Source organism: Vicia villosa, linkage group LG4, assembly GCF_029867415.1.
Source record: "Vicia villosa cultivar HV-30 ecotype Madison, WI linkage group LG4, Vvil1.0, whole genome shotgun sequence".
Lineage (NCBI taxonomy): Eukaryota > Viridiplantae > Streptophyta > Magnoliopsida > Fabales > Fabaceae > Vicia > Vicia villosa.
Window position 1 is genome coordinate 168,904,172 of NC_081183.1, and position 71,629 is coordinate 168,975,800.

The 71,629-nt window shown below is 33.5% G+C and overlaps 8 protein-coding genes across 10 annotated transcripts in view; 4 read left to right on the forward strand and 4 right to left on the reverse strand.

Annotated features, from left to right (window-relative positions):
* LOC131600228 (GATA transcription factor 1-like) overlaps nucleotides 1-496 on the reverse strand; it is a 3,322-nt gene extending 2,826 nt beyond the window's left edge. Inside the window, exon 1 of the mRNA XM_058872418.1 lies at nucleotides 337-496. The gene's annotated coding sequence lies outside the window, so the exon portion shown is untranslated. The remainder of the gene's footprint in view (nucleotides 1-336) is intronic.
* An 11,899-nt stretch (nucleotides 497-12,395) lies between these two features.
* LOC131595848 (protein PAM71-homolog, chloroplastic-like) lies at nucleotides 12,396-19,424 on the forward strand. Its single transcript, XM_058868349.1, has 10 exons — nucleotides 12,396-12,694; nucleotides 13,255-13,414; nucleotides 13,556-13,736; nucleotides 16,296-16,343; nucleotides 16,855-16,951; nucleotides 17,969-18,132; nucleotides 18,302-18,367; nucleotides 18,512-18,562; nucleotides 18,848-18,952; nucleotides 19,032-19,424. The coding sequence occupies exons 1-10, from the start codon at nucleotides 12,574-12,576 to the stop codon at nucleotides 19,095-19,097; spliced, it is 1,059 nt and encodes a 352-aa protein (XP_058724332.1). The 5' UTR covers nucleotides 12,396-12,573; the 3' UTR covers nucleotides 19,098-19,424.
* A 3,989-nt stretch (nucleotides 19,425-23,413) lies between these two features.
* LOC131595850 (beta-glucuronosyltransferase GlcAT14A-like) lies at nucleotides 23,414-28,886 on the forward strand. The gene is made up of 4 exons (XM_058868350.1): nucleotides 23,414-24,220; nucleotides 24,337-24,412; nucleotides 24,708-24,823; nucleotides 28,074-28,886. Exons 1-4 carry the CDS (start codon nucleotides 23,611-23,613, stop codon nucleotides 28,577-28,579), a joined length of 1,308 nt encoding a protein of 435 aa, XP_058724333.1. The 5' UTR covers nucleotides 23,414-23,610; the 3' UTR covers nucleotides 28,580-28,886.
* Nucleotides 28,887-31,253: 2,367 nt separating this feature from the next.
* Nucleotides 31,254-34,511, forward strand: LOC131595851 (hydroxyethylthiazole kinase-like). 2 transcript variants are annotated; one of them, XM_058868352.1, is made up of 3 exons: nucleotides 31,254-31,775; nucleotides 33,777-34,178; nucleotides 34,271-34,511. In XM_058868352.1, exons 1-2 carry the CDS (start codon nucleotides 31,329-31,331, stop codon nucleotides 34,167-34,169), a joined length of 840 nt encoding a protein of 279 aa, XP_058724335.1. In that variant the 5' UTR covers nucleotides 31,254-31,328; the 3' UTR covers nucleotides 34,170-34,178; nucleotides 34,271-34,511. The 2 variants fall into 2 exon arrangements, with proteins under 2 accessions (XP_058724335.1, XP_058724334.1); XM_058868351.1 differs by having other exon boundaries at nucleotides 33,777-34,511.
* Nucleotides 34,512-34,610: 99 nt separating this feature from the next.
* On the reverse strand, nucleotides 34,611-35,690 carry LOC131595852 (dirigent protein 16-like). Its single transcript, XM_058868354.1, has one exon. It carries the CDS (start codon nucleotides 35,664-35,666, stop codon nucleotides 34,914-34,916), a length of 753 nt encoding a protein of 250 aa, XP_058724337.1. The 5' UTR covers nucleotides 35,667-35,690; the 3' UTR covers nucleotides 34,611-34,913.
* Nucleotides 35,691-36,767: 1,077 nt separating this feature from the next.
* On the reverse strand, nucleotides 36,768-39,922 carry LOC131600229 (uncharacterized). Its single transcript, XM_058872419.1, has 12 exons — nucleotides 39,506-39,922; nucleotides 39,227-39,303; nucleotides 38,833-38,992; nucleotides 38,733-38,757; nucleotides 38,560-38,649; nucleotides 38,289-38,460; nucleotides 38,141-38,214; nucleotides 37,933-38,002; nucleotides 37,499-37,570; nucleotides 37,272-37,405; nucleotides 37,113-37,186; nucleotides 36,768-37,006 (listed from the first exon to the last, which is right to left on the reverse strand). The coding sequence occupies exons 1-12, from the start codon at nucleotides 39,702-39,704 to the stop codon at nucleotides 36,930-36,932; spliced, it is 1,224 nt and encodes a 407-aa protein (XP_058728402.1). The 5' UTR covers nucleotides 39,705-39,922; the 3' UTR covers nucleotides 36,768-36,929.
* Nucleotides 39,923-47,229: 7,307 nt separating this feature from the next.
* On the reverse strand, nucleotides 47,230-47,886 carry LOC131598288 (B3 domain-containing protein At2g33720-like). The gene has a single exon (XM_058870904.1). The coding sequence runs from the start codon at nucleotides 47,884-47,886 to the stop codon at nucleotides 47,230-47,232; it is 657 nt and encodes a 218-aa protein (XP_058726887.1).
* A 12,882-nt stretch (nucleotides 47,887-60,768) lies between these two features.
* Nucleotides 60,769-68,327, forward strand: LOC131595853 (uncharacterized). Of its 2 annotated transcripts, none has more exons than XM_058868355.1 (9): nucleotides 60,769-60,884; nucleotides 62,754-63,676; nucleotides 64,303-64,936; nucleotides 65,037-65,150; nucleotides 66,228-66,431; nucleotides 66,586-66,683; nucleotides 67,604-67,703; nucleotides 67,850-67,948; nucleotides 68,047-68,327. In XM_058868355.1, exons 2-9 carry the CDS (start codon nucleotides 62,757-62,759, stop codon nucleotides 68,107-68,109), a joined length of 2,232 nt encoding a protein of 743 aa, XP_058724338.1. In that variant the 5' UTR covers nucleotides 60,769-60,884; nucleotides 62,754-62,756; the 3' UTR covers nucleotides 68,110-68,327. The 2 variants fall into 2 exon arrangements, with proteins under 2 accessions (XP_058724338.1, XP_058724339.1); XM_058868356.1 differs by having other exon boundaries at nucleotides 64,306-64,936.
* The last annotated feature ends 3,302 nt before the right edge of the window (nucleotides 68,328-71,629 follow it).

Genomic DNA, 71,629 nt, shown 5'->3' on the forward strand with positions numbered 1-71,629 from the left:
AATTGTAAAAATGCAAACACACCACATTTTACAAATTAAAAAATTCAATAAAACATAAAAATGAGGAACAAGAAACAAAAGCAATGCAGTAACATACTAACATTAAACTAAAAAAACAAGAAAAGGGCAAAACCAACCACCCATGAAATGTTTCAACCAAAACCACCCACAGCAAATTCTCAAATTAATTATAAAAAAAACAAATTTACACCTTAATGAGTAAAACACATAGTCAAATTAGACATGGTGGAATGGTATCATTAAAAAAACAAGAAACAGTGAAAGAAAGAAAAAAAACATGAGAACAGAGATTAAGGTTTAAAAAACAGAAGCTACCAGCTTTTGACGTTTGTGTACTTGTTGAGAGACAAGAGAGCGAGTGAGAAGCAATGGAGAGAGAGAAGAAACCCCAAAAGAAAACTGAGAGACTGATAGAGCGAACGAGAGATGGTGAGGCACGTGTTGGGGATTAGGGAAACTCCATTTTTTGTATTTTTATTTTTGTTTCAGTATTTATCTTAATATTCTTATTATCCTCTTTTGTCTTTTCATTTTTTTATGGAAGTTTCTAAGATTCTGATTTTATATTTTTTGACTCAGTTGTTTTTTATTTTTCTTAAAATTTAAGTTAAATGAATTTTTTTCATTTTTTATAATTTTTTAATAGACTTAATATTTTGAGATTTTAGAATTTTTTTATTTAATTTTAAAATACAATGCATTATTGTGGTCAAATATATTAAAATCGTAAATGATAATTATTATTAAAAATATTAAAATATATCTTAAGTCGTATTTTAATAACATTTTAATTTATTATAAAAAATAGGTTAAATTATCGATTCGATCCTTCTATTTAATTTATTCATTGATTCTATTTTTCTAATTGGAATTTTAAAAGTTTTAATATTTGTTTTACATATCTATACTTAAAATTTGTGTTTTTTTCATTTTTTTTTTAATGATGTGTTTGAAATGTGACATGTCATTATATATAAGAATTCTTGAGGAACTTAATATATCATAAGTGATACATTAAAAAATAAATATTTTATCAATTTTAAATGCAAAAATATGAACGAGACTATAATTATTTGTATTTAAAATAAGGTGGTTAATTTTATTGATGGTCAGAATCAAAAGATTAAAAGTGTAATTAAACCTTAAAAATATTAAAAACAAAATGAATAAATTATATAAGATCATATTTTAAATTTCTTTGTTAAATCTTTTGAGAAAAAACGATATACACTGACAGTGTAAAATAATTTTACACTGTCAACCAATCACGGTCATGTTAAATGTTAAATCACACTATTATTTTTCAAAAAGTTAATATTACACTGTCAACCAATCACGGTCATGTTAAATGATAAATCACACTATTATTTTTTAAAAAGTTATGTGATATGGCTGATTGATGAATTCAATTGAATGACAGTGTAAAGATATTTTCCACTGTCAATGCTATCTTTAACCTCAAATTTTTTTTATGACAAAATTTTTATTAAGAAATTTTTTTAAACGATAATATCTTCTTTGAACTTGGTTGCATTTTTGAATTAATTGCTTTTACTTATATGGAATTATTTTAGATATAATTTTGATTTTCCAAAGGAGACTTTTCACGCGATTTTATTTTGATTTGTTAAGAAATTATTTTATTTCATAATTAAGAGATTCTTTGTTTAATATGGTCAATATTTAAATATAGAGATTTCTTTCAATAAATAGTTTTTTATTTTAAAAATAACTTAAAATCATGTATTTAAAGAATTTTATCTCAATCCATTGGCATAATCCATTTGCATTGAAAATTTGGTTATAAAAAAAGTATATCATAATCTTGTATATATTTGTGTTCTAGTCTGGGGCAAGGCCCAAACCACTTGGTTCTTATAGCATATAAGATCTGACGACACATATGTTAAATAGGCCTTTGGGTTCATCCAATGGTCCTTGGATGACAATTAAGAAAGACTATATTCAATAATTGTTGGATCAGAAAGACGAATAAATGAATTGACGTCAAAACATAAAAGGAAGAAAATAATGAAAAATGTTCTAGAACTTCGTAGTTTTAAGATAAGCATGCATTATAAGTATATTTGACCAAAGCTGATTGTATCACCTGGACCGTCAAATTTTATGGATCCTATGACATTTGTCTTTGAAAATAGTTGTAGCAAATGAAATATGTTAGGTCCTCATAAACCCTAAATTTTTCCAATAAAATGCAAACATTGAATCAGTCTCAAGTCTACACATTGAATGCCTAAAAATGCATACTTAGGGTTGTCTATGACTTGTGTGTCATAGTGTTTACAGCTACACCCTCCATTACATATTGAAGCACAAGATCATAGAAGAGTTTATTGTTAGATCCTCGTTCACGTCAGTACGTGAATCAGATGGTCTTTGTTAGATAGGGATGACAATGGGCAAAGTTTAGGCAAGTATTATAATATTTGTCCCCGTACTAATAATTTGAAAAAACATCATGTACCTTAGCTCATACCTAGACGGGGACCAATGTTTTTACTCATACTTGTAACTTGTGGGTTCCTAAGCACACATATTTGTACTTGTTCAGTTTGCGAAAAATAAATGGATGCTCAAGCTCTGCGAAGGAACCAGAAATTAACAGAGGTTGATAATTGTTTATCTTAAACAGTGACTCTGATCTCGTTTGCGACAACACGATGGGGCCTGCATGGTTAGCACTTCAACACTCATGTCAGTTCAAGGTTCAAGATGAGTAAAGTGAAAGTGAAGATTAGAGACTATGTACCTTATCATCGCATGTGAATTATTTTATATTTGGGTCGAATAGAGTGGACCTGAGACGGATTGGGCCTTGGCCAATTAGGCCTTTGGCCGATCTAGAACATTTGCCACTGAGGCTTGGTCAAGCACTGAAAGAGTCAGGGTAAGCCTTAAATATCATTGACCTGCCTCTGTGTCAGTCGGGTGGGAAGTATAATTGAATCAGTTGGGATCAATTTTTATAAGCAATTGGGGACAAGTGCATTTAATGCAGTTTTATCATTGAGATGTTTCGTCACGCATTCCTAGCATGTGGATGACGTGACCAACTAAGATGTGGAACAATTTATAAAGTGCTTAAGTGCATTCCAGATTAGCGTGTTCCATAAGTGGAATTCATATTGTTGATCTTGTGATCCTTGTTCATAGTTGGTCTTGATCCTCGACCCTTCAGCAATCGTAGATTATAAATAGGGTGAGTTGAATATTTGGAAGTTTTTCACAACCTTTTAGCTTTCAATATTTAAGTTACATTTCCATAGAGATATTTTCGTTAATTTTTCTTCAGAATTTTGCTCGGAGTGGTTCATAGCTTTGCTTAAAGCATTCGTCTTTTTCATTCCTTCTACTTCATCAATCACTTTTAACCAAGTACCCTTATAACACTAGCTTTTTCTCCACTATTTTCTGCTTTTAATTAGGATGAGTAATACCAACATCCATTTATTGAGTGTTTTTGAGGTGGAAACTTCGTATGAGCGTCCTATGATTTTCATCATCCCATAATAGTAATTGTGTAAGACCATAAATTATATCCAGATCTGATGATTATGGGTCAGAAGGGATGTCTAAAGCTTATTTGGAGGAAGAAACTTCTTCTTCTAGGTCATTAGAAGCCCTTATAGCAAATGTAGACAAGGAATAAATTATACCGAGGTTCCAATTCCCCCTCTCGTTCTCTCAAAAGAGGAGGTATAAACCAATTTCTAAGGAGGGAACACGCTAAACATTTTATTCAAGTTCTTCTTAGGACTGAAGGTTGCGAGCCTAACGACACATTAGTGTTATAACACTTGGATCTTCGGTCGCGACGGCCAAGTGATGCGATGTATGATTGGGTGGATGTAAAAGTGGCAGGAACTTCTTCAACTTTGAGCACTGAGGCCGCCCTGCGTGATACTGACATTATGGTCGATGATTATTCAGAGTAGTCGATCCTTCTAGTGCTATGTGGTAAGAGGATATATAGTTTTTTTAATGAATGCATGGTCTAGTTCTATGACTGTTTGCTTACAAAAATAAAACTTCATCTTCCCTTTTCTAAATTGGAGCTAGATGTCCTTAAACATTTAAAATTTTCCCATTACGAGCTTCATATGAAGTGTTGGGCATATATATAAGGGTTTTCCGATTGTTTTTCAATCACAAGTCTTGGGAGACTTCAATTAACTTATTTTTATATCTCTTTCGTCATAGGAACACATCCCTGGACAACTTTCGTAACTAGGGGCCTCTTCAACTTCACCTAGTCCTTTATTAGTTAGACCCTTTTATTTCAGGGATTAGGGTGTTTTTATGAGACATTTTCTCTTGGTGAAGCCTCTCACTCTTACAACTCACTATGTGTTCGGTTATCTTCCTGGTTAGCCTTTTTACCCCTGTTTGGGTTGGTATCCAAAGTATTGGTCCAAGCTTCATTTTAACTGGGAAATTGGCTCCTATTGTACAAAGTGAGACTCTCTTTCTCCAGACGAGGTGACAATGAAGGAGGAAATGCCATCTTGGTTTCAATGACTTAGTTTTGTGGAAGGGTTCGACCCAGGTGAGGTGCCTCCGACTAAGGTGAGTAAAAGGCAAATATACACTCATGTTATCTTGAGTGCAATTAATCTTGAGGAGAGAAGGAATATTTTTTATGATATTGGAGTCTTCATGTTATTTTTTTACATGTGTGACTGCATTTTACAAATAGCATGTGTCATACCCTAGTTTTGCCCCAGGCATTTACCCATCAAAGTATTTAAATCATCGTCAAGTCATACATGCACCGGTTCAATAAAAATTGACATTTTATCATCTTTTAGTTCATTTTAAATTCAAAAATCGAGTGAATGGCATTACATGCATTTTACCTCCTATGAGTGAAAAATTAGTATGTGTGTGATAAATGATACTTCTCATGGCTTACTTTGTCTATTTTTGATGTTGTCAAAGGGAGAGAAGCATATGCAATACGAAGTTGGGATGCACATATTCAAGGGGTGCATTCATGAAGATGAGAAATGCTTATCGTCACAAGTTATGCCATCATTAAAAAGGGGGAGTATGTAAGTACACTTGCCCATTAGATGTTTTGCATGATGTCAAAACCTAGGAATACCTTAGCATTTATGTATATTGAACGGTATCTCCGAGTCATTATGTGTACCTTTGCATTAGGAATCTTAGAATACACCTATAACATATTTGGAAAAGATATCATGCATAAAAAATGAATTACATGGCATTAAAAATCACTTGCCAGCTTTAAAAATCAATTTTTGCTCAAAACACAAGTGTATGTGTCGACACATGCAGTCTATGTCAACACATGTACTACAATAATAATGTTTGTAGCTTATGTTTGAATGTGTCGACAAAAGCAACTTTTTAGTTCGACACATACTGAGAAAATTACTTCTATGTGCCGACACATAAGATTTTCAGGTCGACACATGTGTTGTAGTTTTAAATCCTGTAACTTCTATTTGAATGTGTCAACACATGACCTGATACAGGTTAACACATGCATTTATATGTGTCAACACATGACTTATATGTGTCGACACATGTTGTTGTTTTTTTGAAATATTGCATTCTTTCTCAAATATCTAGGTTTTCGTTTTGCCTCCAACTTGCACTACTATAAATACTTCGTACATGCTTCATTTCAAACTTGATGAATTTAAAAACACATATAAATATTTCACTTCATCTTCAACCTTCCATCTACGCATACACGCAATAAAACTACACATTATCATTTTTTGCTTGGGTGTCATATAGACTAGGTTGATAACGTCAAATTTAGGTTGGTGTAACTGGTGTATTGGGTTGAGAATCTTTGAGGGTTTCATCGGAAAAATTGTGAGGGTTTTTTCTCGAAGATCAAGGTGTTGATTTGGGGGTTTCCACAAGAGTTACGCAATTGGATTTAATCGAGTGAAAGCTTTGAAGAATGGTAGGTTCTTGCAAAGGAGTTGTGTGAGATGGTGAATCAATTGGTAATCTTAGGCGACAATAACTCACATTTTGGATTTGACAGAGTGAAAGCTTAGAAGAACGATGGTTTCTTGTAAAGGAGTAACACAAGACGGTGAATCAATTGGCTTTGCGGGGTGTTTTGATCAAACTCATATTAAGGGAAGAGAAATGCAAGGATCAACACACAACATAAGGCTTGTAGGGCTGGATCGCAACATTTCTCTTGTAAACAATTTTTTGCATAGTAGGATTGATATCTCAATTCCACATTAGAATAGGGGGCAGGCGTAGCTGTAGTGAGGACGATCTGTAAACTGCTTAAACAACTCCTCGTGTCCTCTCTCTCATTTACTTTTCATAATCAAATTTTTAAATACATTGGTAAAGTAATCAATTCATGGAGAATTTTTCTTGATTGTTTGAAAGCTAAATTGATTTGTTGATTGGCTTACAATCTAATTGATTATAATAGGTTTTTGATATAAACAAACTCAAAAGGAAAATAAAAAAAATTGAGTACACGCCAAGTGTTCAATAATTTATAAATATATGTTTTTCTTAATATTTTTATTGGAGATAGACTATCATAGTAAACCTATTGAAATGATTAATTGAGAATTGTATGTATAAACTCGCTTATCATTGTTATCCATTTCTTATAAGTGTGCGCATATCCAAATTTCTAATAATTGGTTTGGTTTAGACGACTTAATTGATATAGGCTAAGCCTTCCGCTTACCATAGCTTTTATAGTTTTAATTTTTTTTTTTAAAAGGTCACTTTTTAATAAGGGAATCTATTCACCCCCTTTTAGATAAGTTGTCATCGTGTGACACTATCTTTAGAGCTTCGTGTCGATCTTTACTTTATCATCATCGTTGTTCAAGATTGTGATAGCTTCGTGTGCAACATATTTGATTGTAATAATATGACACATATGCCTCTGGAGTTTTCTCTGTTATTTTGCGATTCGATGCATGGAATGATATCAGCTACCATTTTTTGTTGCTATATTTGCTCGCTGTCTTTAGAATTTTTTTATAATAATGTATTTCTTTTAATATACATATATCGTTGTTGGCGATTTGTTTGTGCTTCCATGAAATGCTCGTGATCAGCAAAGTTAAGGTCATTTAATCGTGCTTTGAGTTGTGTTATGCATCACAGAGGATTGTCCACGACCAATGGTAGTATACTTGTCTCTGCCCTCGAGGCATGGCTCGGATTGAGGTGGACATCTCCAGGCTCCACCACCCATACCAGGGTTGGGCTATATTCGATGGGGGTGAGCCAGCTAAGCAGAAATGCGTTTAATATGCCTTAGAAGTGAGGTGTGCATTTGATCCAGATCAGAATTGGAGAATTACGATAAGTATGTATTAGATATGCAATATGGAACATGACATATTCAAGCCATATCAAAATAACATAAATGCATTAAGTGCGTATCAAATACAAAATTAGAAATAAAGTGTGTTTTAAGCCGTCTCAAAATCTCAAAAATGTGCTAAGTCCATATCGGATACACAATGAGCTCTAAATATGCTTAAGTTATATCAGAATTGTTGAAGTGTGTTAAGTCCGTATCAGAGATGTATTCGTATAATTTATCTTTGTTCTCATGTTCCAAACTTTCTAGCAGAAAGATTGACTAAGATATATATATATATATATATATATATATATATATATATATATATATATATATACACACACACACACACACACACACACACACACATATACACGATATATGAGTCTTAATGCAAATATCAGTAGAATGATTTTATAAAATTCAGAAATCATGTGATTGATGAAAAACAAAAAAGTGGAAAATGAAACGATATAAATCATAATACAAATATCAGTAGAATAATTTTATAAAATTCAGAAATCATGTGATTGATGAAAAACGGAAAAGTGAAAGATGAAAGAAGAAATATACCCTACGAAGGAAGAACCAAGAATGAAACGTGCGTGAATATTTTCAAGGAATGGAATAAATAGTGAGTATTTAAAAATGGTATAATTGCTAAGTAATGATTATACATTTGTAATGACATTTATGTGTATGAAAAATCATCTATAAATTGATTTAGTTAGGACATCTAGATAATTTTGGTAGTATATTACTTTATTATATTAATAATAGATTAATAGATTCTCCGTTAAAAATGAATAATTTCTATTAATTAAATTGTACCGTTAAAGCAACTCAATTATAATTGTGAAAAAAAAAATATTTTTTTAAATGAAGAAAGGAATATTAAAATAAGAAAGGATTAGAACAAAACACAAGAGGGGGACCTAGTCAAAACCTCTTAAGCACAAAACCTAAGCCTAGGGTTTCATTCTTGTCTAATAAGTAATCTTAGAGATATCCTTATGCACATAACTAAATCAGGAAAAAGATTTGCTCTTATAGCCGATATTAGCCATAAAATCCGCACAAAAATTGGCTTCACGGAAAATATGAGAGGTCCTAAAATCAATGATAAGAGTGTAAGTCCAATACATAAGCCAACGAAAATGGATTTTCCAAGGCACCAAGTTAACATTAGCGAAAGCCTTCACCACCGTTTTACAGTCTGTTTCTATCCGCAACTTGTTCACTTCATAAGTAGGAGTGGAATAGACCAGACTATTATTTTTTATTAAAAAAAGTTTTTTTTCTAATATTAGTCAAAATATCATTTTTTTTCTATCAATTTTTCGTGATTTATCTCCTTACTAGATTATTGGCCCGTGCGATGCACGGGTATTTTAAGATTGAAAACTATAATATTTATTAAAAGTTAATATTTTATTATTATTATTATTATTATTATTATTATTATTATTATATTAAGTAGGTTATTATAATAATAATAATAATAATAATAATAATTAGATTACTATATCATGATATTTTTTATTAATATTATTTTATTTTTATTTTATTTTTATTTTCATTTTTTATTACAATAGTTTTGTTTTAATGACTTATTATTATCACTAAAATATTTATTATCAAATTAAAATTGTCACTTAAAAATCAATACATTCTCATATGTTTTCAGTATCTCTTAAAATGACGTAATCATTATTTAAATAAATAATCTAAATAAAAGAAAATATATTATTAATGGTATACATAATTTTGCAAATTTTGAGGTATTGAGATGTTATTGTCATTAAAAATATTTAGTATCGGATGACAAATATTAAAAATTCAATAAAAATACATGGAAAAATGGGTGATTAGACACATATTTTTAAACAAAACTTTTATAAATTGACCTATAAATCTAAAATATGTATATTTTGTTCTCCTGCACAAAAAATTAAAAAAAAATGAACAATTATGATGACACATGTCAAATGAGAAATATAGAATATATAAAAATAATAGAGATTTATATTTTGGGTGTGGGTAATGATATACCTATTAGAGAAAAATATGTATATTTTGTTTTCCTACACAAAAAATAAAAAAATAAAATCAACAATTATGATGACACATGTCAAATGAAAAATAAAGAATATATAAAAATAATAAAGATTTATATTTTGGGTGTGGGTAATGATATACTTATTAGAGAAAATGAACACAAATAAAAAAGGATAGTAGAAATATATGTAAATTAAGAGGGAGAAAAATATCATATCACAAAAATAATAATACATCATATCTGTAATTGAAAGATGAGTAATATAATGTTAAACTATTTAAAGGAAGAAATAGTTTGAAAAAAATTTAAATTATAATGTAAGTAAATTCTTTTCGCTTAGTTATGTTCCCAATGATCCGTGAGATTATTATATTTTTATGATTTGCTATTTTGATCTCAATGATTTGTAAGATCATTGGGAAAAAGATATGACTCTAATCATTTGATTTAAGATCTTACTCGTCCAATATTGTGCAAATTTTAAAGGAATATAGATTTGTGAAATAAATTGTCAAAGTAAACCGATTTTGATTGATATTCTAAAACTGATTTTAATTAATTGAGGGGTTAAAAAATTTAATCAAAATTAAATATTTGTTTCAATGAAACCAAATTTAATTCTTTGTATAAATGCTTATTTTACAGATTTTAATTGATTGATATTTTAAAACTGAATTTAATTGATTGATATTTTAAAACTGACTTTAATAATTTGAGCGGTTAAAAAATTCAATCGAACTTAATTATTTATTTCAATGCCGTAGAATATAATTGTTGATTTCAATTATTTTGTTGTTTAGTATGGTATCCCTATTTTATTCTTTGCATCAAATTTATATTGATTTATTTCAATACATTTGTATAATTTAAACTTTATATATTATTATTATCATATTATTAATAGAGATGATTCAATATTATGTTTTTATTATTATTATTAGTATTTTTTTATTAGTAATTATTATTATTATTATTATTATAGTGTTAATTTAATATTTAATAAAATAAAGATGACAAAAATATATAATTATATAGTGTTAATATTAATATCGTTATTATCCATATTTAAACATTACAATTTTGAATCAATTATTTGGAATAATAAAAGACAAAATTGACTATTTTGATAAGTTACTACAATTGAAACAATAATTCAATTTACTGTTGCAACAACATGCTTGCAAGTAAATCACAATCATAATTAAAATATAAATATTACTTATATGAGAAATTAATATAATTTATCATAATAATAATAATAATAATAATACTGTTAGAATCATTTGTAACATAATTCAAGACCTTCAATATATGATGGTTAGAGACAGATACTTATATGATTTTTCACATGATTCTCAAGTAATAAGAATATAAAAGTAGCAACAAAATAATTCTTCTTCCTTCTTTACGTCAGCCAGAAATAGTAGAGAAAACTATATCACAAAATCCTATAAAAAATTATTACAAAACCGTATAGTTATAATATTTAGATAATTGATATAATAGAGTAAATTAAATCATAAGTTTGTCATATAAATTGAAGAATAGTTAACACATAGTGAAAAATAAGAAAAGGAAATAAAACATCGATACAAAAAAAAATAGGTACCTTGTCATATAAATAAAAAAATAAGAGGATGAAGATATACTGCAACAAAAAATAGCTGAAATATATACAATTACTACAATAGAATAAGTTGAGTTACTTGTCATATAAATCAAATAATAGCTAAAATATATGGAAAAGAAAGGAAAATATCAATAAAAAATAAAAAATGAAGTACTGTCTCAACTCTCAACCTTATTTAAAGAGAATGATGAAGACCTAAAACAAAATATATAGTACAGACATGTAAAACTCATCTACCAACAATGTATTTATATCCATAAGAATGATTATTAAAAAGACAATAACTCTTATTTTGTAACTCACATGTTACAAAAAAAAATTGTAACTCACTGTTTTACCAATTAAAATCTATTATTAATTAATACAAATTAAATATTTGTATCCTAATTAAAATATATTTACTTTTATCTTCATTATAATAATTTCATAGTATTGCAAATGAAGAATATTTATGGAATATATTTTAGCCAAGTAAAAAAGTCTAGAATTATGAATTTTTTTTTATGTAGAAGTTTATATCTATAAAATGAATAATAATAATCAATAAAAATATTGACTAATTATTTTTAATAAAATCTTGCCCTAATAATTTTTTTTACTCATATTAGTTCTAGTTGGTCAATCGATTATTTTTAATCAAATATAAGTAAATAAAATAAAATATTATATATTATTAAAATAAACTAAGTTTATGAGCTAATAGTATAAAATTTTACATATTAAAGTATTGACTACAAATGTTTTAATATCAATTTTTTTTTTTGGTAGTGAGACAATTTATTACAAATTATTTATTTATTATAATAAAATTAGGATATTAAATTGGATAAATGTGATTTGATGTGAAAAATAAAAAAGTGATAAAAATTCATAATTTTAATAGGTTTCTAATATGATGCCACATTGGATTAAGGTTTCTAATATGATGCCACCTAGGATTTAGGGCTAAGGTTGTGTCTAGGGCTGTATTTGGTCCATAAGATCCGAGAACCGGACCGGTGGAACCGGTCCATTGGACCGACCAAATGTTATTCGGTCCGGGAATGGGTAATTTTTTATCCGATACAAAAATTGGATACTATATTGGATACTCATTGGATACTTTTGTCGGATATCCGAAGTAATGGTCTGATTTCGGTCCAAAAAATTGATCCATCACTGTTTTGGTCCGGTCCGAATTTACCCGATACTATTTCGGTCTGGCTCTCGAGATAGCAAATACCCGAACCGAACCGGACCGAAAACAGCCCTAGTTGTGTCCAAGGTTGTCATCATAAGAACCTTGGATTTATATTAAGTAGATATACATTTCATACGTGTCATCTTCAAGAACTATCTCTAACGTACCAGCATCTACTCACACGACTTACCAAAAACACAACCTTACCTTAAACCAGTTACACTCAAAGTCTCAAATTTTGTGATAAAAATTGGATTTTCACACTACCCAAAATCCTAATCAAGTAGAAAAATGAAATTGTAGAAGAAGTTTCATCATAAAACATGAAAGGGTTAGGTTCTCATACACTCTTGATTCCAAAGGCAAAGCCTCCTCTTTCATTTGCAATACTTGATGCATTACCATGTTGTTCTTATTTCTCTAGAACCACCACTTTATCCCCAGGTAAGTTCTTCCAAATTTCTTTTTTTGATGTATTGGTTTGACTTGGATTGAAGTTTCATGCTTCAAGTTTTTCTCTTATATTATAGTTTAAAGCTTAAATATATATATTTTTGTTCTGTTCTGGTAAGTTCTAGTTCAATTAATGTATGCCTTTTTTTTTTCTGTGGCAAAATTCTGTTCAGCTGGATTTCCAATTCAAGTGGGTCAAACTCAAAATTTAAACCTTTTTGGTGGTTGATAAGAAAAAAAAGTTGGTTTTTAAAAGTTAAATATAATACCCTTTTTATAAGGAAAAAATATAACCTAATTCTGGAGTTCAATGTAGTTTCTTATTGATAGGTAATATGGGTTGAATAAATTTTTAGGGGAAAATTGTGTTGATCATATGTTTTAAAGCTGTTTTAGATCCTAATTGTTATTTGAATTAAGTTTGATCTTTGGATTATATGCTCTTTTAATGTTATTTAGAAATGGTTAGCTATTTGGCTTTTATATAAAGTATGTTATTGGTACTTATGTTTGTTGTCTAAAGGAGTGACATATGCCTAAATTATGTATAGTAAGATGCAGACAGAAATTGAAGTTGAGCCTGGCGCGTGGCGAAATTCGAGCCCAAGCTTCAAATACTAGTGTTGGACCGGGGGATTATGGAAATAATCAAGAGAAAGACAGCCAGAATGTGTCTGAAAGAAATTCTGTTGATGACAGTTCATCTAAAATGTGAGTTTCAGTTAATTGGTTTCGTTTGTTTGTGTCAGTGATTGTCATTTAGACCTTTATAGGTGCCAGTGTGACGTAAGTATGATTGATCGGTCATGGCCTTTATACAATTCTAACAAAAGTATATTTTATGGTTGGCAGTGTGAAACCTATTCAGATTCCTTATCCTGTATCTATAGCTACTGTGCTGTTTGGATGTGCTATTGTGTTTTCACTAATAGCCTTTGTGAAAGGAGGGCCTTCATCAGTTCTAGCAGCAATTGCTAAATCAGGATTCACTGCTGCATTTACATTAATATTTGTTTCTGAAATCGGGGACAAGGTAATTTACTATTATTATCAAGATTACTATTATCTTAAATATCTCATTGTTAGTTAGCCTAACTACCCTCAGAATATAACTCCTTTAGAGAATAGATGATTCTCCGCCTATAACAGTCTATTATAAAGAACTCTCCTCAAACTCTATTTCCCATTTTCTATCTAATCATTATTTTACTGCCTATCTTTATATGCGAGGTCTGTAAAAGGCCTTGCCAACTTGCCATTATCCCTTCCGAATTTTCTATTGTAACCTGCGAGGCCAAGAAACCATCTTACTCCTGTAACATGTTTTGAAATGAGCCGTTGGAGCAAACTAGTATTTTTGCTACAAAATCCATTGTTACCCCTTCTGTTGAAATAATGTGGCCTAAGCACCCCAACTCTTCTTTTTGTTGGCCACTAAGTGCTGGTCACATAGCACTTGCAGCACCATATGCAAGTGTCGCATGTCAGTCTCCCATACACCAAAATATCATCAAAGGAAACCATAATGAATTTTTTCTAGATGGGTTTGAAAAGTGGATGTTGTGTTCATCAATCTAAACGGCATCACTGACTAAATATTATTAGTGCCCCTCTTGAGTACTAGATATCATTTTGGGAATATCAATTTTCCTTACCCACACTAGGTGGGATCAAGCTTAGGTAACAATTGTTATCCATACAACTCATTGAATAGCTCATCTATCATTGGAATTGGCAGTTTATCCTAAATGGTTTCCTTATTCAATGCCCGGTAGTCCACATACATCCCTCAAGTTCCATCTTTCTTCTTTACTAAAATAACGGGCTGGAAAGTGCACCGTGACTTATTCAATGACCACACTCTTGCATGCTCCTTGGGCAAATACTGTGTAGCCAACTTCCGTTTTAATCTGTTAGGGTGTTGTTGTCTCCTATGCACTATGCAGTCCAACCCATTGTCATCACCAACCTCTTGGAGATGAAGTTGTGAGTTGCTCTCCTGTCGACTAACACGAGAAAGGGCGGCATGCACACACCACTTTGAGCTCCACCATTTGTGACTGACTATTGCTCCCTTTGAATAGGGAGTTAAGTCAAGGGTCATAATACTCATCTCTCCTTACTCCTGTCTCACATCCTCTATTTTAGCAGCCAAGATACTAGCCCGGAGACAAATGTCTCACTCCTCTATCTCGTGGTTGCCTTTGCACTCTTGCCTGGTATCTATTTTGAGGCTCGACTCACTTGGTTGCTGTTTTGAGTTCTCCTTACCCTCAAATGTAGACCCAGTTGCTCCCTGTATGCTGCCTTGTATTACTTACTAATGGATCTGGCTGCATGAATTGGGTTGGATTGATAGTTGGAACTTGGAACCCAATCCAAAAGGGAATATACTTCCGTCTCTACGTTGTCCCTTGTCCATCCCTATCAGCATGTTTCTCTTGCAGCCTGCATTCCATGGCCCTTGCCATGTTCATAAACCGTGAACGAGAAGAGGCCTCACAGTACACATATTTTGCATCCTTCCTCGAGTTCAATCCTTAAGGGTGAAATAACCAAAGTACTGATTATCTAGCAATAGGGTCACTTGTTTAGTGAGGCGCTCAAACTCTTGGATGTATTCCTCCACACTGCGTTATCGGCACTGTGTTGATAGTTGCTCGAACAGATTTCCGTCAACATTTCCCCCATCTTGCTCCAAGAACTCTTCTTTGAGCTTTTCCCAAGTCAACTCAGCTTCTTCATTCAACAGGTCCTTGAAAAAGTGGATGCTATGCCCTACATGCATAACCTAGCCTAATTGACGTGTACCTTTGACATCATGTCTTGGAATTTGAAATAAACCTTGGCGTGGGTGATCCATCCCGCTGGGTATTCTCAGCGAACATTGGATGTTTGACTTTCTTCACCGGCTGGCAGAACTTGACAAACACATTACCCCGGAGAATGCTCCAAGTCTCCTTGTGCGAATCCTTCTTCTCCACCGATAGCTCACAGCTCTTAGTCTCCTTGTTCTGCAAGATAAGTAAATCCAACTGCTCCTAGTTTTCTGCTGCTTTCGTTTGCATATTGGCAAGGGCCAGTTTAAGAACCTCCATTTCATTTTCCAGATCTTCTACTTCGGTCTCCATCATCTAAGGTGGCATTCGCTTATGCTAAAACTTTGACCCCTCACTACAAAAAAGAAACCCCCTATTTGTGAGATCCAATAGGTCAGGCCAATTGTTGCAAACCAAATCTCACGATAACTGAGAAAATGAACGATTGTGTTATTGATGATGCAAAGGAAAATGAAGAAGGGAGAAATGATTATCTCATAACGACCCCCTCTTTATTTGATTCCTAAATAACAGAACTCACCCATCATTCATTTCCCGCCTCTTGTTCGTCCTATGTATACTCTCCACACTAAGGGTCTATTTGGCCGATAAGCTACTGATAGTTTCTAACAGGGATATGAATTATTAACACTGAGCATACAATAGTTTATCAATTTTTGTGTGGTAGAATAGACAAGGTTAATTTTTAATGAATATTCATTAGAATTATATGTTTTCATGGAGCTAAAGTTAGCCTTTTATCTTTTGACCAGACATTCTTTATAGCTGCACTCCTGGCAATGCAATATGAGAAGGGATTGGTAAGTCTTCTGACTTATTTTTTCAACAGTTTTTTTCCTTCCTATTTCTTGGCTGTCACTGCAGTACAATTCCATTATTAATATAATGATATCTATATTTTATTGTTTTCACCTGTTGATTATATACTTCCTACTTTTCATGATTGAAATTACTCTTCCCTATAGTTCATTTACATTTATAGACTAGCGAATTTCTCTATTTCCTGTATACTGGAATGCGAGTCTCTCTACTATGCTATGCAGTAAAGACATATTGCAAAACTTGGGAAGAACGCCGCCACTTAAGTTACCAGGGTGTCGTTACAATAACCAAAATATTAATAGATAGACATTAATTGAAAAACAAGTGATATGTAACCTATACTATTAATTAGAGATCCATGCGTAAACCTAGACAAACAAATTCACTCAACGCTCATAGTTTTTACTCAGCGATTATCATGTTTCAATGTAATTTATATTTCGAAAATAATTTTATATATTTTAACTTCTATTTTTATATGTTGACCAGGTTTTGTTGGGTTCAATGGGTGCTCTTGCACTCATGTCAATCCTATCTGTTGTAATAGGACGTATTTTTCAATCAGTGCCTGCACAGTTCCAGACAAGTAAGTTGTAATAGGCCATGTCTTTCATTCTAGAAAAATCCTATATTTCAGTATGTCTTTATAGTCCAGGAATTCAATTCACAATGTTATTGATGATGCACAATTCTTAAGTATTGTAATCTGTTTAGTAAACTCAAATAAAACTTGCTAATGAATTGATATGCAATCCTATTTATTTCAACAATTCACTGAAATCTCTCATTTGAATTTTTTTTCCCATGTAATGTAAGTGCCTACACAGATCATCTACACCTTTCCCTCTATTCAAAATGAAATATAGGTTCATTATCCATTTTGAAGTTGAGTTTAGCATTTCATAGTTGAATGCAAGTTACAGTTTCCCTGTTCAACATTTTTATAAACTCACCTCTTGTTTTATCCTTTATGAGTTTCCACTTCATGTGAGCTTAAAATTAGTCCATCTTCAATAAGCAGCTTTTGGTTTACAGGCCATCACTCTTTCTTCACTGTTCACTGTACTTTTCTCATTAGACAGCAATATCTGAAATTTGTATTCCATAATTTTCGTTGTGTTTGTTAGAATTTAAGCTGGGCCTAGTTCCACTTTTCAAAACCGGCTTGTAAGGGTGAGAAATGTCTCTTTTTATAAACTCTAATCAGGTCTTATATTTATTCAATGATAGACTTGAATATTTCTCAATATACTCCCTCACGTCCAATACTATCGAGCTTAGTGCGGGGATATAAATAGTGGGTGACCTGGTCAACCATTCTTTGATATACCATATTAGAATTTTAGTTGGTCTTAACTCAACTTTACAAAACCGGTTTGTAAGGTGTAGACTGTCTCTTTTTATAAACTTTAGTTAGACCTTATCTTTATTAAATGTGGAACTTGGGTTTTTCTTTCCCAATTGTATTTTTTCGAATTTCATTGAGTTCATGTTTAGAGGTAATTTCTAGTATTAAATTCTCTTAATTGATCTATCTTAATCATTTGCTAATGCTATGATGGCTAATAGTTGATGTTTTTTGGTTTGTCTGGTCTACTTACAGCCTTGCCGATTGGAGAATACGCGGCAGTAACTCTTCTTTTGTTTTTTGGACTAAAATCAATAAAAGATGCATGGGATCTTCCTTCAGCTGCTGCTAAAAATGGTGATAATGGCAGTCCTGAACTTGACGAACTCGCTGAAGCTGAGGAGCTTGTGAAAGAAAAGGTTTGAATCCCATGTATCAGTCTGTAGTTATCATTTTTTTGTTAAGTCCTATATAATGCAACAACTCTGTGATATATGGATGGCATATACGATTGAATTAGTTTACATTGATTTAGGCTATTCAAATGGCATTTATACCTTTAACCATGACTTTCCAAAATATCTTCAGGCATCCCCACGGCTTTCAAATCCACTCGAGATCATTTGGAAATCATTCAGTCTTGTATTTTTTGCTGTAAGGCTCCTTTCTCTTTTATCTTTTAATACAAATGTTGTTCCCATTTTAATCAACACTTCATATACAGCATCAAGCATTCGTATTGGTATTGGTTTATGTTATCAGGCATACAATTTTAATTTGCTGACTGGATTTGTCTAGGAATGGGGAGATCGGTCAATGCTTGCAACTATCGCGCTGGCGGCTGCTCAGGTACACTTTTAAATTTAAATCATGACAAAACACATACTAACCATACTCAGATTCTTCAAGCAAGGTCTCGAGTTTTAACCTTGTCGGTGGAAAAACGTGGTTGGGAGTGGAGACCCCACTAAAGGTAGCAAATCAGGTTCTCTGGCGGAGATTAGTCATCGGCTAAGTCGTGGATAAATCACACTAATAACATGATTATTGAAAAAATTGATTTATGACACAACGTGTTAGCATCTTTTTGCTCAACAGTATATATTAATCTTAGTAATATCTTATTCTTTACAGTCTCCTTGGGGTGTGGCAAGTGGAGCCATTGCTGGACACTTACTAGCAACATGTATTGCCATTGTTGGAGGATCACTCCTTGCTAACTACATTTCTGAAAAACTGGTATAACTCATTATTACTTGTGATTAATGCTTTGTATTTTAATCTGATATCTAAGTTAACTCGCTTTATTTTTCTTCAGGTCGGTTACTTGGGTGGAGGGCTGTTTCTAATTTTTGCTATAGCCACCTTTTTTGGGGTTTTCTGATTTCTGTCAAGCCCTACTCTTTTTTCGTGTGCAATATATCACTTGTGGGAATAATAAGGATGCATACTCAAATGCAGAACCAATGATGCGTGAACAGAAAAAAAAATCATACTTCAAGTGTGTTGATTTCCTTTAGGAGTAAATTATTCACATGGATAGATAATAAGAAACCTGATATCTGTCATTAGAGTTAAACTTTGAGGAGAAAGCTGTGTAATTGTTTCTCACTTTCTCTAGAGAGCAGCTATTGTAATGTGTGTGTTGTATTAACCAAACTACATTGAAGGATTCATCCATTTGTTAGTAAATGAACTTGTTTATTGGACATTTATGTGTTATCATTTAGAAAATCAAGGATGTTGGTTTCAGCCCTAGTGTTTTGTTATTAGTTGCATTGAGAGCATTTGAGACTGCTGATAGTTTTATGCCCAAGAAATATAGGCAGTGCCTTTATCATTGATATGATCACTATTATGTATACATCAAGTGCCTTTATCATTGATATGATCACTCCTATGTATACATCAAACGTATCTTTTAATGATTTTCACACAATAATAAGCAATTATTTACCATGAATTCTAATAATATTCATTTTGTATTTATAGTTTAAATAATACTATTTTTTTTTAATTTATATGGTCAAATACATCAGCATAGTCAGAACTGAAGGTGAACTAATGTTGAGACTATCCCTAAAAATTAGAGTTTTAGCGGAAGTCCCTTTGTGAAATATCGACAATTTAAAACCAGAAGGGAATGTATAATACTCACATTTGACAATGAACAACTTTATCACGTACAAAGTGTGTATTCATTTCAATGTGTTTTGGTGTGTTGATTTTGAATTGGATTGTCACAGAGGTACATTGCGCTAATGTAATCACAATATACTAAAGTAGCTTATGTAACATGACAATGTCGTTCTAAAAGTAAATTGCGCTAATGTAATCAAATATACTAAAGTATCTTATGTAACATGAAAATGTAGCTCTAAAAGTAAATTTTAAATTCGACATGATTTAGGCACGTCATTAGCCAGTCTTAGGTATTTGACCTCTACGTTCGATTTAGACAAGACATGTTGTTTTGCGAATCGGGAGATCAAATTATCACCAAGATACACACAATAACTAGAGGCAGACCTTCTTGTGTCTGACATATAATCCTGATGTCAATACCTGACATATCAAAGGGAGTCAAGGCAAATAGATCAATGGTTTTCTGAGTAGGGTGACCAGTTCCTCCTCATCAACTTGTGTCTTGGAGGTGCCTAGTTTGGAGGTGTGGAATTCCTAGGGCTCGATCTGGAACTCCACCAGGTCTCTTGTAAGTGTGATCCTCTCATTCTCAAACTCTATTAAGGGGTCTAAATCTATAAAGCTTACCCCATGAATGTATGGTGGCGTTGTTGTGACAATGATCATAGTCTCTCTTTTGATCCTCAAATTATCTTGGTAGCATTTTTTTGGAGGTTTCTTGACCATCTTGGATCACACTAATATGCCCTCTAGTAGTGAGTACTTCATGCTTAGGTAGAACGTTGAGAGAGCGGCCCCTAGGAGGTTAAAACATGTCGACTGATGATTATGTTGTATGAAGATGGGGCATCTACTATGTGATATCCAACCTTTATCATTATGACGTTCCCCTTCAACTAGAACATTTTCTTGAGAGTGATGTAACATTTTACCTAAACTTACTTTCCAAAGAAACCAACTAAAAAGCCTCTAAAAAGAATGAAGCTCGTTTGGATCTAGTTTTAGTCAATCAAATGCATTCCTATACATGTCATTAATTGAATTTCCTGAATCTATCAACACTCGCTTGATCTCCCAATCTCACCTTTCACCTTAATGGCCATAAGGTCATTCTCGTAAGGGAGGATTCATGCGGCGTCATTACGGGAGAAAATGATCTAATAATTTGAATCATCCTCTGGGTTTTCCTTAGACTTGGTGGGCGAATCTTCTACTGCCATGACTTGGCAAACATATCTTTTAAAAGAGGAGCTAAATTCTCCTCCCTCGACAAACCCTCATGCTATAGTATTCAAAGTGTGGCAAACTAACATATCCCTCTCTTTTATCTCTAGCACTCTGTATTTTTGTAGACCAAGGGCTTCTAGGTTGTTCTCACCTTTGAGTATTGGAATTGTCTCCTGTTTGCTGAGAGCTTCCTTTGACATATTTTTTTCTGGTGGCCCTGTTGGATAAGTTGCTAAATCTCTTTTTCATCCGGTAGCAGTCATCAATGTGATGACCATTCACCTTGTGGTATTTGCACATTCTCTCAAGTTTGGGTCCTATCGTATCTGAGTTGAGAGTTGGCGAAGGTGAAATCTCGTGTGTATGAAGTACTTCACGTCAGATTTACTCCTAACGAATGTGGAAGGGAGTGAAGTTATCCACGGGCTTTCCACATATTTGCTCCTGACGAGTGTTGAATGGCGTGAAGTTATCCATAGGCCTTCCACTATGTTTGAAAGTATCTTTGACGAACGGGGTAAAGTGGATCCTACAATCAGGGACGGATCTACATAGTATAAATTGGGGGCAGTTGACCCCACATCCAAAGTTTCATTTTAATTATTAGTAAGGCCTCTTGATGTTTGACCCCATGTAATATATAGCGATGCCCCATTACATAATGTCACTAATGATACAGACTAATCATTCTATACTTTAATTTTGTGCATGTGTTGTATAAATGAATGATTTTTTTTACTCAACAAAGTACAAATATATATATATATATATATATATATATATATATATATATATATATTAAATATTCAATAAAAGTTAATCACATAAATAAATTTGTAGGCATAGTAAAAATTACTTTATAGTTAAAAAATATGTTAAAGTAATAGTTTGGTTAATCTCTTTCAACTAATTTGCAAAATTAGTACTCTTAATTCAAATATGTTAAAATTATTTGAAATATGAAAATTAATTTTGAGAATTAGATAATATAGAGAAACTAAAGATATAATTAAACATAAACAATATCATGTGATTATTTGCGTTCGATAAAATTATATGGTTAGATAAAATTACATGGTTATAACTGTTTATAATAAGATCTTGACCCCACTTGTTAAAATTTCTGGATCCGTCCCTGCCTACAATGAGTCGGATCTGATGGAGGCACGCTCTTAGATGTCTATGGATTTCTTCTCAGCAATAATCTCTTCTCCTATAATGTAACATTTAAGTCGTGTCATGATTTCAATCATGGGGACATATGGCTTTTAGGAGAGAGACTCATTGAAATGCTCGACTCTCAAATTATTTGGAAATGCTCCCACAAACATCTCCTGGTTTGGATGTATCACCTTTATGATAGCTTCGTTGAAGCGGACGGGGTACTCCCTAAGTGACTCGAAGTGTCTTTGGTATACATTGAACATGCTAGTGGTAGCAACCTTCTGCTACTTTCTCTCCGCAAACTTATGGACCGGTTTCCTTGTGAGGTTGTGATAACTAGTTACTGAAAGGCAGAGGAGGTTCATGAACCACTTTAGGGCCACCTCCTTGAAAATATTGGACAAGATCTTGCACCTTAATCAGTCGAATGTGCCTATGATTGTCATTTGAGTATTGTATTGATGGCAACAATGTGTTTATAAGGGCTGCTCTTTCCATTAAACTTCACTAGTAAAGGTGGTTTGAAGTTTTCTAATACTAGAACACTCAAAATCTTGTCTGTATGATGCTAGGGGTCCAAGACCTTGTCTTTGACCAGGAAATCTTTATGATATCGCTAAGGTTATGACGTTTGTCTCTAGAGCCTGGACATATGTGCTAAGGTATCATGGTCGTTGTTGCTAGTGTAACTAGCTGTTGTACCATCTCATCAGGTCACCATGTTGAGCAAGATGAGTGGGGCGATTGAAAATCGGATGCGAGTGTGGTCTAGGTTAGTTTTACCAAGACCTTAAGGTAGGCGCTACTTATATTTGTTAAATATAATGAAGACGATGACCATGCACACATGTATGATTGCAAAAAGCCCGCCCCGCCCCGTTTTTTTGCGAGCTTTTGCGGTGCGGGCCTAAACGGGGCAGGCATGCCCGTTTGCCACCCCTAGTCACAATCAAGCGACCTTAGGTTGTGTCCGCCCGACTTTCCTAATGGGCCTTTCAAAACTTCTTTGAACTATATAGACTCGGAGATACTTCTCTTGAAGTCTAATGAAATTATGAGAGTCCAATGATGAATAATTTTTTACTCACCTATTAATTAAAACGAAAATATATTATTTAATTGAAATAATCTTTCATTTCTTTAGATATGCTAATATTTGGGAGCTTTGCACTTGTGCTGAGATAACTAGAGAGAGAAAGAATTATCAAAAAAAAAAACTAGAGAGAGAAAGAATAGACAGACAGATGCATACGCAGCAAAACGAAGACATTAGCACACAACGCAGACACATGACGAGATCACAGTAGAAGCTATAGAAAGAAAGCAATCACAGAGTACAACTAAAGAAAAACATCCTCAAAATGCAAAGCCCAGGAACAACACAACCTCAATGGTCTTCTTCTTCTTCTTCTTCACTCTCATTTCTCTCATCAACCTTATTCAGAGACCCTAAACCCAAACCAATCCTCTACACTTTCCTAGTCATCTCTCTCTTCTCCATCCTCCTCATCCTTTCTCTCTCCTCTTCCTCCCCTTCCCAAACCCACACCCGACCCGACCCATTTCTCTACCCCACTCACCAAACCCACCGCATCATCTACGACCAAGATAAAACCGCTCCTCCACCTCCTTCCATAGCGTACCTCATCTCCGGGTCAAAGGGTGATTCGGGTCGGATCTTACGGTTACTTTCTGCAACCTATCACCCTCTCAATCACTACCTCCTTCACCTTGACCCTTCTGCCCCTCATTCAGATCGTGAGAATTTGGCTCTTGTTGTTCAGTCTAATCCCATTTTTAAAGCTGCTCAGAATGTTCATGTTATGGGAAAACCTGATTTTGCTTATGAGAAAGGGTCTTCTCCTGTTTCTTTTACTCTTCATGCTGCTTCCATTTTGATTCGTTTGTCTATTAATTGGGATTGGTTTGTTAGCCTCAGTGCTGATTCTTATCCTCTTGTTACTCAAGATGGTATGGTATGGTGGTTTTGTTTTATGCTGTTTTTTTTTTTTTTTGTTTTGTTTATTTACTTTTGCTGAATTATGTGTTCTTGATTTGATGCTGAAAATCTTTTATGGGTTTGTCAGATCTTCTCCACATCCTGTCGTTTCTGCCTAAAGATATGAACTTTGTGAATCATTCAAGCTATATTGGGTGGAAAGAGTAAGTTCAATGTTCTTATGTGTACAAGTGTCTACGTGTTTGTTTAGTATCTGGCGTGGTGTCTGTGTTTGTGATTCATAGTTAGCTAATCTAAAGTGAGTAATATCAATCATTGTGATGGTGGTTAATGTACCATGTGAATGCATAGCTATTTATGGGTATGGTAGGATGTTAAGGCTTGATTTTCTCTTTACTACCTACTCACTTAGAGGAGGCAACTACAAGGTTTTGCATAGGAAATCTGAATTGTTAAGTGTTGGTGATGACACAGTTTGTATTTGTTTTGATGCTCTAGGTCGAGGAAGTTGAAACCCATTATTGTTGATCCTGGTTTGTATCTTTCTGAAGGGACTGAAATGTTTTATGCTACTCAGAAAAGGGAACTTCCCAGTGCTTACCACTTGTTTACAGGTTTGTTTGGCTGTCCTTATAATGTATTAGGAAAACTAATTGTTTCCCACTTGTATTTGATTATAGAGAATGTCCCATCTGATCAGAGTAACATTGCAAACCACATATTACGTAAACTCTGTTGTGGTGCGTGTTCAAAAGTTTGTGTTTGATGTACAAATGGAGAAATTAAAATAGAATGATATCTTGATATCAGATATACAATTTTTTTAGATCTATATGAAAATAGAGTCTTGACTTTTGAAATATTTTGAGAAGGAAATGTGTTAGATAACTACGTATTTAAAGAATCTAGTAGTGGTTTGGTTGGATAAAATTTTAATCATGAATGCCAAAAGAATCAGATCTTTGTAGGCGTATTAACTCAACAAATAGAAAAATGGTTAACGGCATCACAATTGGGATCTTTGAGTGATCATACCCGTGGTTTATTTCTATGAAGCAGGACAAATGGAATTAGGCTATATTTTAGACTTTGAGAGAGTGTTTACAATTCTTACTTAGGATTCTTAGGCCCCTATATAGAATATAACGAGTCCTGCTATGGAATCATCTCTCTCCCTTTTGGTGAAGATGAAATTACAAATCCATGGATCAAAATTCCTTCTTGGTCTATAATGCCACTTAGTGGTCATCCCATGGTGTCTAAGGGCTATTAGCAAGCAGCCTGTACGGGAAAATGTTAGGAATCCGGGTTTGAGCCACAGAAATTGTATTGATTATCCATTCATATATTCATTAATCCCCCAGTATGTTAATGTATTATTTAGAAATAAATCTTTTTTTGTTAATTAATGTACTAAAATGATACCCATGTTTATAATAAAATACATAATACCAAAATAGTTATGTCTAAGATTAAACATTCCTTGACTTGTTGCTGGGTGAGGCACACATTTGTTAAAAAATTGTACTTAACATCTCTAGGTGAATGGTTGAGGTATCAACTAAGTATGCTGTTGAAAGCGGTTAACTTGCTACTACTATGTATGGGCAACAAATTAGAAACTATATGGTGTTTGTTGGTGATACTACTATGAAATAGAGTGCTTTAGTATTTTCAACTGTGTTTGAATGGTAACTTGCGGCCATGTTTGTTAGGAACCCGAAATTAGAAGAAAACTGAAATTGTGTTATTGATAGAAAAAGTCAAGAAATTTTACAGAAGTGACCCCCTGTTATTTATTGATAGCAACCATATCCAATTGCTTAAGTACTAAACATCATTATCTATATTCCAATTAAAGATCCCGCTGTGCTGATAGATTTGGCCTTGTTCCATTATTTTAAAAAGTGACCTCTGCATGTACTCTTGCAATGACCCTGTAGTAGCGTCCCACTTGTGGTTTCTATTATCAATTTGGGTTTCCCAAAATTTTCCTCTATCGCAAAATAAAGCAACCTGTATAGTAAGGGATAATTTTTCCAGCAGCCAACAGGCTAATAAATTTTTTTAGTTTCATCCTCAAAACATTGAACAATCGACAAGTCAGCCTTCATGATAGAAATTTAGAAAGCTTCCATGTCAAGAGAAGTCATGTATGACCCCTACATACTCTATCAACCGTGAATCCATGTTTCTCCATCCTGCACTGTAGTTTGTTTAAATATCTGCATGTTGTCCTTCAGCCATAGTTGCACCAAGTTCCTTGCGAATTCTAAGGCTTAGTTCCACCTTGTTCCCCAAACAATCTGCCAAAACTATATCTTGAGGTGTACACGCTTTTAACAACACCCATTGTCCCCACATTTTGCGATGCATATCTTGCTTCTGCAGACTGCAGCAATATCAACAGTAGAAAGATTCATGTTCGGTGAAGATCTGTCCTCCTTGGACTGTAAATGACACAATGAAGAAGATTCCTTCTGAGCCTTAGCTAGCTCTTGTATCAGTATGTCTCTTAACATCCGTGCAAATTTGCAAGCCCTTCATCACATGACTCACTTGTTCTTGCACTTGTGCCATGACAAACAGATCAGACCTTTCACTCTCCTTTCTTGCGAGATTCAGATGTAGAGACGTCTCCACTGTTGAGTTATTCCTGCATCTTTCTAGACTGTTCCATTTGTCGAGAAATGGTCTTGTTAATTCGATCCTCAAAAGCAAGACCACGTACGTAGGTTTCTTGTTTCACTCCTTGCTTCTTCATCTATGCCATCAGAGATTGCAGAAACTCCGCCACTAACAATTTGACGGAATTCTCTAATCTTTCAATTCTTCCTATTAACTCGCCAATTCTCTCATCCCTTTCTACTTCCAACACTTCTTCTTCCTCAATCATCTTGAATGACACAAATATGATAGAATACCGGGTCCTCCATGATAACCTGGCAGGTCAAATCAATGGTAGGAACCCGAAGTTAGAAGGAAACAGAAACTGTGTTATTGATAGAAGACAAGAAATATCACAGAAGAGACCCCTGTAATCCCACAGCAATACTCCTCAAGAAAAGATGATTCTCTCTCTGGCTCTCTGCCCAACCCTATGGTTTCTAATTGAAAAGATACCTAATATCTTCTCTCTTGTGATCCCCTCTTTATATAACTGTCCCCCCCCCCCCCCCCCCCCCCCCCCAAACAAACTAGCCACATCAGCAAAATGTAGCCATATCGGGCTTAGGCCAAAACATCGGACGTAGCAATGTCTTTCCTCCAGTATAGTGAGCAATTCCCTGAGATTTATTGTTTGATTGGGCAGCAAATATAAACAGCAATGATGATCATAAAATTTTGGTTTTTCTGTGGCAAATGGACAACAACTTTTTTTGCACTATCTATAAACAAGAAAGTGGTTAATCATTATATGATAAAAAAATTCACATTTCACTTGTAATTATAGTTTGAAATGGTTTTTAAACACCTGGCACAAATGGTATAAAGCTCCCAAGTTTGGTATCACACTTTGAAATTCAAGTGTGGAGTTGGTTATCTTGATTCTAGTTTGCCATTGTTTTCATTATAATATCTTATATTCTTAGAGCCCCACATGCTCTTAACTCTTATAAATAGTCTCTGCCTTTATTGTTTTCAGTTTAATTTTACTATCTTTGAAGGCACATTATTGTAATATATATTCACATCACAATCAGGCATGTGCTAGTAAATTGAAATGCAGAATCTAGTTTTAACTTACAAAAGAAGTTCTTATTGAAAAAATTTATTTACTTATTGCAAGATTCTCTTACTCTCTTTTTTCTAAAGATGGTTGTTGAGATGTTATTTTAGCTGACTTATTCTTTTCTTCTACAGGTTCATCTTTTTCTATTTTAAGTCGCAACTTTATGGAGTTTTGCATTTGGGGTGTAGACAACCTCCCAAGGATTCTACTGATGTATTTCTCGAACACACCATCATCCCTGTCCAACTATTTCCCCACCGTTCTCTGCAATTCTCGACAATTCAACAAAACAATCATAAACCAGGACTTATTATATGCTATTTATGACAGTCATAGAAATGATCTTCGACCGTTGAACTCAACAGATTTTGATGACATGATTCATAGTGGAGCTGCCTTTGCTAAAAAATTCCAGCCAGATGATCCCGTGCTTGATCTCATAGACCAGAAAGTATTGGACCGAAGCCCTGGATCGGTTGTTCCTGGTGGTTGGTGTTTAGGTGAGCCCGGGAACAACACATGTTTAACTTGGGGTGATGCCAGTATCTTGAGACCCGGTGTAGGTTCTCAACGACTCGAGAAAGCAATTGTTGAACTGTTGTCGAATGGCACTTTCCGATCTCGTCAGTGTATATAGGAATGATCGTTCGCTAGTATGTTGTCACACAATGTAACAGAATAGGAAAAGAAACTCTAAAGGATTGGTAAGAAATATAAGAATCAATTGCTTTGTATTTGGTGTATTTAGCAGAAATCTAGCAAGTTAGTTATGATCATTAAATGTGTTTGCACAATTATAATTTTGCTAATTCTGATTGTTGTTTTATAATTTAATGTGGGATTGTGGTTGTGTCCATATTTGGTTTAGAGTTATGTTTGCCCTGAAAAGTTGTAAAACACACTGGATGAAAATTCTTAATCTCATCATGCAATTATGTGTCAAAGTTTTATCTTAAGGATCAAGATTTATGTGCTTTAAGAGTTTAGATAAGTGTGTTTTTTGTTTTCGTAACAAAAAAAAAAATTACAATCCCTTATCCTGTACTTGAAATAATAGAATGCCACATTTCAGGTTTTAATATGGATCCCTTTTCTTCCACCCTCTATGTTAGTCCTTCGTCTGTTACAGCCTTCACATTAAGGCTAGGCTATGTTTGGGAGTTTGGAGGGGAAGGGGGGAGGGTTTTGAAAAATAGGAAGAATTGAATGAAAAGGATAAAAAGATTTTGGGTAGGAGGGTTTTGGAGGATTTGAGTTTATTCATAACATCAAAAACCCTATAAAATGGGGGAACTCAAAAATTGTATTGAATGAGGGTTTTGGAGGGTTTTGAAAGGCTTACATAAATTTTCCAAATATCTTTTAGGTTGTTAAACTATTTTGAAAATTAAAAATTTAATAATGATTATGACTCTTTTATCATTCTAAACAAAATCATTTTTTCAAAAAATGTCAAATATTTTCCTATATTTTTTTAAAATTTCATTTTTGGAAGCCTTCCCCTCCCCTCCCCTCCAAACTCCCAAACATAGCCTAAGTCTCTCTTTTAATCCATACTCCATAATGACTCTATCATCTAATCTAGCTTTAACATTAGCTCCTTCATCTAAGTCGGGCCTAACATTAACTCCATGTTATGCCCTAACATTAACTCTTGTTTTATTAGAAAAAAAGTTGAACATCTTATCACATTTAAAAGTGTAAAAGTGAAGTGACATGTTATTATATAGATCTCTTTTTTATTAGAAAATCTGATAAAAGATTTTTTTTTGAAATGTAAAGTTATTTATTCCGGAAAAGAGTTTGACTACTCAACGTAAAGTTTTGGTTATAAATATAAGAATTAAAGGGAGTGCAAAGAGTTTTTCAACACAAGATTTTAGAAGAAGGGATTGGACAACCATAAAGAAGTGCAAATGATATGTGAAACAAGATGACCCAAGAGATTAGAAAAGTGATTAGAGAGACGTTGGGTGAATCAAGAGGTTTTGGACGTAGAGGGTAAAGAATCATGGTGATAGAATGAAAATGTCCAAAGTAAAGTTAAAGTAAAAAAAAAGACTGTTTTAAATAGTGGTTTAAGTGTAAAAATTCAGAAACTTGGAAAAAGTTCAAGAAAGTTGAGACCAAGAAGGCGACAAGGAAAGTAAGAGTTCAAACTTTTGACAGATTATACCAATCTCTAGGAACCAAGGAGGCAGAAAAATCTATATATAGGCTTGCTAAGGGAAGAGAAAGAAAGACTAGAGAATTGTATAAAGTGAAATTTGTTGAGGATGAAGAAGGCAAAGTCTTAGTCTAGGAAAAAAGATATAAATGATAGAAGGAAGACGTATTTCTCCAACTTATTTAATGAAGAATATGATATGTCAGTGATATTAGAGAAGGGGATAAGAACTATCATTACTATTGTCGGCTTCAAAAATAGGAGGTAAATCCTAAGCCCCTACCTTTTTACCTTACTTTTAGATGTACTCACGGAATACATCCAAGAGCTAGCACCGAGATGCATGCTTTTTGTAAATGATATAGTCCTTCTTGGAGAGTCAAACGGGGAGTTAAATGAGAGGTTGAAAACTTGGAGACGAGTTTTAGAAACACATAACAAAGAAAGAAGATATGTATATACATTCTTATATCAGTAATTAATTGAAGTTGTTACAAATAAATAAAGAACCGACAAGGTAGATAACCTTCGACACTGACCTCGAAGTGGTCGGATGCAGTTCGGGGTCTATGGTCGTAGTTCATCCAGGCTGAAGGCGCTTTGTGCTTTGAAGCGTTTTCTTTGGGTGGATAGTCCGAGGTCTTTGGCATGTTTCTTTCTTCAAGAGGCCGGAGTAGAAGATCCTATTTGGAGATCTGAGGTGAGATTCATTTCTTAAAAGTGCCCCCTTTAGTTGGACAATGTGTGGTGGTAGCACGCTATTGGGGTCGATCTGCTGATTCCATTGGAATACATGCTCCTCTAGGAAAGTAGTAGTTTGAGACAAAAATATATTCCATCCGTCCTATATTATAAGTAAAATACTTTTTTAAATTTATTCTAAATTTTATATAGTTCAAATACATTAATTATTTAAAAGGTAATTTTTGCTTATATTATAAGACGGAGGGATTAAAGAAAAATATTTTAAAAAATGAGAAAAAGAATAATACCCTCACAATAATTTTACATTTTCAATCAATGATTTGTATCACTCCAATCACTATCATTTTTAAATTACTAAAATAATATTGTAGAATGATTAATTGTGCAGTGCATCTTTATTAAACCCTTCAAACTAAAAGATAAAAAAAAAAACAATTTATTTAACTGATTTTAGCGATTGGGAATTAAGAAGAATCTAGAGAGATAAGAGTCACAGTGTTTCCGCTACGCTTTGATGGAAGACAGCAACAAGAGGTTGGAATGGGGAAAAACGACATGGAAACTACTTTCAGAGATTCGAACTCAATCACCGCTTATTCAATGCATAACTAACTTCGTTTCAATGGATCTCATGGCCAACACTCTTTTATCCGCCGGTGCGTCGCCAGCAATGGTTCATTCCGTCGAAGAGATTCCCGACTTCACTCCACGCGTCAGTGCTCTCTGCATCAACGTCGGTACACTCTCTCCCGACTCTCTTCCCGCCATGATTACTGCCGCCAAGCTATGCTCTCAGTTGGACATTCCTTGGGTTCTTGATCCCGTCGCTGTTTCCGCCTCGGCTTTCCGATTCAAGGCTTGTGTTCAGCTTGTTATTTTCAAACCTACTGTTATTAGAGGAAATGCTTCTGAAATCATCGCTCTTTCTTCCTCCTATCAATCCTCCGCCTCCGCCGCCAAGGTATATGGTCTTAAATACAAGCACGTTATATAGGGTTTTGGGTTTAATCCAACCCAAATAGTTGATAACATGCTACCATTCAACATTTAGAGGAATTTTTTTTTTTTTTTAATAATTGTTGGGTGTTAAAAAGCTGAAATGAGAATAAGCTCAATATTAGGGCTGGAAATGAGTCGAGTCGAGTCGAACTCGCGTCAACTCAGTTTGACTCGTTAAGAATTGACCGAGTTCGAGTTTAAGACGAACTTATTTTTCAGCTCAAACTCGACTCGTTAAGAATTGGCTGAGTTCGAGTTTATCACGAACTTTTTTTTAGCTCAAACTCGACTTGTTAGAAGTTCACGAAGATCTCGGTTCAACTGTTAGATTACTCTTGTTAGGTTCAACTCCCTTATTTTACAAACTTAAAAATAATTTTTTTTGTATAATCATTTGGAGAAATATTTTTTTCACTTGAAAATATAAATTATTAATTATAACTGTTAGATTAAAATAAAATATGATACTAATTATTAATTATAACTGTTAGATTAAAATAAAATATGATACTAAGATTTAGAGCAAATCTTAAAACCTACTCTTAAAGACAATATAATCTATCTCATATATAATCGAGTTGACTCATGAACCTAACGAATCGAACTATGTATAGTTCAAGTTCAGCTCATTTAGTTAACGAACTTAATTTTTAGCTCATACTCAGCTCATTTGGTTCATGAATCTAGTTCAACGATTTAATTTTCGAATCGAGTTCCGAACTATTTTCAAGTTAGTTTGGTTCATTGTCAGCCCTACTCAATATAATAGAGATGTAGGGTCTTTAATTAAGGATTAAAATTTGACTCGTTTGGAATGATAGAATCGGATGTAACGGAGTGGAATAAAATGGGATGAAATGATATTTCATGGTTTGGAATTTGGATTACTTAAAATCGGATGGAGCGGAATGGTGTAGTATGTATTCCATTCCATTCCACCAGTTACCACCATATTTCTTCTCCTCCGATTTGGACTGAATGATCAACTTGTCTTGTTCCGTCTTAAAATTTTCAAACAATAAAATGAAATATTTGTTCTACTCCATTCCACTCTGCTCCATCCTATTCCATTGCATTCCGCGCCATTCATTTTATGATATCCAAACATAGCCTTAAATCATTGCTAAATAGGTTCTCATAAAATTAATATTTGTCGCGGTTAAGCCGTAGCAAAATAGGGCACTTATTTATTTTGTCACCGTCAACGCTAACTTACACAGGCCTCCAAAAACTTAAGATGGTGACGTAGAGATGGAAATGATAACATTAGAGACGTGTCTGGGACCCTTGCATTAGAGAGATACTTGAGGTTGCATGGTTGGAAAAAAGATGATTGAGTTTTGACTTGGCTTGTTTCCATGCGTGCCTATGTTTTCTCGCATCCCTAATTGTAGAGTTAAGTGTCATTCTGTATTGTTTATTTTCCTGACACACTTAGGCTATTTGTGATACAATTTGAAGTCCCTTCATTTACAGAAACAAAACACTAATGAAAAATTACCTTGAATACATCACAATTGGCATACTTAGCATAAATTCTAGGAAATTTAGAGAATTTAAATCCACGTGAAGGAGATATGCAGATTTTGTAGCAGCGGGAGTAAATCACACGCATGGTAGTGGGCAGCCTAGGTAGTCACTAGTTGAAGGGAGGATTCAGTAAGTATTATAGGCAAAATTATTTAGAAAAATCTAGAGGCCAATGGTTTGCTATAATTTATAAACATGATTTGTGATAGAATATTATGATGCCCTTTGATCCATATAGCCCATTTCACCTATGGGGATGAAGCTTGGTTGTTTTTGTTGTATTTCTCGATATTTTCCTTAAGAATGATATTTGGAAAGAATGGATTTTAGGAACTCATCCAAAACTAAAACTAAAACCTGTGTTCATTGCCTCTCACCTTGATCATTGAAATTTTTGAATTGCAATTTGTAATTTAGCTCTATTGTTGTAAAGGGTGTAGACAGTACTCACGATTCAATGGACGCAGTTGAAGCAGCAAAGTTGTTGGCTCATATAAGTGGTTCCATAGTTGCAGTTTCAGGGGCTACTGACATTGTCACAGATGGTTATCAAGTTGTTGGCGCTCACAATGGGGTGCCATTGATGCAAAAAATTACAGCAACTGGGTGTTCTGTCACTGCACTCATTGCTGCCTTTGTTGCAGTTGACAAAAGCCATGCTTTAGATGCGGCAGTATCGGCCCTATCTGTGTTTGGTATTGCTGGTGAGTTAGGAATGAAGATGGCTAAAGGTCCTGCGTCGTTGCGAATGCATTTGATAGATGCACTCTATGGGCTTGACGAAGCTACGTTACAGTCTCATGTTAATATCACAAGCTTGTGTTGAAGTCTGAAGGTCTGCATGCATGCAATACTTGCAAATTGATAATTATTAATACATTTTATATCTATCATTGCTCATACATGTCTATCTTTCATATCCATCAGTTGAAAATGGATCATTAGTGACAATCGAGACACTAGCTAGTAAAAACAGGATGTATGCCGCTGCTTTAAAATTTCACCAATCGGGTTTGTTTTTCAAAGTTAACTCCCCTTCATTTCTCTTTGATGTATACAATAGATTTGTTGAAAGTTGTTCATGAACTATTGAGGCACTGCTAATCATATGGATGCTATGTAGAGTTGTGTATATATGAGATAATGAATAACATTTTCTTACATTTCATGCTTCATATGCAGTCGTCTTTTTATTTGCTTGGGTTTTTGTTTTGATAGGCATTTGTGATTTTGTTCTATCATGCTTTTTTGTCGTTCTTGTTAATGTTTCACCATTTATGATAGCGTCTGATCTGACTTGTTTGATTTTTCTCTTTTAACACATAACATATGGTCTGGAGAATTTTGCATTCAAATTTTTAAAATCTCTCTTAAGACTGATTGATTAGATGGCATTAAGTGAGCAGCACAGTACCATCAATAACAAAACATGATATCATGGGATTACAAATAGGATTTCACATACAATCATACAATCAAAGTTGAGAACATACAAGAACAATCTCATTGTCATCTGTAATTAGAAAGTAAAAAAACCACCCAGTCGCTTTTCCATCTTTACAGCACAGCTCTAGTAGATCAAATGGACACTGATCCTTAGCAATGTCTCAGCACCATCAGTGGCAATCTGTCCTGGTGGGATAAGAGGTCTCAGTTCAGCAAACCCCCTTGCATTCTTGAACTTTCCCGTGCCCCCTATTACCGATAGTCGCGACATGGTGCTTCCTATTTTATACAAACCATAAAAGTTCAAGCTATCTCCATATTCCCCTCCTTCAAACAAAGCTGTGAATACCATCATCTGTCTACTCCCATCTGCCGAACTTGCCACATAGACACCTTGTGCTTTTCCAACTATCTGGGAACCTAATTCAGGTTGAGATGTAAGTATATCATCAATAACAGTGATAGTACCAAATCCTAGTCCAAGTCCATCTGGTCCTAACTGCACTTGAACATTGTTTTGGTTGTTGCCGTTTGGTGCAAAGGAAGTACCAGCCAAACCAGTTCCTAACGGGATACCGGTAACTCCATTGACGGTGGGAATAGCACCATTGGCGTTAGGGATGACAGTCCCACCTGCCGGAGTATTGAATCCAATTGGAGTTGCAAAGGGCACTTGACCACTGTATATGTTACCTAGCAAACCGGTTACGGGTCGGGCCGTTGGATTACTTCCACCAAGAATGTCATGCATGAATAACTCAATAATGGGTTCTTTCCCTGTGGCTGCAATAGGGTCAACTGCTGTTATAGAAATCGTCAAATGAGAAAAGATAACCAACATTCCCAAGGGAGCTATTCTTAACAATCCCATAGCCATCTTGTTTCAAAGTTTTTCAGATGTAGATGATTAATCTCTGTTTTGATGAGTGCAATGGAATCAGTTTTGGGGTTATATAAGAGGGAATGAAGAGTGTGTTGGAGTGGTTGAGGCATGGATCAGTTTTTTTTTTTTTTATTTCTTTTTTCTAAATGCTTTAGTTATGACAAGTCAAAACATGAGTGGTGGTGTAAGTACAGCTAAACCAAACCCTCAAGTCAATTGGGTGATATTGTTATTTCACATTATCGTTGTCCTTTTCTTTGTTAAAACTATTGGAATATTTTCAATTCAAGTCTCGATCCTCAAGGAAAATTGTAAAAGAAATATTTGAGCTATATTTAAATATAATTTTAATTTGTTTTGTTTTTTTTTTAAAAAAATTTATAAAGAAATTTTTCATAAATGCTTCAAATAAAAATATAATTTAACTAATTATTCCTAATATGTTATTTTAGTGAAAAAAAATTTGGATATCAAAATTTTAAAAAATCACTTAAATTTTGAAACTATTTTAAATAGCTTTTCATAAAAATTATTTTAAAAATACAACTTTTTAAAAAAATTGCGTTTCGACTATGTTTTGATTTTTAATAATGTATGTTTATGTTATAGGATATCAAAATTAGTTTTTAAATTTTTAAAAAATAAATATAAAAAAATTGTAGTAATATTTTGATAAACAATTTTACAAAATCCATTTTTAAAAGCTAGTACAAAAGTACCCCCTTTGATTATGCACCGGTGTAAATTACTAATTGTAATATTATACCATTATTATCAAGTAAATTAAATAAGAAACAACGATAATCATTAGCACAAGGAACGACAATAACTATTTTTATTAGAAACAATTATCATAATTTGTTATTATAAGTCTTAATCTGTCTATATCATATTCTATTTTTATTTTGATTTATATCTTATCATGTCTTTATTATATTCTGCGCACTAATCAGAACCTAAAAGTTATAAACCCTTGTAATTGTTTTGTTATGATCACTGAAAACAAAATACAGTTGAGTAATTCTCTCTGTTAATTATAAAACACCTTAAATATTAAAGAATGTGAAATGAAAACCAGTGCTATCTTTGAAAATATATTTCTGCCAAAGCAAGAAAAAAATCATCATTTTATTTCATTAATAGTTAGTTTTGCCTTTGAACCACTAAAGATTAAATGTATTTGAAGCATACAACAATTTTAAGAAATAGAAAAATAAATTAAAAGAAGAAAAATATTGATGACTCTTTCATTGTCAATTATGCATCAATTGAAGCAGTTGTATCATTATCCATCACTTTGTTCTGTCTCACAACTGGGGAAATCAACATCCATACTGTTTAAATCAAATATAAACAAAGCAATGAAAATTAGTTAGTGAAGGTTGTAACATATGTTGATATCTATGTGTACATCTCAAGCATAAATGATTATTCTCTTACTGTAAATAGTTGCTGCAAACCACTCATTGAGAACCTTCACCCATGTACTTAACCAACCAACATCAATGCTCCACCTAGTAGTATATATGAAATGTGCATTATACAAGAGAAGAGTATATATATAAGGCATAAAAAGTTCATCACACTAAAGTTTCTTACTTCCTGGCTGAGTTATTCAGATCCCAACTTATGAATAACATTGCAAAGTACATTGCCCCCAAGGAGAACACCATGTGGAAAAATCCATAATTGTAAGGAATGTCATCTTCATTTTCAACTTTGTTTTTGGAAAACTGTCAAAGACAAAAAAAAATATTTTTAAGATGTTGGCACAGTAATGAAGTTGCTTATATCAAATTAAGGGTTTACTCAGAAGAGGGATTCACCTGAAAGCATTTTGAATCAATGCCTGTTGAAAAGGCAGCCAAAACAATTGCAAATATAGCAATAAGGAATCCCTGTGAAGAAGAGAACATGTACATATTACACTACATATTTCATGAGGACTATTAAGGATTCATGTAAAAAAACATCTATATAGTTGAACCTAGTAAAGAGAGCTAGGGTGGTTTTAAACGATGCATATTCAATAAAATGATTATAGCTATGTTGCATAACACCTCATATTAAGGTGTGCCTCTTATTCAACATAAAGTTGTATCTAACACCCGACATGTACTTACATTTAAATGATTATACCTATGTATTTCGGTATTATAATTAGCATCGTGTCTGGTGTCTGTGTTTGATAGTTATAAAAAATTGTAAGCTGGAATCCTCAAGAGAAAGTAAACAAATAAGAATATATTGAAAAACTTACAAGGATAGTAATCCAGCTACCATTTCCATTTTCTTGGTTCTTTGTGTCACATCTTATGGTGGTAGGTTCACTGAAATTCCATTGTTATTTGAAGTTGGCATTAAATCAAATTAGCAACAAAAGTCCAAATTTCAATATTAACTACAACTGATATAGGCCTAAAAAGAAATTCAAACTTCAAAAGGAGCCAGTGATGAAGGAATCATACCTTCTAATTGCACACCAACATAGAAACACAATATAAGAAGCCATAATTCCTGAGGATAAAAGACCTCTATTAACCTGCAAACGCAATTTCGGCCGCATCAGACATTTAATCTAAATCATGATTTTAGGATATTTTGTATTATAGGTACCTTTGAATTTAATGATATAACCATCATTACAGCAAGAAGAATTGCTGTCCATGTGATGAAAAAAATATTGAGAGAACATGAAGATTTTGAGGCATATGATGCATACATATACACAATTCCACATATAGCACAAACATAAAACAGTGTTGACATAACAAGTCCAAGGGAGCACCTGTGCCATTTCAAATAAGATGTCAAGATATCAAAATGCATAGATTTCTAAGAAGCAAAGTTTTCGCAAAATAACCTTTGCAGCAGTAATAATATGTACCTGTCTTTGGTTTCTTCATCTGCAGTCCAATACTTATTCCACCACATGATAAAATGGATCACACTCACAAGTTGTAACAGAAGAAAAATCCTGTGCAAACATCAAAATTTGTTGGTTATCTTCAACTTTAACTTGAAATGAATGAAAGTTCAACATGAAGAAAATATATATACCCTGCGCCGATACGAGCTATTTCACCTGCAAAAACATAGCTGTATTATGGTTTTTATCCAATGATTTTTTAAAAGTTAAGAGAAAAGAATCGAGACCGACCATATATTTGAACAAATTGTGAAGGGATGAAGAATGGTAGCGCCATTGATAGAAGCAATAAAACAGCCTTCAATTCCCACCATCTAGAATGCCATGAGTTTCTACCTTCACATAATTTCCTTGTTTTTACAGTGGTCACAAACATCACTAAGAAAAATATCTGACTTCATTGTTAAGGATCGCATTCTCATGATAAAATTATCAGAATATAAGTTTAAGAGTAAGAATAATTTTGTTAAACAAAGTTATATCAAGAAATCTGGTGGCAATATATGCCTATATAACATTGACATTTCAGATTGAAAATATGTATAGTATTTTAAACTGACATGACACCGATGCATGTGGTTACATTCAATATTTGGCAAGAAATTGTGACATAACTGAAAGATACAAAGCATCCTAAACTCACTCGAAGAACCCCCAATGAATGAAAACAATCATCTCCTTCATCTCCACAAGCTTTGATATCTGTACAAGGTAGAAAAATATCAATAACAATCAATCATGGTAACAAACAATACTTAAACACACACAAGAACACAACTATTGATCACGGAGTTCAAAAAGCTAGTTCAAAGGATCAGATTGTCCAAACACATTTATACATCTAACATCCCGAAAACCTAAGCAATGTGACTTAAAATTGGAAAAGGATTGAAAATTGACTTACAATGAATCCAGGGAAGAAAATTTTGTCCATAATCGCGGAAAAACCATGCAGCAAGATTCATTATAAGGAATACAATGCCAAAATAATAACGAGCACGAAGTGATTTCTTTCTTTCTACTGCATAATCAAACTTGTTTACTTCTCCCAAATTCCTATCACTAAAATGAATAATATGTACTGCTCCCTCAGATGCACTCATTCTCCAATCAGTGCTACTGTCACATATACAACTGCAGTGTTTACAAATGGATTACAACATTGATCTTTGTAGTTTTGGTTTTGCAAAACCAGCATTCGCTAAATGTTACTTCAAAATCTCATTTTGTTTAAGAGTGCACTCTTTGAAAACAAAACACTTCTATCTGAAGAAACAGATTGTATAATAATATATATTGCAACTGGTGTTTAAATATATATTAGATTCATATAAACCATTTTGTTGGTGTCCATATATATGATACCATGATGCTCCCTCATGCCATGCCATGCGCACCATATAATGTTGCTCACTCACACATATCAAATATTTTAATTTTTGTCTTGTCTTTTTGACTTTCTGCAAGATCATATATAAATCTAATTTATATTTTCGGTGCATGAAGCTTATTCATCTTGAAGTTTCCTCATCTTTTCCATGATAAAATTATTAATTAATTAAAAATTTTCAAACTATTATTGGTATGAAGAAAATCTGCCAACAAGTATGGTAAACAAAACTGATTACCTTTTCCAAATAGTAAAAGACAGCTGTTTCATAAATTTATCACGAGATCAATTAATTTATCAATAAATAATTAGTTTATCAAGTAACCGTTATGATTAGGAAGAAAAAGAAAAGTTGAAAGGAAAGTGATTACTTCAAATTTAACTAGAAGTTTTGAGTTTGATCTCAGTCTTAAAAATACATTAGTGTTAAATTCTTAAGAAAAAACTTTTGGCGCTTATATAAACACTCGGTCTTCTCCAGTTCGAGGGATTATTTCTACAGTTGCATGCAGAGGATATTCGGTTTCTATTGAAAAAATAAGATGGGGAAAGGTGTAAAAAGAAAAAGTTGCAATATGGACAAACAAGACAAAGACAATAGATGTACACTTTTCCAGCTTTGAGTTGCTGAATGAAATGAAAAACATATATGGAGCCCACCCAAATTCAAACACCTCTCTCACGCGTTTGTTTCCATGAATTTGAATTCAATAATTGTTACCTCACTTCTTTCACACTCTATTTAAATATAAGTTTCTTCATGTAGAATTTGTCTGTGTTTCTTGAGTATGTAATTTGTGTTAGGTAGTTATAATAGAGGGATATTTGTCCTTTAGAGTGAGTAAGAGAATTTGAAAAGAATGTGTGTGTAAAGAAATTAATATATATTAGGTTTGGTGAAATTTGATGAGAACTTAATTTGGGAAGGAAAAAAAAACAGTGGCATTTTAAGCTTCTTGTTGAAGTATTGATGTAATAACAACTCTTAAAATTAGTTTCTAACTATTTTGGTTGCAATTACTTAACATAGAGTTATCTAGGCACACATATGAATACTTGAATCCATTTCATAAATTCATTGAACTAAATACAAGTTTTATCATTTAGTTTTAATCTTCTTTTTTCTATATGAAAAATATCTTTCTTTTTATCTAATTTAGTAAACTCTTTATCTTTAAATGTTGTTGGCGATGATATATCATCTGATAACAAATTTCAGTACAACCACTTTTATAATGTGTCTGATTATGAGAGATATATCTATGAATATTTTGACGATCGAATTAGTGAAAGTCAAAACTACAAAATTTAGGGTTTTAGAATAGTGTGTAAAGATATTCTATAATTTTCTTTTAGAGACAAAGGTTAGAAAATCCTGTAGACTAGTATCGTAAATATTAGACTGCAAATAAAACACTTATAATTATTTTACTTTATTAGTATGTTCCTAATTAATTAGTTAGTTCATTTGGTCTAAATTTATCTATTAAGCAAGTTTATTTTAGTAATGAAAATTACAACTTTGAAATAAACTAAAACACTTTTCCATATGGTATTAGAGCCATCAATTTTAGGGTCTTTCTTCTGCTTAAATCCTAATCGTCATTATTGCGATTTATTTTATTTTTTTCATCATAACAACTCACATACTTGCTGTCCTTTTTTTTTTATCTTCTGTCTTCTTTGACGAATGAGTCTTTCTAAAGTTTATTAAATTCTTGTACGAGTGTTGGAGGCTATTTCTTTTGATGTAATTATTGTAGCGCTTTACGGAACAGACTCATCTCTTATTCCTTCAAAGAATCATCATCACCAGCACTTTCATCATTTTCCTCTATCTTGACATTTCTCTCTGGAGAATTCCTCGAGCTATTAATCTTGTCTTATGTCTTGTTATCGGCCAATCAGCATTGTGTTTCAACTTGAACACCCACTTCTCTAAAGAACTCCCATGTGATATTTCTTTCGTTTGCTTGTAACTCTTCAACCATAGCTGACTTCCACTATTTATTCTTTAAAGCCTTATTATAGTTGATTGGTTCTGCATCTGCAAGTAAAGAGAAATGAAATAATTTTCCATCTGCTGTGACTCTATCATCACCAACTACTTCATAGCCTTGAAGTCTTGTTGGAAGAACTCTAGTCCTTTGAGGTCTTTGACCTGTGCTAGCCATAACCTCTCCGACTTCGACTATTTTGGGAATGTTAGCAAGTGCCTTGACTTCCACTTCCAGTTTTAGGGTTTCAAGATTGTTAGGTTCTTGAATAGCTACGATAACGTGACCAAAGTGAGAGGTCAATGTACGCATTACCTTCTCAACTATCATCTTATCAGTTAGGTTTTCACCACAATATTTCATGAGATGGACAAGATTCTACACCTTCGAGACATTATCTGCAATCTTTTCTTCTTTTTTCATATGCAGTCATTCATATTGTATTCATAGTGTCCGCAACTTGATAGTTTTAACCTTCTCACCTCTTTCATAATACTTGACAATAATGTCCCATGCCTCCTTCGCCGATTCGGCAAGAGAAATCCGATCAAAATTCGCAGCATATACCGTCGACTGGATACAATACACAGCCTTGCAATCTTTCTTATTCGCATCCTTGTGAATGACTCTCTGAGCATCGGTTGCATTGTCAGCAAGCTCAGGGACTCCATTGTTGACCACTTCTGGGGTTTCACGAAAACCGAACAAAGATTGCATTTGTTTTCTCCGTTATATCAAATTTTCATTGTTAAGAATTGGAAGAGAATTTGGTACCATTTATCTCTGCAGCACCTGCGATTCACGATCCCTGGAAACACGACCACCAACGTGAAGTTCTTAAAAACACGATCAAGAAATGAACCATAAACTCTAGATATCAATTTGTTAGTGCGTGAGACACCTTTAGTGAGGAGAGAAAGAGAGAGAATGAAGAATAATAATTGTTATTATTGAAGGTGATAACATAAACTGAATTACAATATGTATTTATATACAACTACTAGGAGAAGACCCGTGCGTCCGCACGGATAAGTTCATTAATAAATTATATTATTCGATAAGGTTTGATTGTTATTATACTAATATATAATTCTTATTATAAAATCATTAATAACTGCAAATATTTAAAAATAAATATGTAGCAAATCATGAACATGATAAATCTGATATGTTTAATCACTATAAATATTTAAAAATATTATTAATAATTATAAACTAAGCATTGCAGTGATAGTGACCCGTGAAATAAAAAAGAAATTGCGATGATAGTGACCCGTGAAATAATATTATTTTGATTATTAAAAATAAAACATAAACTAAGTAGATAAAAATTTTAATTAAGGGTTATTCCAAATCCATGTCAATATGCCAACAACTATTTTAATAGGCTGGACGAAAATTGGTGACCCTTTCGTGATTAATTCTTTTGGGCTAAATAGCATTGCTCTTTCATATATGGAAAATGCTTAATCTCCCGAAAATTATCATCACGACACTATCGCGAATGACGTGTCATAAAAACTTAGACTTTTATTTGCTTCTCTAACTTACGTGTCTTTTTACCATTGATCTTAATTGAGTTCATTAATATATTGTTTTCTTCTTCTAACGCACAATTCAACAAGACAAATCATCTCTTCAAATCTACATCCTCTGTTTTACCACATTATTCTGATACCAATACACACCACAAGCTCAATCCCAAGTTTCTCCGTCTCTCTCTAGAAAGTGATTTTACTCTTTCTTTCTTTTGAGTGCATCTAGAAAGCTACAAAAATACTAAACAAGTGCTTATCTCATTCTTTTTTCACTAAATCCACTGGAATTACTTGTTTTGAGAATGGGTTTTTCTTTCTCTTTGCTCTAACATAGAGGATGCTTTATCTTATTCTTGGTTTTGATGGGGACGAAGTTCATCAATCCAAGTCCACTGATTTTACAAGAAATATAGTTTTTCTTTTTTTTTTGTAAGAAAAGAGGATAGTTATTTATGTGACATATATGTTACATGTTTTTAAGAAAAATATAAATAATGTTTCGTGAGATTCGTGTTTAACACTTTTCGTGACATATAGCAATGTTCTTCATATATAATGTAGAAACTTTTTAAATACGATTATTTACAATATTGAGAATTTAGAGCACCAATTAATATATATAGCAAATAACCAACATTTTCAAATCTATTATGTTTAATAACTATATAACATTTTCAAATCTATTATGTTTAATAACTATATAACATTTTCAAATACTTTATGTTTAATAACTATAAATATTTATAAATATTATTAATAACTATAAACACTTATAAATAGTTTGTAAATTAAAATTTAAAATAAATTAATTCATCATAAAATAAATGAGAATTATATAATTTAATTTTATTAAATAATAAAAGAAGGAGAGAGAAAAAGAAGTGTGAGAATAAGAGGATAGAAGTGAGTTTGAAGGAAAAGAAAAAGTTTTAAATAATTGTTATGGTTTTATGCTGTGGATAAAAGAGTGTTTCAACAAAATTTGAAAAAAAGATGGTGTCACTTGGATGAAAGAAATATTTTGATTGGTTAGTACAATTTTATTTAGCCAATTACTATAAAGTGTTTTTTGTATTATAAATTGTTTTTTTTTTATGAAAGGGTATATTAGAGAGAGACTAAGCATGTATCATTCTTAGATAAATAGTTGAAGTGACTTGTATATTAAGTAACTAACGTAACAAACTCTAATCCCAACTAACTTGAGCTTGGACTACCGCTTGAATTATATCACAACAAATTTTAGATATTCAATTTCTATTCACTCTTTTTTATCACACACTGACTTGAGCGTTGGAGTGTTATCTTTGCATGTGCATAAGAAATCCAAATTCATTTTAATCTCCAAATTCACGGATCAATTCTAATTTCGCAAAGGAAATATATATATATATATATATATATATATATATATATATATATATAGATATATAGAGAGAGAGAGAGAGAGAGAGAGAGAGAGAGAGAGAGAGAGAGAGAGAGAGAGAGAGAGAGAGAGAGAGAGAGAGAGAGAGAGAGAGAGAGAGAGGAGGGATCAAATTACATCCGAAGAGTTACACAACGAGTTACACTCGTTCAATAACTACATCTCGAATTAATATTTTTTAAATTCAACCGTTGGATTGAAACATAATATCATATAGATCATACCTATAAAGTTTGAGCTTAATCTATAATGATTTACTATATCATCAAGATATCCAAAGATTAACGTTAAAATGAGCTTTCATATAACGTTAATTTTGATGTAATTCAATGACATAGTAAATAATTATAGATTAAGCTCAAACTTTATAGGTATGATCTATATGATATTATGTTTCAATCCAACGGTTGAATTTAAAAAATATTAATTCGAGATGTAGTTATTGAACGAGTGTAACTCGTGGTGTAACTCTTCGGGTGTAATTTGATCCCTCCTCATATATATATATATATATATATATATATATATATATATATATATATATATATATATATATATATATATATATATATATATATATATATATATGCCGGTTCTGAGAATTTAGAGGACCAGGGCAAAAAATAAAAGTGGACTTCTAATAAAAAATATCATTTTTTTTAAAAAAGAACACCATCTATTTAACTTGTAAATATCTAAATTAATTATTAATTCTTAATTTTCTTTATTTAAGGAAATTGAATTTTTTTAAGTACTAATTAAATATGAATAAAAAAATACTAATTTAATAATTTAGTGTAAAAAAACAATTTTACAATAGGATTACTAATAAATTACTTGCTAGTAAATATTGCGGCATTGATTATCAGAAAACATGATAAACATAATAATTAATATATAATTTTATTTTTAGTATGTTATTTTAATTTTTAAAATTGCATTTTTTATTTAAGTTTTTCTTTTAAAAATAAGAACGGTTATTTTAATTATTAAAAGTGCATTTTTTTTAATTGAAGTTTTTTTTTAAAATTAAAACAAGGCCTCCGATTTGATTGGGCCGGTCCTGATCGTATATATAAAATTTAACTTTTAATTTTTAAAGTCTATTACCAATAATTTGAGGCCCCATTTTTTTTGAGGTCTTGACTGTGGGTCTGGTTGCCCTGGTCCAGGGCCAGCTTTATATATATGAAGCACATGGAGACTCAAATGAGAAAGGATTTGGGAATTTAAATAAGTATAAACCATTTTCTTAACCCATTAACCAATTTGAAATACATTCTATCCAAACATGAAAGTCCATCAATCACACAATTTATTACTACTAAAGAGTGCATCTCAATAATAGTTAAAACATTAATCAATTATTAAAGCGCATATATCAAGCACATTCGCAGGAAAGCATGTTTTTGTTATTTTTTGCATCCAAGCCACCCCATTGTGAGCCCCGAACGACTTGATTTCCATCTTTAACCTATCTACTTGGATTAAATTGCTCCATCAACTTCCAACTTTAAAGTGATAGAAAGAATAATCACGCGTGAGTGTGATGAATTTCTGCACGACTAAATGCAACTTCTCTCTTAGAGTTCTGAAATAGAACACAAATGCCTCCCTTGTTATTCAAGTTATCTCAAGACTTGGAAATTGATTTAAACCGGTGTCACTGCGATCAATGGTGACGCAGATTTGGTGCTAGTATTTACTTCATCATGTAACAACATATTCAATAGGGACTAAAAACATTATTATAAACTTACATATTCCATGTACGATCTCAAACTTAATTGTTACAGCCATATTGAATAGATGCATATCAAGAGTTTGATTTTGGAAAGAAGCTGTTGTTATTATGGACACAAGGACAGCCACTTCTCCTCCGATTTAACAGAAGCAGATGCGGTGCTCAAGTGTTGTAGTTGATTTGTGGATTCCTTGATAAATCAGAAAAGAGTAATTTATGTGCTCTCAGAGCTCAACTGATTTTTATATTGATAAACTATTTTGTCATTCCATTGTTAAGACTATAAGCCATTATTGCTCTTTCTCTTATCAATTGGAACACAAACGAAAACCATATACATGACAATAATGAAATATACTGAAACTGAATTGAAACTTCATAAACAATAATATATTGATTAAACTAAATATTGTTGTCAACACATATCAAATCATAAAGATAATGACTGACTCCCTAAATAGTACTAACATCAAGATACAAATCTTTCATGTTTTAGAAATAATGAAAACCCCTAAAACTTAAAGGTTAACAAACTATATCTGCTGTGATGAACCCCTACGAAGAACAGAAAAATCAAATTTCTTCTCTTCTTTATCCCATTTAAGACCAATTTCATCTCCAGCCTTTAAGTTCCGTTTATCTACAAAATCAGTGATCCACGTATCGTTGAAAACATGACTTCCATTGGAAGGCCATACCTTGAAAACAAGAGAACGGAGATCTTGAGTGTCAACATCAAACACCGAAACTTTCACTCCATCTTTTTCAGCTGGATCTTTATCCAAAAAAGGAACCACCCATTTTTTAGCCAATTCTTTCTTCAACAGAAGTCTGCTATTGTTGCCAAGATCACTTGCTGTGAGCACCTTCCTGATTTTCCATGGATCATCGCCATTGGTTGAAGAATCAGAACTTGTTCCAACAGCATTAGCATTCGTTTCTTGGTGAGCAAGTTTTTGTTTCTTGGCAATTTGAATGCAATTACAAAAAGAAAGAGATAGGTGGAGACAAACATTGGTTTCATTAGGATATGAAGACAAATCCAACAATGATGAAATGTTGCTGGTTTCTTGTTGTCGACATTTCCGTTTACAAGAAAGAGAACCAAGACCATCAGCATTAGTAGTAATGGAAGAAGAGAGATAGGATGAAGGTGAGGATGGTGAATCATGAATCTTGAAGAGAGCCATTGTGTGATTGATTCAAGTGAACAAGAAGAGTGATTGATAGGTATGTGTTTTAAGGGTAAAACTCTGATTCACTCAATATTTATTTATACTAAAATATCCAACGGCTTCTTTACTAAAATTTAGTAATTATATCAATCAAATCTTTTTCAAAGAAAATCTTAATGGATATTTTTCGGTTTGTTTGTTTTCATCAATTTTTTTCCCTATTATATGGATTTCAGTTAGTTACAATTTTATATTCTGTTTTTTTATACTGATTTAATTATTCATTATTTTATCATTTATTTTATTTCGTGAATGCATCTTTTTATCATAAATTTTTGCAACTAAATCTACCATGTAATATAAAATCGGATAAAATATTATTTTAAATCTTATCTTCTCAATTATCTTATGATGCAGGTCTATTGAATTCAAATGTCAAAATTAAATTAAATTTATAAATTTATGCCCTCTTATAAATTTATTATTAGATATATTGTAAAACAAATCTTTAAAATGAGTGATGAAAGAAGTTGTTTAATAAGTCATCTTTTAATTAAGAAGTTAAATAAAGACTTAAAAAAAATTGTACGACGATGTTTATTATTATTATTATTATTATTATTATTATTAATAATAATGTCGCTATTAATTATGAATTATTACTGGGTTTAATGTTTGTTTCAGCTTTAAAAAAATTGATTTTTTATTTATTTTTTAAAATTGATTTTTCAAATCCGTTTTTCAAAATATTATAAGTTTTTTTATATTCGTTTTTTTTTAAATGAAACACTAATTTTGACATTCTAGAACATAAACATAGATTATTGAAGACCAAAACTTAGTCAAAATCGTAATTTTTTCAAAATATTGTATTTCAAAAATGATTATTATGGAAATCTTTTTGAAATAGCTTCAAAATTAAGTGATATTTTGAAATTTTGATATCGAATTTTTTCGCATAAATAGATGAAATACCTAAAATCACAATTAAAAATAACTATTCAAACAAAATTGTCATTTGAAGCTTTTATAAAAAAAAAATTGTAAAAATTTTTTTCACAAAAATTTTGTAACACTATAAAATATCATTTAAAAAAAAAAACAAAACAAACGGAAAAATAATGTAGTAAAAATCAAAATCCACTTTAACACGTTGAATAAAATATAATAGACAAATTTGATGAAGTAAGAGAAATTAATGGGTTGTTTGTGGGATAAGGATCCCCTGACTTTAACGCGGGAAAGTCAGGGTGACTTTGGACCAGTTTCATCTGTTGGATCAATCATGTGCATCATATACAACCACGTGTCACGCGTTTTAATTTTATTTTTAAAAATAAACCTTAAATGATAATGATGATAAATTATTCAAGCCAGCATCAGCACAAAACATTAGTAACAACAAATTCATGCCCTGTATCAGACTCCATCACTTGGCTTTGATTTGTGGTGCTTCTTCTACCTTCGAATGTTGTCGACCTTCATCACTGCAAAAACGCTTCTTCTTCTTTTTTATTTTGAATATTTTTTCCTAAGAACAGTGTTCCTTTTTCTGTTGAATGTTTCTTCCAAAAAGAAATGGAGCTGATTGTTTGGTGTATCAAAGATAAAAGAGCTGTAAAATATGCCATATCAATGAAACTAGAGATGGAAGTACAGAGTGATGTAAGATTATCTAACATTTAGATGATTCTGGTTTTCCATGAAAAGGGGGTAGATTTTAGGTTTTTACTTTGTAAATACAATCAAAGGCCAAACATACTGTTTATAGCAAAACCAAAAGAAGGGAACAATGGAGAAAAATCATAAATGAATAAAATTAAAGCAATCAGTGTCATAGATCAGAGTTCGGTGTCTGTGGAGCAATATTGTCACAGCGGCGATGGAAATTGGAAGGAGATGAGAAACATATATTTTTCCAGATTCGGAGGTTTTACTATTCAATTTTTTTTCAAGAAAATCAATAAAAAAGAAACGTGGCATGGTTTGATGCACATGATTTGATCCAACAGTTGTAACAAGTCCAAAGTTACCCTGACTTTCCCGCGTTAAAGTCAGGGGATCCGGATCCGTTGTTTGTGAGTGAGAAATCATAAATGTTATGAACTTATGATAATTTTTACAACTTGAAATATTTTAAATTAACTTTTTATATATTGTTTTTATTTTGATGATAAAGATCATAATTTATAAATATTTAAAAAATTAATTTTTAAAATTAATTTAACTAATTACATGATTTAATAATTTCTTTTGATATTTTAAAAGTGTTGTTTAAGGATTTACCTTTACTTGCTGTTTTACCTTCAATTTATTTTTTTTTGGGTATAAACCGGGGTATCCTCTGCACGCAACTGCAGAGACTAATCCCTCGAGCCGGGTAGGACCACCCCTCGAGCCGTGTAGGACCATATAGGCGGTAAAGCTCTCCCTCAAGAGATTTAACACTGCTGCGTACCCAGGACAGGGATCGAACCCATGACCTCTGGTTAAGCTGGAAGAGACCCTTGCCATCTCACCCAAGTGCTCTTGGGTTACCTTCAATTTATTTTACTCCAAAAGAAAACATTTGAAAAAGTTGTGTCCGAAAGGATCCTTTGAAAAATGGTAAAATTATACTTTTATGGGTTAGTTAAAAATATGTGTTGGATGGATTGAGAAATCCTCTTAAAGTTATGCAAATGAGTTACAAGTAATCCATATGATCTATCCCTAATGAGTTACTAGTTTTTTTTTTGTCTAATTAAAAGACTCTAAAATTTTTTTGGCTGAAGCTCTAGATATTATCACACTCGATAGATTAGACCATATCTTCTAACCTATTTTGACAACTTTATTGACATACACAAGGTAAAGGAAAATAAGCATCTTACTTACAACAATTTTTTAAAAATTACTTTTAAGAATTTGATCTTTTTGTTATAACTTTTTAAAAGCGATTTTTAAGAAATTACACAAAAATAAATAAAATGTCATCTGAAATCGGCATAAGAGTTTATAAGTAATTAATGATTTTAAAAAGAGACATTTTTATTTGTCCTCCATATCTTGTAAATTTTTTCAGAGAGTTGGGTGTACTTGGGAGTCTGTTTTCATATTCTTCTTGCTTCCCCCTCGTCTAGTGGAAGTTTGTCTGACTATAGATAACGTAGTATGGGCGACATCCAGTTAGATTCAGAAATAAATTTCTGGGAGTACACCTCATCCCCTCGATGCTGGGGGAGACGAGAGTCTCTTGGATGAGTGTTTTATTTAAACTCATTGTCTTTAATGTGGCGAGCTTGGACAAGAGGTCTGCTTTGAAGTTCTGCTCATAGGGGACGTGTTATATTTCAAGAGAAGTAAAACAAGAGGATAAATTTTGAGGCCGAAGATGATAGAGAGTGATTGCACCGCATGTAACACTTGTGGCCGAATATGGCAAGAAGTGGTCGCCACATCAGAATGAGATGGATCCTGAAGCTGTGCAGGTTTGTGATTGCATGGTTGAAGGAAAGCTAAGGATTGATATGTACTACCTACACTAACATGATGCATCTTTTTTTGCGATAGCCTGTTCCATAAGAACTCCACGGTTAAGCTTGCTTGACTTAGAGAAATTTTGCGATGGTGACCTTTTGGGAAATTTCTCAAAAAGCGTATAAGTGATGTCTGTTGAAGCGGTATAGCGGCAAGCAACAAAAGATTTGGAAATATTTATCCGGGAATTATCGTGTCCACAAAGATTGGTGATACCGAACTGCCGTTCGACGGATTCTTAGCTCTTGAGTTTGGGTTAAATGGGTTTAAAGTAAACAGGAAAAATATAACATATGAACATAAAATAAATTCATTCTTGATAGAGAATAGATTATCTGGTTTGAATCTAAACTACTCCTCACAAACTTAGATTTATCACTCCGCCATACTCAATCTACAATACTCATCAGAATCACCACATATCCCTCACATCAATGTCCATTTCTGCAACATCGACGGAAATTCAACTATATTGCTCTTTCGACGATGTCTCAACCGATCAAACAACACAGAGACATTAAACTCAGATATTATGTGGATGTTAACCCTAATCCTATGTCTAGAATCAAAAGCTAACAGATATCCCCCTAATCAAGATTTGTGATGTCTATGTCTACAACAAAACAAATCCAGAGCATTTAAGCAAAAAGATCAAGGAAACACCGATTAAGATTTGTAAAGCAAATATATTATACAACTAGTACAAAGAGTAACAAACATCCATGTGTTTAGAGTAAACTTACAAACAAACCCAACAAAAGTGGTTACAAAGAGAAGAGGAGGAGAAGAAAACCAAATCTTTCGCGGTGTCAATCACGATCAATCGAGCTCCCGACCAAGAATCTTCCGATTACAAGCCACAAATGTTGTTTTCTAAGCTCTCCCTACTCAAAAATGGTTATGATGACTTTGGGAACAAATACCCCAAAGCATAACCCTAAAAAATGTGATTTTTCCCTATTTAATGACTTTCCAAACCGCCCAGACCGCGCTTAGCGCGCTCAAGCCCGCTTAGCGCGCTCAAGCCCGCTTAGCGCGCTCAACAGAACATCAAATCTTGTTTTGGTCATATCTTGAGAACCGTAACTCCGATTTGCGCCCGGTTCGAAGCATTGGAAAGCTTATTCCATGATCTATCTAACAATGAACAAATTGCAACCAAATTGATGATTTATTATTCTTTGGTTTTGAGCTTTATTCGCCGAATGAATTGATTCCGCTGCTCAAAATCGCGCGTTTGAAGCCGCGTCTTCGCCACGTTATTGCTCATGCTCCAAATACGCCTCAATACCTACAAAATGAATAGAAAACTATCAAAAAGTATAAAAGTATATGAAAATACATCTATTCACAAAGTATACGTTTTTATACACAAAACGGGGTATTATTCGAACGGTATTAACAAAAAGTATCGATAAGTGCCACTATTTACAAACACAAAATAACTACATTTTGGCACTTAACAACTCTCCCCAACTTGAATTTGTTTGTCCTCAAACAAGTCCAAACACTCAAAGAATCAAAAGTGAAAATCCAAAGAATCAACACAGTTTAGAAAACGAAACAATTGCACAGTTCAAACCAAAAACTTACAAATCAAAGTAAATACTTACCACAATCCTACAACGACACATGAAAATGAAACCAATCCTAAGTACAATAATCATACAAAACATTCTAAACAAAAACAAGCTTAATAATGAATCACGCCTAGCAAAAATTCATCGGTAGATGAAAAACACCGAAAGGTGAGGACTTTGACACACACCCGACAAACTTGCAAACAATAGACAAAATTATGCATTCATCCAAAAAAAATAGTATTGAAAATGCAACGGCACGAATCACAAGGGCTTTCAAGGTTGTAATGTGGCTTGGTTAACAAACAAGTGATAATTCCTAAAGCTAATCGAAACAAAAATTTGCCTAAACCTAAGGGAGTAATTACTTCCACAAAGTTTCAAACAATACAATTCCAATCCAACTTTCTTCTTCATCACACGTTTCACACCAAACACAATACTTATTAGCACACTCTTATTCCAAACTCATTTTGTTCTTTTCTTTTTCAAACTTTTTCTCTTTTGTCTTTCTTTTTCTTTTCTTTCTTTTTCATATTTTTTTCTTTTTCTTTTCTTTTTCTTTTCATAACCTCATACCACCCACATCATAAAGAGGCAAACATCCTCTCCCCAACTTGAATCCAACCATAACATAAAGTGAATACTCCCTACTTTCTACGGCAAGGTAAAAATCCAACTAAACATCATAGATGAGGGTTCAAGAAAAACGATAATCAAAATCCATCAAAAAGGTGAACTATGTCTCAAGTTCAAAAACAAAATGGACAATGACAAAAAGGTGTAAAGGGGTTACAAATGGTCACACTCTCACAAGGTGAATTGACATTTGGCTATGGTAGTTGTGCTCAAAATCAAACAAGTGCCTTGATCACTTTCGCGCATTCACAAATTCAATACAAACGACAGATTAAACATAATGATATCCAGTTAAAACAAGAAATGTCGGTCACTCGCATATGTATACAATGGAAAGCCACCTCACATTTATGGTAAAAAGGGGAAACTAATGTGATTCAAGTCATGAGCAAGTTATGCAAAAAGAATGAATAATATGAAAATTGTACAAATGAAAAGTCTCATAAACATGCTATGCTATAGAAAGCGATAAACGAGTACCTTGCTATGTACAAAAGTTGAACAATCATTACCGCACAATTGGCATGTTGAACCAATCAAAATTGGAGAATTACCAAATGCGATTCCAAGTAATCGGGCCAAAATTTGAGTCTAAACAACAACAAAAGAATTAAAACATATTACTAATAATTACTACTATATAAGGCCTTGGTGGAAGTGGAAAAAGGCGAGCCGAGTGAACCATTAAAAAGAGTTCACTGGACAAAACTCCCAGGCCGCGCTAAGCGCGGTGAGCATGCTAAGCGCGCTATACCAGAAAAACCAGAAAACCAGAATTTCCAATGCAGCCTCCACTTACCACTTACACTACTCATTTACAGAAAAAGAAAAATAAAAGCGTTGGGGTGCCTCCCAACAAGCGCTTGTTTTACGTCGTTAGCTCGACGCCTTTTATTGTCTCGCGAATGGTAAGAAACTTCCTCGCAACACGTCAATGCTTTCGCCTCAATCGCAACATAAAGAAAGCGACCTGACCAAACACTTAACAAACGAATCAAAAGCAAAAGTATATACAAGTATGTGTAAAAACACAAATATACATAAAACACAATATTTACAAAATCCTTAATTGGCTAAACAAATTGAAAAGTGAAGATTTAGAGTTTACGAACTATCCGAGTTCAATATGTTTAGCCAACTTCACCTTGCTAAATAGCAAAAGTATAGAGGAACAAAATCAAACACACAAACATGTATAAGTATGAAAATATAAACATGTATCAATATAAGAAAATATATAAGTATGAGAATATGCACAAAATATACGATATTCACAAAACTCAAAAACAAAGAAACTATCGCAATGCGAATTCAATAAAAACACCAATCCCCGGCAACAGCGCCATTTTGTTGAAGCGGTATAGCGGCAAACAACAAAAGATTTGGAAATATTTATCCGGGAATTATCGTGTCCACAGAGATTGGTGATACCGAACTGCCGTTCGACGGATTCTTAGCTCTTGAGTTTGGGTTAAATGGGTTTAAAGTAAACAGGAAAAATATAACATATAAACATAAAATAAATTCATTCTTGATAGAGAATAGATTATCTGGTTTGAATCTAAACTACTCCTCACAAACTTAGATTTATCACTCCGCCATACTCAATCTACAATACTCATCAGAATCACCACATATCCCTCACATCAATGTCCATTTCTGCAACATCGACGGAAATTCAACTATATTGCTCTTTCGACGATGTCTCAACCGATCAAACAACACAGAGACATTAAACTCGGATATTATGTGGATGTTAACCCTAATCCTATGTCTAGAATCAAAAGCTAACAGATATCCCCCTAATCAAGATTTGTGATGTCTATGTCTACAACAAAACAAATCCAGAGCATTTAAGCAAAAAGATCAAGGAAACACCGATTAAGATTTGTAAAGCAAATATATTATACAACTAGTACAAAGAGTAACAAACATCCATGTGTTTAGAGTAAACTTACAAACAAACCCAACAAAAGTGGTTACAAAGAGAAGAGGAGGAGAAGAAAACCAAATCTTTCGCGGTGTCAATCACGATCAATCGAGCTCCCGACCAAGAATCTTCCGATTACAAGCCACAAATGTTGTTTTCTAAGCTCTCCCTACTAAAAAATGGTTATGATGACTTTGGGAACAAATACCCCAAAGCATAACCCTAAAAAATGTGATTTTTCCCTATTTAATGACTTTCCAAACCGCCCAGACTGCGCTTAGCGCGCTCAAGCCCGCTTAGCGCGCTCAACAGAACAGCAAATCTTGTTTTGGTCATATCTTGAGAACCGTAACTCCGATTTGCGCCCGGTTCGAAGCGTTGGAAAGCTTATTCCATGCTCTATCTAACAATGAACAAATTGCAACCAAATTGATGATTTATTATTCTTTGGTTTTGAGCTTTATTCGCCGAATGAATTGATTCCGCTGCTCAAAATCGCGCGTTTGAAGCCGTGTCTTCGCCACGTTATTGCTCATGCTCCAAATATGCCTCAATACCTACAAAATGAATAGAAAACTATCAAAAAGTATAAAAGTATATGAAAATACATCTATTCACAAAGTATACGTTTTTATACACAAAACGGGGTATTATTCGAACGGTATTAACAAAAAGTATCGATAAGTGCCACTATTTACAAACACAAAATAACTACATTTTGGCACTTAAAAATGTCAAAGCATGCTAAAAAGACCTGTGTTGGTTTATGGGGTCAGTCGATAATCCTGAAAGCAGTCTGGGGTGTTACAAATGGTATAAGATTCAGACCTTTCCTAGTACGATGTGGTTCGAAGATGGAACATGCGGAAGCTGGTGGGCATGTAACACCCGAGGCCGAAGAGGATAGAGGGTGGTTACACTACATGTAACACTTGTGGCCGAATATGGCAAGAAGTGGTCGCCATATTGGAATGAAAGGGATCTTGAGGCTGTGCAGGTATGGGACTGCATGGTTGAAGAAAGCTTATAAGAATTGATAAGTACTACCTATACCAACAAGATGCATCTTCTTTTCAGTAGTTCATTTCATAAGAACTCCACAGTTAAGCGTACTTGACCTTCTGTGAATTTTCTCGGAAAGCGTCTGAGTGAGGTCAAAGTATGCTAAAAAGACACGTTTTGGTTTGTGAGGGCAGTCGATAATCCTGAAAGCAGACTGGGGTATTGCATTAATGGTAGGTCGCCCAAGAATATGTTGTAAGGGGATCAGGCTTCCATAATAAGGTAGTTCTCATCAATTGCCTTGGCGTCTTCGCCTTCACCACATGTTATCTTTAGGGTTACAAGGCTCATTACTTGTACATGTTTGCTTGATAATCCCATTAACGAGTCGTTAAAAATCCTAACGTTATTAGGGTCAAGCTACAATTTTGGAAGGCGTCCCAGAACAAGACCTCGACAAAGCTTCTAAAATCTATAAAAAAACTATTTGATATCATAGTTGCCATGTTCCAAGGTGAATAACAATGGGTCATCATCATGAGGGTTGACTCTGAGGGCTTCCTCCTCAAAGAAGGTGATATAAACCCATAGCGTACATTTGGAGAAATAATGATATATCACATTTGCTGCAAGAACCTAGCTTGTGTATTTCCTTCGAGAGGATCTGGAGTTACCTCAATTGACGAAACCTCTGGCAACAGTGTTGGTACTGTAAGGTAGAGTTTTATCAACCATCTTTAGAGGAAAGATGAAATGAGTTATAGTAGGAGTATGAACCAAGTTAGCTTTACTAAGGCCCTAGGGTAGGCGCCACTGTACTGGTCTAAAAGTACAAGTGTATGTTCCTCCTACAATGGAAAAAGGACTTAGAGGCCTTAGTAGGTATATTACGTTGTATCATGGTCATGGCTTGCCTAAAACGGCGAGAAGCTTTATGTGGTGGTGTTTTACAGTGATTTAGAGACCTTACTCATATGAGGTGAAAGGTTCCGTTATTGAGTGGTATGCTTAGGTGCAAGTGTATAAGGGGTGAGATCTGTGTGCATTAAGATCTATTTTCTCCCCCTAGGGGAGAGGTATTTATATAAGCCTCTTGGGTTTAGCGTTCTCTTGGAAAAGTTCATCGTTCACTTAATCAATGGTGGACAGTTGAAACACTATTTCCAAGGAGGATATTATTCAGTTAATGATCATGACTTCTCTCTGTCCAATAAATGTCTTATCCCATGTTTCTCATGATGGGGTGATAGAAAAACGTTAGGGAGAGGTGATATCTTCCATGGGGCGACATGCTATCGTTGCCTCTGTTAGGGCGTCCTACAGTCATCTCCTTATGGGGGTCCTATTACAAATATAACACTATAAGTATCAATTTCAAAATTCAATAACTTCCCTAATTTAAACTTATGCACTATAACCTCATATAATGTTTCAACTTCGTAGATCCAGATTACCGTTACATGAGATCACTGGTAGTTTTGATTTCATCTTCATCTGTAAGATATAAGAAGTAAAAGAAAATATATAAACTCTGAATGCAAACTAGTTATATATGAATAAAATGATAATAAAAATATCCAGTGTATATCAAATTTTTAGTTAGCTCATAAATTTGGAAAAAAGTTCAACTAATTTGAATATAAATACAGGTCTGAACCAAATTGAAAAAAATGGGAGGACTTCCTTACCACCATGACATTATAAATTGTTTTCTCTTCCATTAATTGTTAAGATTATAAACCCTTACCCCATTGCTCATTCTCTATCTCCGTCGCTTCTGTTTTGCTACTTACCCTTCTTGAATCTAAGGGTTCTAAGGGAATCTCGCCCCTTGAGATCTAGAGTCATCTGGTGACTAATGCGAGTTCCCTTAAACCTATTTCTTCAGGTGACCATCAGAGATGAAGAGCCTGATCTCCTTTTTTTAGCTGGTAATAGTCTTTTATACAATGGCCCTTGACCTTATGAAATTTGTATCACCTACTGGGTTGAGATCCCATAACATTTGATTTGGGGGCAGGTAGAAAAAGGATATCATGTGTATGGACGATTTCATTCCATATTTGTTCATGAATAGAGTTTAGGAGTGTGAAGTTCTCTGTATGCCTCCCGCTCTACTTGAACGTTATGTTGTCCCTAACGAACGAGGTGTATTGGCTTCTGCGTTGTTGTTGAGCAGAATCAAGATTGTCAAATGTCTGCTCTTTGACATCCTTAGCCTTTATCTTTGCATTTCTTCCTCCCCTTTAATTTAACATTCGGCACGTGTCACCACATTTGTATGGAAACATGTCTATGGGCAAAAGATTCATTAAAGTGTTCATCCCTCATTAAGTTCTAGAAGTCTCTTATGAACATCTCCTGGTTCAGATGGTTGACCTTGATAACCGCCTCATTAAGGTGCAATACTCCCTTAAGGATTCTAAAGGGCCTTGGCGAATATTGAATAGGCTGATGGTTGACACTCTCATATGCCTGCTCGTTGAAAAATGGTGGACCAACTTTTTTTACTAGGTCCTGGTAGATAGTGAGTGACAATCATGGCAGACCTATGTACCACCTTAACGGGGCGTCCCTAAAGTTGTTGGAGATGAGCTTGCATTTTGAGGAAATTTAAGGCTGTAATGATCTCCATTTGCGTGTTAATGGATACGACATGCTCTTGGCAGTCACTTCTTCCATCAAATTTTGCGAGTGATGGTAGCTTGAAACTTTCAGGTATGAGGCCCCCAAGTCTCGTCAAAGAGGGGTCGGGTCCTAAACTTTTGTCTTTTGAAAGGGATAAGCCTCATGTTGGCATCATTTGAGGGTAAGGACATTGTCTTCCAAAGCCTCATTATGACAACACAATCGTCCATAGCGGCACGTTTCTCTGCTATAGCCTCATGGTTGTTACTAGAGCTATAGCTTGCTGAAGTCATTGATTGTCGGTTCACCATACCAGATGGGATTAAAGAGGCGAGCAAATGGTTAATCATTGGATAAGAAGGTGGCCTAGGTTAAATTTACTAGAGCTCGTGGTGAATGCTAATTGCACTTGCTAAAAAAGTACAATGAGGGTAGCCATATATTTGGAAGATTGTTTGTAATGTTTAGGATTATTGATAGTGTTTAGGACTAATTCACGCAAAGTGGTGAAAAACTATCTATATGAATTTTTGGGAGAAAGACTCAATCCACCTCTAACCCCCAGGTTGGTATGTTTATATTAGATCCTTGGGCCTGAGTTAGAGAGTGAACTGCCTTAGCTCCGTGACAAGAAAACATTTCCTATAGGGGATGCAGTCTCATTGGAATCCACGGAGATAATTATCCTTCATTGATTGAGCTTTAATTAACGACTACTTGAACATATTATCTCCAACGTTTACTGAATAAATGAGCAATGAAAGTTGACTTGGGTGACTCAAACATAAATGGATTGTTTGTCTCCCTGATATTAGCGACTTCGAAGTGTATCAAGCGATCTTCCTTCCCCACATTGAACACTAGCCCAAATTTAAGACAATGAACTTGCATCTTTCATTCTTAAATCTTCCTTCTTAGAATTAAGTGAAATTAACCTAAAATACAAAATTTATACTATCATATAAAACACATATATCTAATCTCATTTTATCATTTTCTTAGACAAAACATTTCACCAAGTCTACAAAGCATTACAACCACACTAATGAGTAATTTTAAAAATAATAATTATGATAAATGTCAACATTAAATTATAATTAATTAACGGTTAAAAATTGTTTTAACAAGAAAATTAAGGTGAAATTCGTCTCCATTAGATTTCATCGTGTGTTGTGGTGGTCTTCTTGCTGCTACAGGCTCTCTCGCCATCATATATTCGAGATTTATACATGTCATATCTCAAATTATACATGTCACCCCCTTAAGGGTATGTTTTTACCATTATACCCTTGTTTAAAGTCATTAATTTTTAAAAAATACGCATTTCTATCACAAATTTTGGGGTGTATCGAAAATTTTAAAAAAACACTAAATTTTTAGAAATTTCCATAATTTTTACCTAAAATTTAAAAAAAATACCAAAATTTTGAATTTATGGTAGTACCTTTTTTTTTTAAAATACCTAAAATTTAAAAAATTCTATCGAAAAATTCATTCTTTGTCCCACTAAATTACTCAACAGTAATTTTGAAATATAAAAAAAGTGGGGTGACATGTCTAATTGAGGGTGGTTCGGACAATCAACCCGACCCGACTTTACTTTTCTCATCGGTACAGATCGGGCCCATTAAGCGCACTGATAAATTCCCATCCTCTCTCTCCCTCCTCTCTCTCTCTTTCTCTCTCTCTCAGCTTTCAATCTCGCTACTAATCAGGTATTTTTTTTGTCTTGTTCGAATTTTGCTTTGAATGTACGTAGCAACGGTTTTTTATTTTTTATGTAATGACAATTTCTTTTTAGTTTTGAACAATTCGATTGTATAATCTCAATTTATCTTTCTGTGTTATCATTTCAATTAGGATATTTTATCTGAGATTGACGGTGTTTCACTTTGATTTCAAAATTTTCATGCATTTGTGTAAAGTTTTAGTTTTGTTAATTCTTTGTATGATTTTTGATGAGGTTATGCCTTGATAAATCATGATGCTGCATTGAAGCAATTTTTTTCTCCAGTTTTATTTGAATTTTTTTATGATTGTGATTATTGAAGTCATCGATTAGTGAAGTTGGATTATTGTTTACAGTAAATTTATGGGATTTCATTGTTTTTGATGAAAAAATTGAACTTTTTTGAATTCATCTTTTGGTTTTCTGAGGTATTCATTTTTCTGTCACTTCAATCTTGCTAGGTTAAGTTTCTACTGCAATGGGTTATTTTTGCTTATTCAAATCGATTGGCAACACTGATATTGCTCTTCTTTGCTTACCCTTAAGTTTCATTTCAAATTTTTTGCATCGTTTGGAGTTTTGATTGTGTTGTGCCTATCAGAAACTGTTTTTTTTTTTTTCAAATAAAAGGTTTTTTGAATTTGTCATCCCTGACCCTTGGTTCTAACCCTAATAGTTTCGTGATCGATAAAAGTAGGATTTTAATTTTTAGTTGCGGTTACCTTAAGGTTGTTGTGAGCTGACGAGGGCCAACATTGGTCTATGTGGCCTGCAATCACAGCCTGGTGTAGTTGCAGTTGTCATATGAATTAGATGCTGTGGTGGACTGATGGCTTCACAAGATGTGGCCTGCCATTTAAAACCGATGAAATTGAAATATTTGCTCTGTATTCTGCATTTGTGTGTGTGTGTGTGATTGGAACGATTAGTTCTTTCACTATCATGAGATTTCTATACTATCATGCTTAACTTCTTCAGATATTAAAACCAGAATCAATGTTGTTTGACTTAATTTTGAATTTTTAATGGGGTGCATCAGATTGTAAGCACAGGCTAGGCCCGTTGATGTTAAATTTTTATTATTTGCGCTGCAATATTTATTTAATTATATTTTTTACTTGTTTGATGATGAAATTATTTTTGGGGATATATGAAAATGTGAGTACCTGAAATGTCTGTTTTGTTCTTGATGTAAGCTCTAAATCAGTTCCTCATCCTTTCTTATATTGTTCTGCTGCTACTATATCATTGTGGAGTTCTTTATTTTGATATTTTTGAAGAATGTTGGGGTGCTCAAGATGCTTGCTTAATGCAGTTTGGTATAGTTTTGATTGAAATAAAAACAAAGCCAAATGTGCAATGTTTTCTACACTTTGGCATACATGGTTTGAGGCGTGAGATTCCATTTTTAAGGATTGTTCTTTATATAAGCAACTTCCTTCACATAAGATTAGGCATTTGACTACCATTATAGTATAAACTGCATGGCCCTAAGGGGCTTCCGACGAAGATATGTAAAGGCATTTAATTGGATTGTTTTGCTACGCTCTTGTCTTTGTTGTATTCATATTCTCCACTCTTGTTGTATTCTTCACTTTGTCTTTTTGAATACGTCTTCTTAAATAGTGTTGGTTAAAGTGGGGTTCATATATCCTTATGATATTTTCTGTTATATTCCCGGCAATCATTTTGCTGCTCAATATTGTGGACTGAGTGTTAATTTCTTGTACGGAGTTTGTATGTCCAGTGTTCTTGCAGTCTATAGAACATTTTATGCACATAAGTTGCTGTCGATTATAATTGTTACTTTATGTTTTATGGTATTTTTTTGATAGTTATATATAATGGAAAACAGGATATGGAGGAGGATATGGAATTTGTTCCGATTGTTGATGTTCCTGATACCCCCGATAGATCAAATGTTAGAAACAATGATCGAAAATGTGTAGGTAATTGTGAGAACAGGGAGAGGGCTTTTCCTATTGATGGTGAAAAAAGTAACTGCAACAATTATATAATATTGTCCCCAGATAAACCTTATCCTTCTCAAAAGCCTTCCATGTTTAGGAGAGCCCAATCTGAGAAAGTTTTTGGACTTGGAACATCACGCTCTAGTGGAGCCGGGAAGATGGAGAAAGGGAAAACTCTAAGCTCTATGATTCCTTCTAAGTCATCTCACCATGGGAGCATTCCTGTTTTCGATTTGACTGAAGAGAATGGGCAGTTGCCACAGCCAAAGCTAGCTTTCTTACATCGTGGATCAAGAGATAACACAATTAAAGACAAGAAAGACTTGAAAGCAAGTATTGGTAACTCCTCGTTACCCTTAATCACTGATTCATCTGCCGCTACTGGAAAGTGTAAACTAGATAACAAAACACTTCCAGGTCCTCATCTATTTATGGACCGTGGCAAAAGCATTTCTCTGTCCAATGATTCTCAATCTCAATCTAAAGGTGAAAATCAACTTTCTTTGCCTCCTCGTTTGTCCACTGCTCCAGGGGGTAGAGGGCACAAGAGATTGGTACGAAATGGTTGCATTTCACCACAAAATATTGCAACAAGGGCAAAACAATCAGCTGAACAAAACCGCTCTGAAACCAATAATGTTGAACAGATCCGTACCGGGCATTCAGTTTCTAGTAATACAATGTCTCCAATTAGTGTTGATGATATTGTTGCTGAAGATAGAGACCGCGGTAGAGCGAAAGGAAAGGGGTTACTTATTCATCCTTCATCACACGGAGCTAATGCTGGAACTATTCACATCGATAGCAGGTAAACTATCTCTTTCAGATTTGAAGTGTTTCTTAGTGGATGACCTGAGGGTCATATATCCTCTCCTGGAAATCTTGCCGTCTTGCATCAAGAATGAATAAGGCAAGATTTCTCGGCATGCATTTATTAAATTGTAAATTCATAAATGAAAAATTAACTGACACAAAGGATATAGCAAACTAGTGAAGAACATACTAATCAATGAATCTAACAATTTGGCAAGGCAAAACTATCCAGTATGCAATTGAAAAAAGGGTTTGTTTCCTCATTTATATATATGATGCAGATCCTGTGGTTTTGCAATCTTGCTTCACAATATGTCTCTACTATTTTACTAAACCAGGGCAGTGGCACATATTTTGTTGGAACACATGAATACTGGCAGTCATCCTGTATGCATTGCAAAACTTAATTTGTTTGTTTTTAGGTTTGGGGGACTGGTGGTGGTGGGTGGTTTTTTAAAGTAATCTCGATGTTTGTAAAATCATTTTGGGAAGTAAAATGACACGACGTTTAGACATATCTATCTAGTTTCTCTTTGGTTTCCAGTTTAAATCAGTCCATCTCTCATTTTTGTTGAATACTTATGCTGAGATTAAATGCATTTAAATTTGATGCTTCTTTAGCAGCCCCGTGGTCAATCATGAAGAGGCCAGTGGTAGCCGTAATAAACCAAGAAATTCATTTGAAAACTGGGAGAGACAAGGTGGTTGGAGAACTACACGTAACAATCAACACTTGTATGGTGTGAATGGGCATCATTCAAGGAATAATTATAATGGTGAGAGATTTGTTCACAAACAGAATATGAACAGACTGGACAGAAGTGACACTGGGAGCAGTCAAAATGGTAAGCATATTTTTGGCTCTCTATCAGATCATACACCTCAACCTGCTTCGTTGATTAATCCAGATGTTGGTCAGTCAACTAGACCTAGTACTACCGCTGACTCGCTGACTAAAAGGCAAAGGAAACCTGAATCATCTTCTAGAAATCCTAATGTAGCATCTCATAACTCTGGAACTATATTCGTCAATTCATCTGGAGAATCATCAAGTTCATCCCGAAGTCGTGTCTTGGCTCCTGAAGTTGTTGAGTTGTTATCCATACCAAGTTTCACCAACGGACTTATTGAAGGTGAAAATGACAATGACAACAATAGTTCGGTTGCCCGGGCAATGCAATTAGAAGCAGATGAGATATTGGCACGCGAACTTCAAGAACAACTGTATAATGATGATTATTTTGAAAGCAGTTGGGTCAGTTATCGTCTTTTGCTCAATTTTTATGCAAGTTGTTTTTTAAGACTTAAAGCAAGTATTTATTTACAATAACTTGTTATGTGTTGATTTGCTGCAGATTGATGAACATTTAGCACGGGAGCTGCAGGTTGATGAACATGTAGCACGGGAGCTGCAGGATGCAGGGGATCTTCTGCACACATCTACTGATAATCATCAGATACTTCATCCTGTAACTGAGTCTCTCTCTCTTACTCTCTGATTTAAATATATACTACTATAGATCTCTTTTCTATATAAGTAAAATTTCTTTTATGTGAGTTATACCAAATATTCTGTTAATAAAATAATCTGTGCCTTTCAGTTCTATATATCACGATTTAGTCATTTTCCAAATATATTTTAAATTTAAAAAACTCAAATGTAGAATTTAAAGGAAGGAGTGCCAAGGCACTTGAAATCTACATACTGCTTACCCTGGTATCTCTATTTATTTTTGTGCTTAACTCTATTTCTCTGTAAAAGATCTGTAAGGTATTAATGACTTCTATTTCTTACTTGGCTTAAACTATTACATTTAATTTAACCCTTTGGTTGGATTGAGAGAAGTTGATAAGAGAAAGATAAAGAGAGAGAGAGAGAGAGAGAGAGAGCGAATATAAAATAAATTTAACCCATTTGTTAGTTTGATTAATAATAAAGTAATTAAGATAGAATGAAATTCTAATAAGATAAATGACTACAATGGTGTCTGTTTATGGATATTTTTGTCTTTTCAAATATAATATATCATTTCTGTCTTTTCACTTTCTATTCAACCAAACAAGAGAGAACAACCCATATTTCTCTCTCTCCTATTTCTCTTATACCAAACAATACACTAAATATATTCTATTTCTCACTTCTTTCTCTCCTCATACTCTTTCTCAACTCTATCTCTTCACTCTTTCTTCTTACAATCAAACATAGCCTATTGGATTTGTGATGAGCAATGTTGTCAAATTGTGGCCATGTCGGTGCCATGGCAGATTGCGGTTGCAAAAATTCAACATAGTGCCATGGAAAAGCTGTAGGGTTGCGGATTTTCCTCCATCCGCCATAGTATGGTTTGATGTTATTTGTGTCCATAAGAACTAGTGGGATTGGTATCGTGAACCTTGAATATGCTCATCAAAGTGTGGCTAAGTGTAGAGAATTGCTAAGTGATAACTGATTGCTGACTGGGTAATGGTTCTGTTATTCATGAATGGTTTAATGTGTTAATTAATGAGCAATCTATATTTATTTATTTATTTACTTACTTATACAGACACGGATTTCGAGGGGAAATAGACAGCCTCGTTTACGACCTCATCAAAATCCTTCAAATAGGAGAACTTTGCCTCAAGTTCCTCTCTCTAATAGAGCCTCGCAGATTAGGAGCCGCATGACAACTAGATCGTCAAGACCTATCGTATCATCTAGAGGAAGAGGAAGACGCCCCCAGTTTCCCATAGATATGGACCTAGACATGGTATTTTCCTACTCTTTCATTTTGCTCATCTTATTATTTTAAACATTTATCCCTGCAAAATTATTTTTCAATAACCTGCATGGTCTAATAACCAGCTAAATAAATAGCAAGAACTTTTACTAAGTTACCAATTGCATTTATCTCGCTTGCGCAGAGACTTGATATATTGGAAGCATTAGAGGATGCAGTAGGGGATTTTAATGATATGGGAATGGCTGATAACATCCTTAATGGTCATCGTGATTTCAATGAGTAAGTTTTTAGAATAATTTATGCACATAATTTAAGTCATGTTCCATACTCTTATGTAGAATGATAACCAGCAGAATTTGCTCATTGCATCATTAACAAGGTGGTCTCTAATTCTTGTTATTGGTGGGTGGGTGTATTTCACTCTCATTTAAGATGTACATTTTGAATCATCTTTTTTTATTTACGTTAGAATATATGAAATATCTTTTAATACCTAAGATTATTATAGCATACTCTAATCATCTCATTGGATTAGTCTGAAGATTTGTTTTCAACTCAGTTATTATCATGAATTGTTTCTCTTATTGATTAGGTGTTTGTATCTCTATAAATAGCGGTTAGCCGGTTAGTGATCAGTCTTTTGTATCGGGTCATTATCAATTATATTATACCATTATCATACTCAAAGTCCTTATTATTTCTCTTCTCCTTTTGTATACAATCAAATAACTTAAACAGCTTCTAATTGTATGTTGACGGAACACTGTATATATGATGGTGTTTGGTAACTTAGAAACAAATGTATTTTCATTTAGGCTAAGAACCAAATTATCACTATAGATGGTAAAATGATAGATGAATCAACCAGGCAGATGTTTCCCTTGTAACATTTGGTTTGGTTTATTATCTTATTACACTACCCTCCACCAAAATGGCTGTGTTAATCTATCTTCTTACTTTCCATTTGTGGCGGATTTTTTGCACTGGTAAAGACCTGAAGTCTTTTGGATGTGGAAGGGGCCCATAGTAGACCCAGTTTGGCATGTGTTTTCTTTTTCTTGATATCTGGATTTTCTTACAAGGTCCCTGTGCATGGTAGCTTCACAATTATTGTATAGGGAAAGCTTTGTCTGGCATTATTCTGCTTTCTTTAAATATATAACCTTAGAAGTTCATGTTTTCCTCGTGCCATCATGCAGAGATGATTATGAAATGCTACTGGCTCTTGATGATCAAAACCACCAGCATACTGGTGCATCTACCAATCTGATCAATAGCTTGCCTCAGTCCACCGTCCAGGTAATCTATCGGCTGACCCCCCTCTACTCTTTTTAGAACTTATCCTTTTTCTGTTCAGTTTTTCGGTTTTGGGACATAGAACCAGTTGATGGGGAAAGTAAATGTTGTCGAGTTCAACACTAATTAATGTTGTTCATTTGCTACAGAATGACAACTTCACAGAGAACTGTGCCATATGTATCGAGACCCCTGTCAAAGGCGACATTATTCGCCACCTTCCTTGTTTGCATAAATTTCACAAAGACGTAAGACTAATATAATAATCTGCTTATTTTGTTTTTTTTAATTTATTTAAAGAAATTGTAAGAATGCTGATGTGTATTATTAACCTCAATTATTGCAGTGTATTGATCCTTGGCTTGGTAGGAAAAGGTTGTGCCCGGTCTGCAAGTCATCAATCACCTAGTTATGCTTAGGATTTAAATAGTTAATTTATCATGCTGAGATGTGTTGTCTTAGCTGTTTCATTTTATCTTTCAAACAAGGTAAAGAAAAGCATGATTTTGCTTACCAGTTGAAATTGTGACAAGGATATACTTCCTTTTCACAGTGTACTATTTTCCCTCTTTAGACATCAAAAAGTGAATGAAAAGGCATACAAAAATCTGCAAGTCGATAACTACATTGGTACTTCCTTTTCTATGTCAGATGTGTTACAACTTGATGGAATCACAGGTTTTTTAAAGGTATATTGTTTTGCACTGGCAAGAGCAATGCTGTTTATTATTGCGTGCTTACATGATCATCAATGGAGGCCATGTCAAGTGCAAAGTTTCGTAAACCCAATAATTGGATGGGTAAAGCCCCTTGAAATAATTTCTCTATCAAATATCGGCTCTGCAAAAAATCTTGTTTAGCTTTCTTTCCAAAAACAATGAATGGTTAAAATGTATCAAATTTTCATGAAAGTAATATCTATACATTCCTGGTAGTTTATTTAGCTTTAAAGATATGCTTTTTTAAAGTGGTTATTTCCAATTTCTTGGTACATTTTTAAAACTATGTTATAAAATTAGACTCAAGATGAACTAAAATTTAATAACAAAGAGGAAGCAATGTTCTTATCATTAGGGGTGGCAAACGGGCATGTCTGTCTCATTTAGCCCGTAACGCAAAAGTCTGCAAAAAGTGAAGCGGGACAGACTTTATTAAGGATGCGAGTTTAAAACTTTGTTTTGTGCCCGACAAAAAATGAGTGTGGAGCAGGGCCGCATGCATTGCATCTTTTAAGCCTACAATTATAAATTTTCAAGTTAACGTCTGCCCGCAAAAGCATGCAAAAAATGTGGTGACCATATTAAAAGTGCAAGTATAAAATCTTGATTTGTCCAAAAAAAAAAAGTGGAAAAATAGATATGCTCGAGGGTAGAGTTCGGATCCGTTTACTTTATTTTGATAATAGCACATCTACATAAGACATTCCTTTTATAGGCTTTCTATACTTAACAATTAACAACTAAGTAAGTAATTGTGGAAGTAAAGCTTTCTATACTTAACAACTAAGTAAGTAATTGTGGGCATTAAGTAAAGCCATCACATGTTATAGGTTGTTAATGCATTTTGGTCCAATGAGGTTCTTTTTTAATGATGAAGAATGAGACCAAGCTATTACTTAGTGATTAAGAAAAAGTCAAAATTTCTTATGAATGTCTTCTAGTCACTTTTTTCAACCAATTCTAGAATACTCTTTTGAAAATTGTCATTTCTTTCGCTTGATTTAATTATTACATTGTCTCCCTTAAATCAACCTCGCGTTATTTTAAACATCATCAATAACTTGTAAAATAAATCAATCTTTGATGATTTTGTAAAAATATTTACAATTTATTCTTCAGTGGGACAATACTCGTTCACCACGTCTTTCTCACTGATCAATTATCTTATCTTGTGAAACCGAATATCTTGTGAAATCGAATATTTGATACAACTCTTGATAACATTTTGCATGAAAATTCTGTATTCTCAATTGACTCATCTTTCTCCACCTCTGAAACCAACTATAAAACTTCCGCTGACTTTGTGGAAAGTGACAAGTTTAAATCCCTGATTTCCAAAACATTCCTCCTCCTTCCTTTGAAATCATCTAACTATGAACCCGAAGCTTTCTTTTGATGAAATATTGGCAGAAATATAATCAAAGGTAGAAGAAAGTCTACACTTTATAAAGCAGATTGTCACTGTATGTGTCAATCTTGCTGAGAGTGGTGCATTGTGGAATTAGAACAAACTATGGGCAGTCTCTATTACACCAAGCTTCTCAATGAATCATCCTAAGTTGTGGTGCTAAAGAATTTCTCAGCAAGATTCTCTGAAGCTATGTCTCATATTCTGGAACTTAAGAATTCTACTGATGAATCAAAAGGCAGAACTAAGATTCGAACGCTTATAGCACCTGACCATTTTCTACTTATGGAAAGACCAGAGGTAATTGGAACATCCTCTATTTCTGCTGTTAGCTAGAAGACTCTGGATGAGCTGAAGAAAGAAAATGAGGAAGTAAGGACACGGTTGGATCAACAACATAAAGTCATCAGGGCTCAATCTCATAGAAGCAACATGATTAAGGAATTGTTGTCAACCATTTTAGCAAGACTATCACCCCTCTTTAAATTTATCTATTTTATATTTTGCTGATTAATGAAATATTTCTTATCATTTTCAATCAATTCTTGTGTTATGCTATATGTCTATTTTTTTTACTAATAACAAAGAGGGAGAAAAGAATTTGAACTTCATTCATTTTTAACCCATGATAAAATCCCAAACATTCATAAAATTTATGGATTAAATTTGGTGAAATTATTATGCTTAATTGAATTTTTCGCTATTTCCAAATTTTTCTAAGTTTTGAACTAAGGGGGAGCTTGCAAACCTCACTCTAGATGCTTAAGCTAAGAATATTTTTGAAAGTCTAAAATTCAGGGGGGCTTACAAACCTAAATCTAATTTTTAGTTGATCATTTATTGAGTGAGATTTTTTCATCAAAATACATGTGTTTGTCATCATCAAAAGTGGGGAGATTGTTGGATCAAATTTGGTTCTACATCTGTATTCCTTAAGTTTTGATGATAAAAGTATGGAGAACAATTTTGTACACTAATCATTTCATTAAGTGTGCCGAATATGAAGCTGGACAAAATTAATCTGGACTCTTGACAGAGTTGAACAAAGCAGACTATAGACTCTAGACTAAGCAGACTCTGAACTCTAGACAAAGAGACTATGGACTCTGGACAATCAAAGTTGAAATACAAAGAAATGTTCATCTGGATAATCAAGACAACACATTTGTATCATCAAGCCAAATTCACTTTGATATCGCAAACCTCATTTTCATTAGACTCTAAGTCTAAATCTATAAGGCTCTGAACTCTAATCAAACTTCAAATCATCACAAATACGAAGCCAGTGATCGGGAGAACAATTAGTGAAAGAATATTCTTGGGGATAGTAAATTCAAGAGGCAAAATTAAATGTTTCCATAAAAGGACAAATATGCTAAGAAATCTTAAAGGACTGTACTACCAATAGATCTCCATGTTTTACGGCTCAACCTCACACCACCTCTATAGTTGTGAAATTGATGGAGTTTCCATTTCCACTCACCAACGATACTATTCATCATCCATCAATTCCATGCTCTAACCGATTCATAGTCTATTTAAAGAGGACAAGGAAATTTGATGAACAACGAAGCAATGTAAAGAAACTGTATATAATTGCGAGAAAAGAATTGTCGAGAAAATATATGTGTGAGAGAATAAGAAACAAAGAGAAAAAGAAAAGAGAGATATCATTCTACACTCACTACACTTAGATATTTTTATTGTATATCTTTTGAAGTGTAAAGTCTGAATTTCATATTGTGTGCCAACTTGTTAAGAAGCATTATCATAAACATGCAAACTTTGTATTATGACTCTTA

Coding starts and splice junctions, on each gene's coding strand:
- LOC131600229 (XM_058872419.1), bottom strand. CDS start 39,704: ATGAGTGCATCTGAGGGAGCAGTACATATTATTCATTTTAGTGATAGG. Junction 39,304..39,505: donor TTTTCTTCCCTGGATTCATT/GTAAGTCAATTT, acceptor TACCTTGTACAG/ATATCAAAGCTTGTGGAGAT. Junction 37,406..37,498: donor TTGATTCAAAATGCTTTCAG/GTGAATCCCTCT, acceptor TGTCTTTGACAG/TTTTCCAAAAACAAAGTTGA.
- LOC131595852 (XM_058868354.1), bottom strand. CDS start 35,666: ATGGCTATGGGATTGTTAAGAATAGCTCCCTTGGGAATGTTGGTTATC.
- LOC131595850 (XM_058868350.1), top strand. CDS start 23,611: ATGCAAAGCCCAGGAACAACACAACCTCAATGGTCTTCTTCTTCTTCT. Junction 24,413..24,707: donor AGCTATATTGGGTGGAAAGA/GTAAGTTCAATG, acceptor TTGATGCTCTAG/GTCGAGGAAGTTGAAACCCA. Junction 24,824..28,073: donor TGCTTACCACTTGTTTACAG/GTTTGTTTGGCT, acceptor TTTCTTCTACAG/GTTCATCTTTTTCTATTTTA.
- LOC131595853 (XM_058868355.1), top strand. CDS start 62,757: ATGGAGGAGGATATGGAATTTGTTCCGATTGTTGATGTTCCTGATACC. Junction 64,937..65,036: donor ATTATTTTGAAAGCAGTTGG/GTCAGTTATCGT, acceptor GATTTGCTGCAG/ATTGATGAACATTTAGCACG. Junction 66,432..66,585: donor TAGATATGGACCTAGACATG/GTATTTTCCTAC, acceptor TCGCTTGCGCAG/AGACTTGATATATTGGAAGC.
- LOC131595851 (XM_058868351.1), top strand. CDS start 31,329: ATGGAAGACAGCAACAAGAGGTTGGAATGGGGAAAAACGACATGGAAA. Junction 31,776..33,776: donor CCTCCGCCTCCGCCGCCAAG/GTATATGGTCTT, acceptor ATTGTTGTAAAG/GGTGTAGACAGTACTCACGA.
- LOC131598288 (XM_058870904.1), bottom strand. CDS start 47,886: ATGGCTCTCTTCAAGATTCATGATTCACCATCCTCACCTTCATCCTAT.
- LOC131595848 (XM_058868349.1), top strand. CDS start 12,574: ATGAAAGGGTTAGGTTCTCATACACTCTTGATTCCAAAGGCAAAGCCT. Junction 12,695..13,254: donor AACCACCACTTTATCCCCAG/GTAAGTTCTTCC, acceptor AATTATGTATAG/TAAGATGCAGACAGAAATTG. Junction 18,563..18,847: donor TCGCGCTGGCGGCTGCTCAG/GTACACTTTTAA, acceptor TATTCTTTACAG/TCTCCTTGGGGTGTGGCAAG.